Source organism: Cololabis saira, chromosome 3, assembly GCF_033807715.1.
Source record: "Cololabis saira isolate AMF1-May2022 chromosome 3, fColSai1.1, whole genome shotgun sequence".
Lineage (NCBI taxonomy): Eukaryota > Metazoa > Chordata > Actinopteri > Beloniformes > Belonidae > Cololabis > Cololabis saira.
Window position 1 is genome coordinate 36,027,033 of NC_084589.1, and position 64,398 is coordinate 36,091,430.

The following is a 64,398-nucleotide window of genomic DNA, read 5'->3' on the forward strand; positions in this document are numbered from 1 at the left end:
CACCACAAGGTCACATTGACGGAGCAGCTGCAGCTGCGGCTGATATCCTTAAAGCCCAGGAGCCACGGCAGCGTAGCCGCGAGGTTTGTTTGGTGGACAAAGACGTACGACTTAGAAAGAGACGAGGTGACGGAGACGTGACCGAGCCGTCTGGGTCTGCAGGGCACCAGGAAAACACTTGGTTCTTTCACTGAACATTGTTCCACAGCTTCTAACTGTCTCATTTTAAATAAAAAAACAAACAAATAATCAATAGATGGAGGAGTTTTCAAGCAGAAATGTACCTGTCAGGTCAGTTTTATTACCTGCAGTGCTGAAGGCTGCTGGTGTCCTGGATGTTTCCCTAATGAGCAACTCTGTCAGGAAAAGCATCCTCCTCCTCTTCAGTTTGTGGAAACACTGCAGAGAAGGATGGATGCTGGATGGATGGATGGATGGATGATGGATGGATGATGGATGGATGATTGATGGATGATGGGATGGATGATGGGATGGATGCTGGATGGATGATGGATGGATGCTGGATGGATGATGGATGGATGATGGATGGATGATGGATGGATGATGGATGGATGATGGATGGATGATGGATGGATGATGGATGGATGATGGATGGATGATGGATGGATGCTGGATGGATGCTGGATGGATGATGGGATGGATGCTGGATGGATGATGGGATGGATGTTGGATGGATGATGGGATGGATGATGGATGGATGCTGGATGGATGATGGGATGGATGATGGATGGATGATGGATGGATGCTGGATGGATGCTGGATGGATGATGGGATGGATGCTGGATGGATGCTGGATGGATGATGGGATGGATGCTGGATGGATGCTGGATGGATGATGGGATGGATGCTGGATGGATGATGGATGGATGATGGATGGATGTTGGATGGATGTTGGGATGGATTATGGGATGGATGCTGGATGGATGATGGATGGATGATGGTTGGATGCTGGATGGATGTTGGGATGGATGATGGGATGGATGATGGGATGGATTATGGGATGGATGCTGGATGGATGATGGATGGATGATGGTTGGATGCTGGATGGATGTTGGGATGGATGATGGGATGGATTATGGGATGGATGCTGGATGGATGATGGATGGATGATGGTTGGATGCTGGATGGATGTTGGGATGGATGATGGGATGGATGATGGGATGGATGCTGGATGGATGATGGGATGGATGCTGGATGGATGATGGATGGATGATGGATGGATGATGGATGGATGATGGATGGATGCTGGATGGATGATGGGATGGATGCTGGATGGATGCTGGATGGATGATGGGATGGATGCTGGATGGATGCTGGATGGATTATGGGATGGATGCTGGATGGATGATGGATGGATGATGGTTGGATGCTGGATGGATGTTGGGATGGATGATGGGATGGATGATGGGATGGATGCTGGATGGATGATGGGATGGATGCTGGATGGATGATGGATGGATGATGGATGGATGATGGATGGATGATGGATGGATGCTGGATGGATGATGGGATGGATGCTGGATGGATGCTGGATGGATGATGGGATGGATGCTGGATGGATGATGGGATGGATGATGGATGGATGATGGATGGATGATGGATGGATGATGGATGGATGCTGGATGGATGATGGATGGATGATGGATGGATGTTGGATGGATGTTGGGATGGATTATGGGATGGATGCTGGATGGATGATGGATGGATGATGGTTGGATGCTGGATGGATGTTGGGATGGATGATGGGATGGATGATGGGATGGATGCTGGATGGATGATGGATGGATGATGGATGGATGGATGGATGCTGGATGGATGATGGGATGGATGCTGGATGGATGCTGGATGGATGATGGGATGGATGCTGGATGGATGCTGGATGGATTATGGGATGGATGCTGGATGGATGATGGATGGATGATGGTTGGATGCTGGATGGATGTTGGGATGGATGATGGGATGGATGATGGGATGGATGCTGGATGGATGATGGGATGGATGCTGGATGGATGATGGATGGATGATGGATGGATGATGGATGGATGATGGATGGATGCTGGATGGATGATGGGATGGATGCTGGATGGATGCTGGATGGATGATGGGATGGATGCTGGATGGATGATGGGATGGATGATGGATGGATGATGGATGGATGATGGATGGATGATGGATGGATGCTGGATGGATGATGGATGGATGATGGATGGATGTTGGATGGATGTTGGGATGGATTATGGGATGGATGCTGGATGGATGATGGATGGATGATGGTTGGATGCTGGATGGATGTTGGGATGGATGATGGGATGGATGATGGGATGGATGCTGGATGGATGATGGATGGATGATGGATGGATGGATGGATGCTTGATGGATTATGGGATGGATTGTATTCTCTTTGAGTTTAAACGCTGGTCTGCAACTTCCAGCACCTTGGGGCTCCACGATGTTCGTTCCTGCAGCAAACCTCCGACCCGTCGCCTTCCTGTCGCCTGATCGCTCTCTTTAGATTAGATCCCTCAGAAACTGTTGAATATTTAGATTTACAGCCACAAATCTCTGGGAATTAACGTGTTTTCTGGTTTAATTTACCGTAAAATGATGCTGATCTGATCTCCATCAGACAGATGAACACGACACATCAAGCTGACCGCAGACGGGCGGTGTTTCCCTAATGAACAACTCTGTCAGGAAAAACATCACCCATCTCCAGTTAGTGGAAACACTGCAGAGAAGGATGGATGATGGATGGATGGATGCTGGGGTGGATGCTGGATGGATTATGGGACGGATGCCGGATGGATGCTGGATGGATGCTGGGACGGATGATGGGATGGATGATGGACGGATGATGGATGGATGCTGGATGGATGCTGGATGGATGCTGGATGGATGATGGATGGATGATGGGATGGATGATGGACGGATGATGGATGGATGATGGATGGATGCTGGATGGATGCTGGATGGATGCTGGATGGATGATGGGATGGATGATGGATGGATGATGGATGGATGCTGGATGGATGCTGGATGGATGCTGGGACGGATGATGGGATGGATGATGGACGGATGATGGATGGATGATGGATGGATGCTGGATGGATGCTGGATGGATGCTGGATGGATGCTGGGATGGATGCTGGATGGATGATGGGATGGATGCTGGGATGGATGCTGGATGGATGATGGGATGGATGATGGATGGATGATGGATGGATGCTGGATGGATGCTGGATGGATGCTGGGATGGATGCTGGATGGATGATGGGATGGATGCTGGATGGATGCTGGATGGATGATGGGATGGATGCTGGATGGATGCTGGATGGATGATGGGATGGATGATGGATGGATGATGGATGGATGCTGGATGGATGATGGATGGATGCTGGATGGATGTTGGATGGATGATGGAATGGATGTTGGATGGATGATGGAATGGATGTTGGATGGATGTTGGATGGATGTTGGATGGATGCTGGATGGATGATGGATGGATGGATGGATGCTGGATGGATTATGGGATGGATTGTTTTATCTTTGAGTTTAAACGCTGGTCTGCAACTTCCAGCACCTTCAGCTCCACGATGTTCGTCCCTGCAGCAAACCTCCGACCCGTCTTCTTCCTGTCGCCTGATCGCTCTCTTTAGATTAGATCCCTCAGAAACTGTTGAATATTTAGATTTACGGCCACAAATCTCCGGGAATTAACGTGTTTTCTGGTTTAATTTACCGTAAAATGATGCTGATCTGATCTCCATCAGACAGATGAACACGACGCATCAAGCTGACCGCAGACGGGCGGTTCTGACCCGTTGACATAAAGATGTTACACTCTGATTAGTTTTTAAACCCAAATAATTTTAACCGTTTTTAGCATGAAATTATTTTTACTTTTTATTAACTATGAACTTATTTATTACCTTATTTATGTAAATTACTCACAATATGAACTGATGACTGTCTCTGGCCAAAGGGGAGCTCATACTTCAGACTTTGTGTCTTTTATGTAGCAGCTCTAAACGGGATTTATTATGTGATCAATTCTAATACTTTACCATCTAAATCACATTTTATTGTTGTTGTGGTTTAGACGATGCAGAGTTAGTTGCATCCAGGGATCTTCATGCTTTCTCTCACCGTCGCAGCGCTTCAGCAGGACGGCGGACTCTGGAGGACGGGGACGACGTCTGCGTCGCCCTCGTCGGGTCTTGGTGTCTCGGAGGCGAGAGGCAGATTTCTATTTCTGTCGTTTCTCTGTTCCTGGTCCCCGTCCAGTTACTTCCTCTCCTGCTTTGTTCTGCCTTTTCTCCAGGGCTCCGAGTCTGACCCTCTGCTCCGGATTGTTTTTTCATCTTTTTATTCTTCCCCCGCTCCTGCCATCTGTCTGACCTCTGAGTCTTGTTTCCTCTCTGCTGCTGGTGATGATTCTATCTTCAATACACCACCATCACTGAACCTTTATTCTTATCTGGATGGATGGATGGATGGATGGATGGATGGATGGATGGATGGAGTGAATAATTGATGGTTGGATATATATATAAGGGTGGATGTATGGATATAAGAATTGATGGATGGATGGATGGAAGAATTGATTGATTGATGTATGGATGAATGGAGTGAATAATGGATGGATGGATGGATGGATGGATGGATGTGATGTTTTACAAAATAAAAACAATACAATGAGAATTAGGCCAATACTTCTGGTATTTGGAGAATAAAGGTAGATTATTAATTAGAAATTAGACTTTAGTCCCTTCAGGATTTTACTGCATCGGGATCATTGATCTGCGATCAGCACCTTGGAGAGCAACAATGGACTGGTTCCCAGAACAAGCTGGACCACACGAGGACACACCTGGACCTGTACGGCCCACATGGCCCAAGATGAGACCTGGAAAACCTTTACAGGACAATGAGTGGATCAGGAATCAATCAGGAGCTGATCAGGAATCAATCAGGAGTGGATCAGGAGTGGATCAGGAGCTGATCAGGTGTTGATCAGATGTTGATCAGGAGTTGATCTGGTGTTGATTAGGAATGGATCAGGAATTGATCAGGAGTTGATCAGGAGTGGATCAATAGTTGATCAGGAGTTGATCAAGAATGGATCAGGAATTGATCAGGAGTGGATCAGGAGTTGATCAAGAGTTGATCAGGAATTGATCAAGAGTTGATCAGGTGTTGATTAGGAATGGATCAGGAATTGATCAAGAGTGGATCAGGAATTGATCAGGAACTGATCAGGTGTTGATCAGGAGTGGATCAGGAATTGATCAGGAGTTGATCAAGAGTTGATCAGGAATTGATCAAGAGTTGATCAGGAGTTGATCAGGAGTTGGTCAGGAGTGGATCAGGAGTTGATCAGGAGTTGATCAGGAGTTGATCAGGAGTTGATATTTCTTTCTTCCTCTCCGTTTGTCCGCCCGTCTTTGTCTGTGAGACTGCGAGATCAAATGCTGCTGACAGACTTATTGGTTGACGGCAACCAAAATGGCTCCTCTACATGTTTTTGGATCCGATTAAAAAAAAAAAAATAGAAACAGCTTGAATAAAATCCTGATAAGACACGGGTCACGGGCAGGATCTAATCTGGGGTCGTTGCACGCCTCGTCCCGACCGTTTCCCCGGTAACAGGTGAACCCCGTAAGAACCCGACAGGTGGAGGATCGTTCAGCAGGAACTCCGTCAGAGCGGCTCCAGATCTCTACTTCAGAACCGTTCCGGTTCTGAGTAGGCCTGTGTTGAAAAAAACGATTTTCCAATTCTAAATCGATTCTCATATTAATTCCTAAAAATCGATTCATATGTCTAAAGATCGATTTTTTTTTTTTCATCATTACATTACAACTTTTGGTATTTTTTTGTTTATGCCCAAAAAAGGACATGAGAATAACTGGTGCCATGTTTTTGCCTTTGAATATGTTTAAAGGTATGAAAAAGTTTTCAGTTATAATTGCATAAATTGTCTATATTTCACTACTGTATATACCGTCTTGGGGTTACATTTGCATAAAATGCTAAAAACCAAATTCTCAAAAATTAAAACCGAAATAGACAGAAAATGGAAAAAATTTAAACGGAATGTGGGAAAAAATAAAAGCGATTTCATACGTCTCTGTTTGCTGCCCTGGATCTGTTTGGTAATTCTGACCCACAATGTTTCTGAAAGCAGTTATATCAGCATTCTGGGAGCTGATCATCATTAGCTGCCAATACTTGCTGTTGAATCTCAATATAATACTAGTTATTAATATGTTGCATAACTACATAGTCATATAATTCATGCAACAGCTGAAAAAACTGTTTTAATAACACTAACCCAAATCAATATTGGAATTGGATCGAATCAAATCTTGATAGACGATTCTGAATCTTAAGAATCGGAAATCGATTCTTGAAATTTGAATCGATCCCCAGCCCTGGTTCTGAAAACCCCTGCGTTGCTGACGTTGTCGTCCTCGTCTCCCTCCTCCTGCAGTTCCGCCTCTGGCTGCTGGGCCTCGGCTTCAGTCTGGCGTACGGCAGCATGTTCACCAAGATCTGGTGGGTGCACACCCTCTTCACCAAGAAGGACGAGAAGAAGGAGAAGAAGAAGGTAGGTGGCGTCCACTTTTTTACTTCTACGCTTCTTTTTTGGGTAAAAGCCCAATAGAGGGAATATGCATGACGTCACAGATGCGACTTCACAGCGGGTTACGCCCACTGAGTGGTAGAAAGACTGAGTGGCAGAAAGACTGAGTGGCAGAAAGACTGAGTGGCAGCGTAAACTTTCAGTTTGAGCAACTGGAAAACATCTAAAATGGGAAAGCGCTGTTGTGCGATCAACTGTACTCATAGATTTAGGATGAAATCGGAGTTATAGTTTTACAGACTGCCGAAAAATAAGCTTAAGAGAGACAAATGGATCGCTGCAATTCGCAGAAACAACTGGATTCCAGGCACTGAAAAGGGGATTTGCGGTTCCCATTTTGTATCAGGTAATGTTGGATTTTTGGGTAGCTAACGTTAAACGCTCAAATCATAAAGTTCGGTGTCCTCATCACTTTAATTTCACCAACAAATCCTGCCTTGAAGTAGGACCAAGCATCAAGACTTTTGTCTGCCTTCAAGCTTTGCTTCATGTATTTCCCCGGCGTAGAAATTAAGTACATACAAATATCAGGAAACTGGATTCGTGGCCAAATATTAACGTCCATGGACCACTGATTCTTGGGGTAACTGTACGGGTCACTGTCAAGTCCAACTGCCTTTAATTTAAAGGGGACCTATTATGAAAAACAAGTTTTTTCTTGCTTTAACATATATAAAGTGGTCTCCCCTCAGCCTGCCAACTCAGAGAAGGAGGAAAGCAACCAAATTCTGCAGTGTCTGTACAGCCGCCCGGATGAGTCTGATGTGGTTTCTACGAGCCGTTCAGATTTACATAGGTTGGCCTCCCATGCCTGAAACCACGCTCACAACTAACTCCGCTTCCGCCATTTTTCCGTAGCGGTGTATCGCGTCATTCGCGTCAGGCAGCCAATCAGCACAGAGCCTCATTATCATAGCCCCGCCCACTCAGAATCCTGCATTGAGAATGCGGTTAGAAAATGGGAAGATAAAGTCATGGCTCAGAGGCTGAATTTCTAATTTATTTAGCAAAAACAATCAAAAGCTTGTTTTTAAGACATTCAAGGCCTGTTTAAAATAGGTATTAGATGCCATAAAAGGTCCCCTTTAAGCCGATAATCGGCTGTTATCCCGTCTTCTCCACTAGTTGCAGCCATTTTTGCCACTCAGAGCGAATAAGGGGGCTGGTCCAGTGGGGAAAGTGACATCAATGCATACCCTCTATAAAGACATAACACCAAGAGGGAAAGACACAGGCAGTGGTTTCAGAACAATAATCCTGGCTGCACTTCCCTCACGAGGGGTTGGAGGCGGTAAAGGGGCGTGTTCGGCGGCTGATTCTCAGCACAGATACTGTAGCATTTATAAGCACGTGGTTGTGTTTGTGTGCTGCATCCAGATGCGTTTAAACGTCCCCTCGAAGGACAGAGTACGTCCCGCAGCCCAGCGAGGCGCCGCCGGTCGCCGAGGGAATTTCTGAGACCTAATCAGAAGAATAAGAGATTAAGCCGTTTATGGAATATTTATGAATATGGATGAGTATTAAGGTTCTGCGCGGAAATCCAACCTTCGGGGTTCGCTGCCGGAGCTGGAGCACAACGAATCAGGTTGACTTTCAAATCTCTGCATGTCCGCAGAAGGGCAATCTGCCAGAGAGCCGTGTGTGTGTGTGTGCGTGTGTATTTAAAGAAACTTTCACAAAGGGAGGGGGGTTGGCTGCTTTTCAAATGATTCTTCATGCAGCTCGAGACGAAGCGGCGCCGGGACTGTGGAGTTTCTTTCTGCTTTTTATTTCCCACTTTCAGTCGCTGCACGCTCCAGTGGCCGCCGCTTTGTTGCCGACGCTGCGAGTAAGACGGCGTGGCGAGTCGGGGGGGGATGTGGGGGAGATGTACGGAGAGAGGGAGGAGGGGAAGAGGGGGGTCCTTAGCTGGGTTCCATCGCAGCTCGGGTTCACGATAACGGAGACCCCCCCGTGAACACAACACTGTTGGCCGGTGATGATGGTGAAGATAGTGATGTTGATGATGGAGATGATGGTGATGATAGTGAAGAGGATGGATGATGATGATGATGAAAGTGATGGAGATGAAGATGATGATGATGATGATGAAGATAGTGATGATGATAAAGGTGATGGTGATGATCACCATCACCTTCTCTTGCCAAGAACCACTTAATTTATCACTCCTTGCAATTTATAGTATGTTTTTTGTTTTGTTTTTGTCTTTGTTTTTTTCGTCTTGTCTAGATACCTCTGTTACTTGTCCAATATATCCATTCTTTTTCAATGTTTGAACCCAAATTATTAGTTTTGTTTTGTATAAAACCTCCTGAGTCGAGGTTCACAAAAGGGTAGGCATAATAAGCCTTGGCTTCAGCCTATACCTTTTCGGTGCCACTTAATATATTGGACCTTTTTTTTATGTTGTATTATGTTGTATCCAAATGGACCGAAATAAAATAAAAAAAATTAAAAAAAACAACTCATGATGATGGTGATGCTGCTGCTGATGATGATGATGATGGTGATGATAAGGAAGATGATGATGATGATTATTATGCCCCCCCCCCAGCAACCCCTGGAGCCGTGGAAACTCTACGCTACAGTCGGCGTCCTGCTGGCCATCGACTTCCTGTCCCTGATGATCTGGCAGATCGTGGACCCGCTGCACGTCACGGTGGAGGTAGCTACGCACCACACGCACACGGGGTCACGCACACAGTTGCCGGGGGGTCGTCGCCGGGGAAACCATCCTTCATGCACGATAGAAAAACAGGGATGAATATCAGCAGCGTGGCGATAACAATGATGCTGCGTGAGCGCCGTTGGTCCGGATGTTGGCGCATGCCGAGGTTCTGGAAACTCGGCCCATTTTTTTATTTTTTAGATTTTCTACATATTTAAGTCTCATGTCAAGACCCCCAATGAAAGGGGGGGGTTGTGTCTGAAACATCTGGGAGATGTCACCGTTTTAAAACAGTGGCTGTAGTTGGTCCAGGTTAGCAACAGTAACTAGTCTGTAACTGGTCCTTGTCGACCTGGTCGATAAGTCGACTAATCTAACCAGTAATTGGACGATTATTCTAACGATTATTTCTCTGTTCCATTAATGAAAACCATAATGTATCACATCATTATAAAAAATCATTAAAAACATAGTTTATTAAACAGTTTTGCACAGTAAAATAAAAACATAGAATACAATTATACAAAATATATTTCTTCTTAGAGTCCAACAAAAATCTCTCCTGTACAAAATTACAAAAGATTAGAAAAATGCATATGATCCAAATATGTTAAAAATAACAAAAAACCTGTTGTTTTCAGTAGGAATCATTTCCCGGCGGCACTTTAGCTTCTGCTAACCGATGAAAAAAAAAAAAAAAAATTTCATGCCAGTAAACGGAGTTATGACCAGAAAACATCAAATGTGGGAGCTGATGCAGACCATAATTTGATCATGTGACGTTCATTTTACAATTATTATTGTCCGGCCCACGAGAGACGAGGGGGCGGGGCTTCAGATGCTCCAAAATACTGGTCTGGTATCAACTCCAAAAGGTGTTTGGGACTAAATTTAAAGTATTCATATACTTTTGATGACTAAGAGCCCAGATATACTTGCTGTTTGTTCTTGCGTTCTTGTCCGTTCGCGTGCATCACCAACTGCAACGTCGTTCGCGTAGTACGCGAGGAGGGCGCGTCGTACCGGCGGTAACTGATTGGGGCAGTAAGCAGAGCAACAGTTGGAAAAGCTGCTACTGCTACTAGTAGCAGTAGCAGCAGCAGATTAGAGCAACAAACAAGTTAACATGATAATATTGGATGAAGAAGAGATTCTAACATTGCTTTGGTTGCGATCTCGGCAAAGGAAACGGAGATGGTATGTTAGACCGTTGAATCAGCTGGTATCTGACCGGGACCAGCGCCACTCGTGGCCACAGCGAGAACTGCAGGTGTCTTTTTGAGAATGTGCGCGTCAAATGAAGGCAGGATACGCGTGGCGGCCATGATGCGTACGCGGCCTGAACTGTAAGTATATCTGGGCTCTACGGGTGTTTTGGGGGGATTTTTTGGGCTTAGTTGTAGAGCCCTGCGCTCCCGCCTGCTCCCGCTGCATTTCTGACCATTACCGCCCGCACCCGCAACGTCTGTGTTCCACTCCCACCCGCTCCCGCAAAACTCTGAGAATTCATGCCCGCACAATGATAGAGATGCAAGAGAAATCTATCTGATTTAATGTTAACATGATAATTGTGGAGTTTGATGGATAATTGGCAGTTGATAGGCACCTGACCGAAAGTTAGATGCAAATCCATCAATGTCATCATCGCACGCCTTTTCGCCTTTCGCGCACGCATCAATTATGTGATTGAGGTTATAGCAAGGAGAGTAGCTGTGAGTGGCTCAAACACTAATAAATAATGAACGAAACAAATTAATTTAACAAATGAATCGCTTAGCCATTACATTGCTGTGGAGGGAGAGAATGCTGTTGACCGACTGCGGTCCCAATCCCTGCGTCTCTTTTCCAAGATGCGCCACAGACACTAAACGCAGTTTCTCCAAATATCTGACTTGTCTTGCTTTGTTTTTGTTTTGTAAAGACCTTGTTTGAGGTTTATTTTCCACGTCATTGATTTCCACCTTGTCGCTAGACTACATTCCGATCCCGCATTGTTTTTTTTTTGACCAGCAGGAGAGTTCAAACCGCCGCTCCCGCAAGATTTGTTTTGGGTCGCGCGGGACCCGGCGGGAGCCAATCCCAATGCAGCCCTCTACTTAGTTGTACCGTTGGAACGATGTTACCCTGAACAGACGGGGAAACTTCAGCAGAGTTTGCTGGAGCGTCGGCTCCCCAAGTCAGGTGGCAATGTTGGTAACCTGGCTGAGGAACACCAAATGTGAATGAACAAATGAACACCAAAGGTGCTCTGAGGAACAAAATGTGGCGCGGCGGCTTACTCAGGTGGGTTAATGAGGTCTAATCATCCTGATACGACAACACAAATCCGCCGCGAGTTCTTCACCTCCGTTTGTCTGCAGGAGCGAGGGATTATCAGGCCGCCGCAGCCCCGAGTCAAAGACACGTCTTCTGTTCAGCTTCTAATTCTCCGTATCTCCTTTAAGTCGGCGGTCTGGACCCGGGGTGGGGGGGGGGTCTTACTCTGACGGTGCAGTTCTTTCTGCTGCTTCATCGTTTCTCATTATCTCACTCTCTCTTTTTCTCTCCCCCCTCTCTCCTTTATCCTTCTGCTGCCCCCCACCCCCCCTTTCCCGAGCAGAAGTTCACCAGGGAGGCCCCTAAAGTGGACCTGGACGTCCTGATTCAGCCGCTGCTGGAGCACTGCAGCTCGGAGAAGATGAACACGTGGCTCGGTACTGCCCCCCCCCCAACACTCGTCCCTCTCCGTCTTCCCCCCCCTTCTTAGCGGAGTGTGAGATTCCATCTATGTCGGTCACAAACTGGGCCACTGCCCCGCGGCGCCGGCCTCCTCCGGCAGGAAGGGGCGGGGCCTCGGCTCCGGGCCGAGGACGGGAGCGCCGGACGGTCTGAGGAGGTTCAGGGCTCCAGTCGTCCCTCAAGAAACGCTTTATTTTCATGCGCTGAGAAGCAAAGAAACCGAAAATGCTGCCGTTTAGAAGCGGAGCGAGAGTTGAAGTGATGAGATCTCTGGCGGTACAGGCGAGATCTCAGCGTCTCCATGGAGACGAGCTGAAGCCAAACGTCCTCGTCTGGAGTCATGAAAAGAGACGAATGAAACATTTGGACGTTTTTACCGTTTTTTTACGCATTCTTAGGCTACATTTACACATAGCCGGGTATTTACAAAAACGGATATTTCCCCCTCTACGTTTTGAAAAATACCATAATTTACACAAACCCGCATAAATACTCTGTTAAGGTGCTATGAGCAGCCAAACCTACAGGGGGCAATGTAACGAGAAGCATAAAGTCATGCTAGCCAATCAGAATCCTGGAAAAACAAATCAACAAATGACACGAGTAACTTCCATTTACTTCCAACAGGTGGCACACATGACGCTGGTGACGTTTCTGTCGCATAATGTGACGTTCTGAAGCCTAAATGTCCGTTTCCCTCTGTTTACAAGCACGTGAACGTGAAGACAGACTTTTTGGCCGGAGTTTTCAGAAATGATAATTTTTTACTTTAAGCTTCGTTTCCGTGTAAACGAACGGCCAAAACGCATGAAATCACCACCGTTTTTGCTACGTGGAAACGGGGCCTTAAAAACGTCTGGTCTGCTCGACACTCGCAGAGTAAAACTAGTCCAGACCTGCAATCCGTTACCCGGAGACCAGCCGTCAATCAACTATCAGATCAGAACTTTTACTGATTGAAATCTCCTTTCATGTTTGGGTGAAAAAAGGAGACAAATATTTTTTGCGTTAATTTCAAATGATCAAACCGGCGTTTTTCTTTGTTTGGTTTATCCATGTCCCTGTCTCCCCCCGTCTCTCCTGCAGGTGTGGTCTACGGCTACAAGGGTCTGCTATTGCTGCTCGGCATCTTTCTGGCCTACGAGACCAAGTCTGTTTCCACAGAGAAGATCAACGACCACCGTGCCGTCGGGATGGCCATCTACAACGTAGCGGTGAGTCCCGAGACCCCGCCTCCCCTGAAGCCCCGCCTCCTTCTGAAGCCCCGCCTCCTCCTCCCAAAGCCCCGCCTCCTCCTGAAACCCATAGACATATACACGTAGACGCCCCATCGAGCGCTGAGCCGTACGTCAACGTCGCCGCCATATTGGATGTGGCAAGACTGCGCTGTAAACTAATACAAGTTAATGGACTTATTTTCATAAAGCGTCTTTCTACAAAGAAATGTACGTCTTACGTCTCATTTATTCATTCACACACGCACTAATATACTTGGGGAAAGCTAGGCACCAAATATAATATATTTAATTTTCTGAGATGGCAAAAATAAGAACTTTATTGATCCCACATAGGAGTAATTCATGTTATATCAGCTATAGAGAACAAGGTGGTGCCGAAAAAACAATATAAGAAAACAAAAATAAGAAAAATAGAGAAACATATTTTCTCATCAACAAAACATATTTAAAATTTTTCAAATGACAAAATAACATATTTGAACCATTTTTCAGACAATAAAATAACTGAAAAAATCTGAAAAATGGTTCAAATATGTTATTTTGTAACTTGAAAATTTTTAAATATGTTAATGTAAAATATGCTTTGTTGATGAGAAAATATGTTTCTCTTATCATTTTTGTGAGGGGGGATATATAGTGTTTTTCGGCACTACCTTGTTCTCTATAGCTGATATAACATGAATTACTCCTATGTGGGATCAATAAAGTTCTTATTTTTGCCATCTGAGAAAATTAAATATATTATATTTGGTGTATATTAGTGCGTTTGTGAATTAATAAATGAGACGTAAGACGTACATTTCTTTGTAGAAAGACGCTTTATGAAAATAAGTCCATTCACTTGTATTAGTTTCCAGCGCAGTCTTGCCACATCCAATATGGCGGCGACGTTGACGTATCGCAGCAGCGGGCAAGAACACTCGATGCGGCGTCAACGTATGTCTATGATGAAACCCGCCTCCTCCTCCACATTTACATTTTTTTTTCATTATTCGACAAACGAAAGGCGACAATCGGGGCCAGAAGTTTTACAGCATTTGTTTGAACCCAGAAGGGGCGTGGCCATCCTGAGAGGAGGGACTACACCTGGCAAAGGTCGTTCAGGAGAGGCGAATCACACCCGGGCAGCGCTAACGTTGCTAGGCAACCAAATGGCCTTACTGGAAGCGGCGGTCCATCTCAAGCTGACCACCAAACATGCTTCAAGTGAAGAGAAAATCCGAAGTGCTCAGGGAATTGTTCAGAAAAAATCTTGAAGGTGCTCTTTGGTGTTGGGGAAAAAAACAATATCTTGTCAAAAAAGGGAGTCCAAGGCACTCTTCTTGTGGAAAAATATTAAAAAGCCTTTATTGAAACATGGCTAATAAGTTTAAAAACATGGGAGCAGAGACCCACGCGTTTCAGCGCAAGCCTTCTTCAAGGTACTGCTCAAACAGGAATTCCTAATGCTTCAGGTGTTTTGATGAGGAGGAGGGGACGCAGGACTCGTTACGTCCTTAACTTGGGTCTGTGATGTCACAGGACTCTCCAGATCTGAAGCAAGTCACTTCTGACCCCCTAATAAAATTCCTCTAGCTCATGCCAACGTGCTTTAGAGCTTTCTATTCCTCTTTTCCCCGCGCTGATGTCTGAAGCGGTGAGGCGTTCGTCTGTGAAGTCGTTAACGAGGGATCGATGCGATGCAACTTTAATTGTGCTGCAGTCTCAGCAGGACCGAGTCGTGCCCCTCGGCTTCAGAGCGAGGGAGGATTTATGGAGGGGAAGCTGCTCCGTTTACGGGCGCCTGGGTCCTGAAGGAGGGTGGTACCTGCAGCCGTCGGCCGTAAACTTTCTTCAGCAGCTGCTGGTACCGACCCAGTGGAAGCTGGTGCTAACAATCTTTGGGAGGGCAGTTTATCTCGGCGTGTAACGGTACACAGAAGTCACAGTTAGGTACAAGCTTGGTACAATGGGGAAAAAAGAAAGGTAGAAAATAATATTTTGGTCCTTTTAATTTTGAAAAATGTAACTATCCAACAATGGCTTACTGGTCCTAAGTTTTAGTGAAGCAGTTCAGTTCTGCTGCAGTGGAAAAAGAAAACTGAACATAAAGTTTAACATTTCAACAAGTCCACTGTTATTTCTTATTGTTTTTTTCTTCCTGGTTTGGGTTCAGTTGATTTTACACATAAGAGAGAAGAAAAACATGAATATTTCCATTGTTCTGTCTGGAATTTATATTATTTGAAAAGATAATGTTCCTTTTATTCAGATATTTGATAATATACAAAATCAACAAATATTATTTCAAAAGCAGGTGTTATTTAACCTATTGAAAACAAACATCAAAATCTGGTTTGTGTAGTTCAGTTTGATTTTCTAAAAAAGACGGGGAATGAATTGTCCAGTCACATTAGATTAAAACAACATACGAGTCACGATGCTGATCGATGATCCGTTGCTGATAAATGAGTTTCTGGGACGAACACGACTGCATCCCTTTACCAATCTAATTCAAACCCATTACCAGAGATCCTCAGGTCACGTGTTTATCAAATGTTAGAGAGTTTACACTGGATTCTGTTTGACCCACGCCCCTTACTTACGGAAGTAAATAAATAATAAAATAAAAAACATTTTGGAACCAAATAAATATTTAAACAACATTTAATTACTATTGTACGGAAGAGTAGATTTTTTTTTATTGTGCACTTCGAGAAAAATGTTGAAATATCGAGATTAATGTTGAAATACAATTTCAAGAATAAAGTCGAAATTTCGTGAATAAAGTCGAAATTTTGCCTTTTTTCTCAACATTTCAACTTTATTCACGAAATTTTGACTTTATTCTTGAAATTGTGCATCAACATTAATCTCGACATTTGCAAGCGCATAATGAAAAAAAAATCTCCCTCCTCTAAAATATTATTTAAATTTTTATTCTTCTTCTCTTGATTTGATGGGGGCGGCGCCCTAGCGCCCTCTACTGACCAGCCGCCACTGGTACCGAGTGAATCATGCTAAATGGAGGCGCCCGGGTTGCTCCCCACTCTGAAATAGAAGCCGTTGGTGTGGAATCGCTGTGAAAAATAAAAAATGGAAAAGTGAGGTTTCCGTCACTTTGGTTGCTTCCCTGAGTTGGACTTTTTTATCGGATAAATCACAGCCATTATCTGCTCTGACTCCTCCGACAGTCTGCAGCCAATAAGCATCATCTATCACTCTGGTTCATTCCTGAGATCATTGAACGCGGTTTCCATCGCGCGACATCGGAACGGCGGCGTTCTGATGCTCAATCTCACTTTCATGACACGTCAATAGTTGATGGCATCTTTCCTCTGCAGCTGGTGGCCCGGTGGGACGCCTTACTCATGACTCGTTAATGCTGTTTTCACAGATGCTCTTCCTCTCCTCGTCTTCCTCTCCTCGTCTTCCCCCTCGTCTTCCTTTCCTCGTCTTCATCCCCTCGCATCCCCCCTCCTCCTCTTCCTCTCTTTTGTCCTAACTTCTTGTTTTCCTCTCCATGTCTTCATCACCCCCCCCCTCCTCTTCCTCTCCTCTGTCCTGACTTCTCGTCTTCCTCCCTGCAGGTGCTCTGCCTCATCACGGCGCCGGTGACGATGATCCTGACCTCGCAGCAGGACGCCTCCTTCGCCTTCGCCTCCCTCGCCGTCGTCTTCTCCGCCTACATCACCCTGGTGGTTCTCTTCGTGCCCAAGGTCAGGGAGGTCAGGGAGGTCACACGGGTCGTGATCCGGGGGGCGGGGGGTCGTCTGGCACAACCAAACCTCGTCACAGTTTGATTGGCAGGTTATTTCTGGGAGCTCGGAGCCTAGAGGCCGCGATAAGAGTTAAAAAACATTCACTGCAGGATCTTTCCGTAGATAATAACTTTTGAACGGCTAGTAGATATATTTAGTATTCCTGGAACCCACTTCTTTAGATATCTACAATTTTGTAGCCTCCCTTTCCAGTCGCTTTCCCTCCTGCCCCTTACTAACTTTCTTAGACTCTATTTCAAAGCTGGGGAACACTTAAAGCAGGTCATAGGCAATCTATATATCAATCTATCTCAGTTGTCAACTTTGGATTATACCGAACACAAATGGGGATTTAAACAAACAGATTCCAGATCCAGTGTGGAAGAAGGTTATCAGGAGGATCAACACATCGTCTATTTGTCAACGACATACAGTTTCACACTTTAAGATAGTAGTTTTAAGTAAACCGACTCCACTGGTCAAAGGTCAGGCTGAGATCGGACCAGGGTTTGACCCGACCTGTGATCCATGTAAGCAAACCCCTGCAACCTTTAGGCTAGGATTGGGTTAGGATTAGGCTAGGATTGGGTTAGGATTAGGCTAGGATTGGGTTAGGATTAGGTTAGGATCAGGCTAGGTTCAGATTGGGTTAGGATTAGGCTAGGATTGGGTTAGGATTAGGTTAGGATCAGGCTAGGTTCAGATTGGGTTAGGATTGAGTTAGGATTGGGTTAGGATTAGGCTAGGATTGGGTTAGGATTGGGTTCGGGGCGGGTTAGGATTAGGCTAGGATTGGGTTAGGATTAGGCTAGGATTGGGCTATGATTAGGCTAGGATTGGGTTAGGATTAGGTTCGGGGCGGGTTAGGATTAGGCTAGGATTGGGTTAGGATTGGGTTAGGATTAGGCTAGGTTCAGATTGAGTTAGGATTGTGTTAGGATTAGGCTAGGATTGGGTTAGGATTGGGTTAGGATTTGGCTAGGATTGGGCTATGATTAGGCTAGGATTGGGTTAGGATTAGGTTCGGGGCGGGTTAGGATTAGGCTAGGATTGGGTTAGGATTGGGTTAGGATTAGGCTAGGTTCAGATTGAGTTAGGATTGGGTTAGGATTAGGCTAGGATTAGGTTAGGATTAGGCTAGGATTGGGTTAGGATTGGGTTCGGGGCGGGTTAGGATTAGGCTAGGATTGGGTTAGGATTAGGTTAGGATCAGGCTAGGTTCAGATTGAGTTAGGATTGTGTTAGGATTAGGATTAGGTTAGGATTAGGCTAGGATTGGGTTAGGATTGGGTTAGGATTTGGCTAGGATTAGGCTAGGATTGGGTTAGGATTAGGTTAGGATCAGGCTAGGTTCAGATTGAGTTAGGATTGTGTTAGGATTAGGATTAGGTTAGGATTGGGCTATGATTAGGCTAGGATTGGGTTAGGATTAGGTTCGGGGCGGGTTAGGATTAGGCTAGGATTGGGTTAGGATTAGGCTAGGTTCAGATTGTTTTAGGATTAGGGTAGGATTAGGCTAGGTTCAGATTGGGTTAGGATTAGGTTAGGATTGGGTTAGGATTGGGTTAGGATTAGGTTAGGAGCGGGTTAGGATTGGGTCAATTCAACATTACACCACTTCTGGCAGTCCGATTTCAACACTGTCTCTACAATATCTTTGCAACCAATAGTTCCATCCCCTCTTACTGCTCTATTTGGTGTCACTCTGGAGGATGAGGATTTAAGTAATTATAAATCCAATGTGATGGCCTTTAGTATTCTACTGGCCAGACGATTGATTCTGCTCAGATGGAAAGACCCTCTTCCTCCTTCGTTCTCCCACTGGACTAAAGAGATTATACAATATCTGAAAAAATAAGATGTTCTCTACAAGGGTCTGTTTTGAAATGTTATGTAACCTGGCAGCCTTTTCTGACATTTGTGGATCGAAAGGAAGCAGAAAAAGTTACCCTATAATACAACGACTCTTATTAGAGTTTGAACAGATGTTGTTTTTGTCCCTGTCATTTATTTGCGTGGTTCTGTCAACTAATATGCAAAATAACGGTCTTTATTGTCGTGGTACAGGTCTGGTGGGTGGAGGGCGGTGACGAGGGGATTCGTTTTTGTTTGTATTGTGTTTCAAAAACATCTTTTAGAAACCCGCCTTGCTGGTTAAGAACATCAGGCTGCACATGTTTAAAGCGTCTTGGTGAGTGTCATCGGCTCGCTGACGTTCTCAACCCACTTCCTGTCCCCCGCCGCTGCAGATGCGGCGCCTCATCACCCGCGGGGAGTGGCAGTCGGAGCAGCAGGACACCCTGAAGACCGGCTCGTCCACCAACAACAACGACGAGGAGAAGTCCCGGCAGCTGGAGCGGGAGAACCGGGAGCTGCAGAAGATCATCCAGGAGGTGGGCAACTCGCTGCTTTATTATTATTATTATTATTATTATTATTATTATTATTATTATTATTATTATTATTATTATTATTATTATTATTATTATTATTATTATTATTATTATTATTATTATTATTATTATTATTATTATTATTATAGTTCAAGTCTTCACCAGCTGACCTACAAGTTTGAACATATTAAACGTTAGGATCAAGGTTGAAAGGCTGAAGGAAAGGTCTCATCCCCAACGTGGCCACTAGAGGGCAGTAACTGCACAGAAAAAGAGAGGCGGCGTCCCTGTGGTCCAGATAAAAAACACTTTTACATGTTTGGTAGAATAAAAGTCTTCAAGGATGATGAACACCACCAGATGGCATTTTAGTTTCAAAGAAGAATTTTATTATTCAAATATTTTTATTGGATTTTCACATAAAACATTCAAACACGAAGCAGCACAATAACAGTGCGCACCAAGCCTTTTTTTGGGGGGGGGGGATAAGTAAATAGAGAGAATAAGTAAAAAATACAAAATAAAATGAAAGTATAAGAAAAAAGATTCGTTAAAGTATGATAGAATGGGTTGCCAGGCTTTGTAGAACTTTTGAATGGTATACTTGAGGTGTTCAAGTTTGAGGTGTGCCATCACCGCCTCCACCCAGCGTTTATGTGACGGTGGTGTTGCCTTCTTCCAGCTTAACAGAATCATTCGTCTAGCCAATAAATTGGAAAAAGCTATAACCTCTGCCTGAATTGCCGATAGCTGCGCCTCTTCCAGCACCACACCAAAGATGGAGGTCAAAGGGTTAGGATTGACGTCTTTGCAACATACAGATGAGAAAGAAGAATTTTATCAGTAAATTATATGAAACTTATTAATGAACATCTATTAACTCTGCAGATATCATCTTTAATGAGCACCAGATGTGTTTATAATGTCAATAATAATGAATAAAACCAGACACAAGCATGTCTGCACTCGCCGCCGGACGAGCCGTGTTTGACGGCAGCTCTGGACTCTGTAACGCTGTGATGCGGCGGCCAGGGGTCACAATCGTGGATTCAGGAAAAAAGGCGCTGCGTGATTAAAATATGCGCCAAGCGTAACTTATAAATGTAATATATGACACTTCATAGCAGTGGCGTAGCCAGAAATATTTTTTGGGGTGGGCCAGGAGAAAAATTAGTGGGCCATATTGTCCCAGAAAAGGCGGACTTATAAAAACTTTTAAGCAGAAAACATGACACACAGACAGATTAAAGGCAGTGTCAATTTTACTTTGTAATGTGCATTACAAATGTATTCTGACAGTTAAACATAACATGCTCAACCAACAGAGCATGAAAACCTGTCTCTATAGGCCAGTAGCCTATTTGCCACTACAGTATTGTAGTTTATTTGCTGAACTGGCAGCGCATTGGCTCTGCAGCGTACCACACAATAATTAACAATTTAACTGTACAAAGTGGCAACTAAACATAAACTCAAACAGCAGAGGTGTTAACATACTGCATGAAATAGCTTACATCAAAGAGAAATCGCACATGTAACGGTGTACTCAGTCTGAGGCACTGGCAGTGGCGTGTCTTCTTCCAGTTTTGGTTTTTTAAAATAACTAATCAATGAACTCTGTTTAGCCGTTGTTGTGGCGATAAAGTCGGCTGCAACGCCGGCTAGCTTGCTGGCTAAAGGCAGCTCAATCTGTCGGAACCAGAGCAATCAATGACTACGTTTACATGCAGCCAATAACCCTTTTCTAACCGGAATATTGGCAATAACCCGGTTTTGCACGGCCATGTAAACACCAATAACCCCTTTGAATAACCGGAATTTGCTCCGGTTTTAAAAAACCCAAATATGACCCCTGGGTTACTCCTTTTCTAACCAGAATATTTGAGTCCAGGACGTACTTATAAACATGGTGAAACGCAAGACCAGGAGGAGACTAATCACTTCATAAATGTAAAAATATGAACATTTTGGCATTTGTAGACGGTAGAAAGTACCAGGATAGCCAGATTTACAAAAAGGTGAGTGAAAAGTTGCGTGAAGCAGGATTTGTAGGAACGCCAGACCAGATCAAGCACCGCTGGAAGACGCTGAAAAAGGCGAACTACAGGGCCGAGAAACAAAACGACTTCTACTGGGCTGTTCATTATCCGGCGTGCTGCTGTTATTGTTGTTGTTTTGGATTTGGATACAGGAAGAAGAAGCGGAAATGACGGGAATTGCGTCATGACGTTCTCCGTGCGTCGCTGGTTTGATGGAGATATCCCAAATGATTAATTACCATGTATACAGGGATAAACCTGTTTGCTCACGCATGTAGCAACAGATTATTACGAATGTTTCAGTAATCGGAATATTGACCTTAACCCCAATTTTGGCTGCATGTAAACGTAGTCAATTATGTCCCGAGGCTCCCTGCAACTTGTTTCAAAAGTTCTGTTTTAATCAGAAAGAAAAAAATAAAGGCTGAACACAAGTCAACAACAAATCACGTTGATATTTATACCTTTTTCTCATATAATTTTTTAGAATATGTTTATGTAAAATATGTATTTTGATCAAAGTTGGGGCCAGTGCTTCATAGCAGCTTTGAGGCGATGCTAACTTTTGACCCCGACTGTATTTGCTGGAGAAAGTCGCGGTTGTCCTCGTCAGTAAACTCACTTCTACCCGTTTGTCTTTCCAGAAAGAGGAGCGGGTGTCGGCCCTCCGCAACCAGCTAGCCGAGCGCCAGGCTCTTCGCAACCGCCGCCCGCCCTCCGCCGGCCAGAACCAGAACCACAACGCCCCACTGCCCTCCTCCCAGCCGGACCCCCGGTCCTTGCTGCCCCCGCCCGGCTACCCCAACCCCGCCACGGACAATCACTCCCTCCCGCCGTCCTTCTCCAACTCGTCCAACCTCTACCCGGCCGACAGCAAGATGGGCCGCAACCACTGTCACAACAGTCAGATCCCACTGCTGTACAAGTAGGAGGTGCAGAGGGGGGGGCACACACGAGGGTGGGGGGTGGGGGATTGGGGAGGGGTCACAAAACACAACGAGACACTGTGACTTTCATTGGTTTGGGTGGAGAGCACGCCATCGCTGTGGCACCGTTTGCAGAAGCACAACAACAACGCAGCGGTGCTTCACACCCAGCAGCTTTGGGGGGGGGGGGGGGGGGTCACGCAGGTAACACCCGCCCTCGCAGCTTTGATCTCACCCAGACGCCAAGCACCGGTGTCGAGCCGACAAGCACATCTCAGACTGGCGGCGCGGCGTCGCCTGAGAGATCAAGCGAGCAACGGAGCGCCGGGTCCTCGTTGGTTCTCCGGTTCTGTCGCGGCGACGCCGCGTCAAGGATCTTAAAAGGAAACGTGTTCGTGTCTTCGCTATTTCATCTCCCGAGTTTGTTGACTGCACATTCACACACGAGTGGTTTACCTTGTTCTGTAATATTTGATCTGTTTCGTCATGGAGTTGTTGTTCTATTATTTGTTTACTTTTCAGGAAAAAACTGAAACTCGTGAAAGGGATTGAGCGATTTAGCGTCCGACGTTCCCGCTGACGAGCAGCGGAGCTCGGACGTGTGGGACTCTGGTTTCACTCGAGAGTGATCCAATAGCCATAGTTTAACGTCCAGAGAGCTCAGCATGTGTGGACGTCTGTTGGTGGGACACAGTCCTGCAGTGTAATAACCCATATATGAATCGTTCAACCGGAGGAACCGGATCAACCGGGACAAACCGGATAAACCGCACAAACTGGATGAATCGGATAAACTGAACCGGATACACCAGACGAACCAGAGACCAGAGTCGGAGGACTAACGACTGAATGGCTGCAGAATTTTTTAAGTTTTTGTAAGTTGATTTTTTTTATTTTTTTTTGCGTTTAAGATTTGCGTTTGTATTGTGTTACAATCAGAAATGCCAGGAGTTGTGTACATGGTCCGTCTCATAATGTTTTCACCACAGAGCCACCTCCCCCGGTCCTGGGTCTGTTCGGGCCGATCCCCGGGAGGAAACCCATCAAAACACAGATTCTTGCAGGTTTTTTTTCAGCTCAAACGCCATCCATCCATCCATCCATCCATCCATCCATCCATCCATCCATCCATCCATCCATCCATCCATCCATCCATCCATCCATCCATCCATCCATCGATACCCGTTTATTCCCAGTCAGGGTGGTGGGGGTCTGCTGCAGACCATGCCAGCCCCTGGTTGGGGGCACCAACCACGCTCACCCCTGCAGGTCATTCAGGATCACCGATTAACCGGACAAACGTCCGCAGGAAGCCGGAGAAAACCCAGAACCCAATCGTAACCCAATCCTAAACCAATCCTAGCTTAATCCTAACCCAATCCTAGCTTAATCCTAAACCAATCCTAGCTTAATCCTAACCCAATCCTAAACTAATCCTAGCTTAATCCTAACCCAATCCTAAACCAATCCTAGCTTAATCCTAACCCAATCCTAAACCAATCCTAGCTTAATCCTAACCCAATCCTAAATTGAAATCTTAACGTGTCACTTGTGGATCTAGCCATTATTGAGTTATTGATTAGGTACCGTTTGCTGGGTGAACTCTTGTCCCCATAGTTACATCAGCCGTTGAGGAAGGACGTGTTACCTTTCTTATCTTCCAGTCCTATCTCTGAACCGTAGTTGGGAGAGCTGGTGGTTAGTTACAGTTTCTGGCTCGTTGCTGGTAACCGGCGTCGTCTAGGAGTCCGGGGAAAGTGAAGGAAAAAAAAAGGGACGAAGGAAAAATACTGTCCTTGCGACCTCGCACATTTATTAAAAACTTGCAAAGAGCAAACAAAATACTTGAGGGCCGACAACTTAACACTGAAAGTAACTCAAAACCTGTAACGGTCTTCCACACGCTCACACCGGCATCTCTCTCTCTCTCCTCCGCTGCACCCACTACGTCACACACACACACACACACAGACATCCGAACACAGACACCGCCTTAAAGGGACGCGGCTGGCCAGTAACAGACGGTTCCCAAAAACCCTAACCCAAATCCTAATCCAATCCTAACCCAATCCTAGCCCAATCTTAACCCAATCCTAACCCTAACAGTTGGGGTCTGTCAGTTCTGTCTGATAATGAAGAACAAAAGAAAAGAGCTCAAAGGTGATTTGGATTTTCCCTGGACATGGATGCACGGCGGTTCGGCTTCACGGTGGTTTTACTCCGTCCTCAGGTTAGCGTTAGCGTTTCCAGGCCCTAACCCCGTAACCTCCGGCTCCGATGGATCTGTGAGATTGAGTTTACACCAGGTTCTCTATGCCGTTCTTCAGTCTGGGGGTTGCTTCTGAACCTCTCGGTGCTGCTTCTGGGGGGTCTTGTAGTTGAGATTCACAGCGTTCCACACCCGGCGGAACCTGGGTTCAAGTCTCGGTTCCACCCCTCATCTCAAAGGCCTCGTCATGGGTGAAGCAGAGGTCGTCATGGAGACGGCTTCCCACCCCTCAATCCATCCCCAACCCTCTAATCACGGCTAAAAACACAAGCTGGTCGTCTGATGAGCGATGGCAATCTTTACAAACAAAACTAATGCAGCTAATTCTGACCTTTTTTTGGCAATAAGTTAACCATAAATCCTACAAGATATTGGCTTCATTTGCTGGACCGGCGCTGTCTTTCTTGGTTTACAGTCTTCAGAAAGGACGGACGGCAATCAGACGAGAAGGTTCAATGACGGCTGATGTTCGGCGTTCTCCTTAAGATTTTATACACTGGGATGTTTTTTGCATCTTTTTCATGAATCTTTTGTATTTTATTTCAAAGGGATGTTTTTATGTTTTCCATGAGACAACAGGTAATAAATATTTTGTGTTTTTTTTTTTTTTTTTCCTTTTTGCCTTTGAGTAAGTTGTAAAAGTATGAAAGGAGGACGTAAGAACTGATATTCATTCAGCAGTTAATCTGGATGTTCTATTTCATTCATGAGATATTTCCAGATGTTTAAAGCAATTACACCGGAAGAGCTCAATCAGCAGTTAAAGTAATACTTTGACAAATATTTTACAGTGTCTATATATAAATATCTATATCTGAGTGTGCACTTTAACCTGAATGGTTACTTCACTTCATGTCGCGGTTGTTCGGTTAAATCTTAGCTCAGGGTACGAGGAAGGGCAGTCGAGTGAATGAAATAGGCCATATTCATTAACTGTTTATTCCCTGGACCAGAAGGTGTAACATACGAATGCAGAAACTATTTAAGAAACGTTCTATTATCTTGCACATATATGCTCATATAGATGGATTTGGGGATATTTGTATTCACTATATCTAAGATCTTAAATGTTAATATATTTCAGAGTATGTGTATGCAAATATGTGGGTAACATGAATAAAAGAGTTGTTTTTTTCACACGATGAGGTGTTTCCGGCTTTTATGGTGTAAAGATCGAGGTGTTTCCTGCTTCTTTTTTTGTCAATTTCATTTCATTTGTTGACACACGTCCATTTTTTCCTTTTTGCTGAACTTTTTGTTTCTAAAAAAAAAACAAAAAAAAAAACATCTGAAATATTAATCCCTCTGACGGTAACACAGGTTCTGGTGTGTGGTGGTCCGTTCCAGACGCCTCCGAGCCCAGAGATGCTGATTCCACCTCCGGGGAAGGTTAACACTACGCTTCTTTTTCTTTTCTTTCTGAAATTGAAATCTTAACGTGTCCCTTGTGAATGTAGTTGAATTTACTCAGTGACCTCTTGTCCCCATGGTTACGTCAGCCGTTGAGGAAGGACGGTTCCCGAAACAGCTCAGAGATTCTTCCCACACAGTTGTAGATGCAGACCCCGTCCACACGTAGCCGGATATCTGCGGATATCTGCTAAACCGGAGATATTTTCCTACGTTTTGACCTGTCATCCACATGAAAACGCAAATAAACGAAGGTTTAAAAAAACTCCGGGCAAAGTGAAGATTTTTGAGTTTAGTTTTGCGTTTTCGAACGTCACATTATGCGCCAAAACAACAACAAATCTGCTCTGACGTGCGCCTTTTGTTTACTACAGAACTACAGATGATCCAGCATCTGTTCTCCAAGCTATTTATTAAATAAATGGTCTCTGGTCTTGACCACCGCTTACTGCGTTACACCGACACAGAGGCTACACCGTAGGGTACGCGGCGACGTGCACCCTACGCCGTACCCTACGGCGTAGGCTACGGTGTAGGGCTGCGTCGATAACGCGGCAGCTCCGTGGCGACCGAGAAGGAGACGCGCCTGCGGAGCCGCGGAGGTGCAGCTTCCCCGGGAGCCGCAGATTATCTACAGGTTTGAAATGCTTATGAATGTGGTCGAAAACGCAGATCTTCGGTTACGTGTGGAAGGGTTTTTTTAAAAAAACGATGTAATGTGGATGCAAATTTTTTTATAAACGGAGGGGGGAAATATTCGGTTTTAAAAATACCCGGCTACGTGTGGACGGGGTCGCAGTGGAGATCTTCTGCCCAACTCTAAGCAGGTTTCCATCTGTGGGTTCCAGACTGTGACCGGGTCGACACCCTCCTCGGACCCGTCAGCTGCTGTGTCTCCATCAGTGTTGGACCCGGTAGGATCCAGTGACTCAGCAAAGTACCACTTTGTCGTTGATCGTGCTAAACTCTTTCCTGCTTGTTAATCACCACTACAATAAAAAAAGGGAAGACAACTGAGAATATAAACTGAAATTACTATAACAATAATATTAAAGTGTAAGACACTGTTTCCCTTTGTTGTTAGCGTACACAGCGAGGCTACTGTTGCAGCAGGCCCTCCTGTCAATCAGCTGTTTGAATTATTGTATTTTATTGATTTATTCACAACAAAAAGTGTCTGTCCTGACAGGATAGAGACCAACAAATACGACATTAGGAAAGGCCCCTGTGCATTATGGGATACCCCCGGCTAGGCCTGTGTTGAAAAAATCAATTTCCCAATTCTAAATCGATTCTCATATTAATTACTAAAAATCAATTCATATGTCTAAAGTCTTTTGTCATGTCTTTTTTTTTAATTTCTTTATGTATTTTTTTTTTCATCATTACATTACAACTTTTGGTTATTTTTTTGTTTATCCCCAAAAAAGGAATGTTTTGTTGGACACGAGAATAACTGGTGCCATGTTTTTGCCTTTTAAATATGTTTAAAGGTATGAAAACATTAAAGTGTTAGGTTATAATTGCATAAATTGTCTATATTTCATTACTTTATATACTGTCTTGGGGTTACATTTGCAAAAAATGCTAAAAACCAAATGCTCAAAAATTAAAAACCAAAATAGACCGAAAATGGAACAAATAAAAACGGAATGTGGGAAAAAATAAAACCGATTTCATCCGTCTCTGTTTCCTCCCTGGATCTGTTTGGTAATTCTGACCCACATGATGTTTCTGAAAGCAGTTCTATCAGCATTCTGGGAGCTGATTGGTCCTTACAGCATCATTAGCTGCCAATACTTGCTGTTTAATCTCAATATAATACTAATAGTAATATTTTGCATAACTACAGTCATATAATTCATGCAACAGCTCAAAAAACTGTTTTAATAATAACACTAACCCAAATCAATATCGGAATCGAATCGGATCGAATCAAATCTTGATAATCGATTCTGAATCTTAAGAATCGGAATCGACTCGATTCTTGACATTTGAATCGATCCCCAGCAGCGTAGTCCTGTAGCAGCATATCTAAAGGGATGTTAAGGGAATTTTATCTCAGGAGAAAACAATAATACATATCTTCAGTTCACTGAGTCTGCAATGGAATCACAAAGTGAGTCAACGTGAGAAGTTTGTGTTTTTCTGTCTGGTTCCAGCTCCGTCTCACTGAGGGTTGGAAGTATTCTGCACTTTCATCAGTTTTTTTCTGCGTCGTCAGCAGCCGGAGTGTGTTTTCGCCACCCACTAGGTGTCACCAGTTATTTGTTGTTTTCCCCGACGCGAGCTAGCGTGTCTGGAGGTCGACCCGTGGGAGTGGAGTAGCCGGCCCTGGAGGAGGCCTCCGCTGGCCCGGCGCTGGGAACCGCTGGGAACCTCGATTTGTAAGACAATAAGTGGATGTCTGCGGGTAAACGGCTGTTTGGATATTGTGTGTTTTTTAGACGACGGCGGCGTGACGAGAGCCAGCTGTGGTTCCGTCCCATGATCCCACAGTGCACACAGCTTCCTCTGTCATGTCTGTTTCCAGCTGACTGAAGGCGAGCTATGTGGTAATGCTGGTGGAGGAGGAGACGGGTGTGTGTGTGTCGGGGTGGGGGGGGTCGCTGGGGAAAACCCGGCTGGGTTGGGTCTTCTGTGGGCCTTCACCTGACACAGCACTCCGCAAAGAACAAGCAGGAAATTCCCCTCGACTGCTGTGATCGAATACAGGAAGTATTTGCTGGCCGGGGAGGAATGTCAGAGCGGCGTCTGCCAAGTGTGTGTGTGTGTGTTTGTGTGTGTGTGTGTGTGTGTGTGTGTGTGTGTGTGTGTGTGTGTGTGTGCGCGCGCGCGCGCGTGTGTGTGTGCTGGTGAGAAAAGATCCGTCTCATTGGTTCTTCTAGTTTATTTCAATAACAATGTGCGCAGGCACACCTCGTCCCAGTGATTTAAATACAAATAAATACAAATAAATAATTACAGGAAGTAAGAAACGATTGGGGGGGGTCTCAGGTTCACATAAATACACAGAGTAAAAAAGAAAAGTGCCTCAAATTAACGATATGATGCAAACTGTTACAGTTTATAAAGTTATCAGAGTCAGCGCGGCGGCGGCGGCTGCGGGTTCATCTCCATGGAGATTTAATCGTCACTACATCACCATTCGGATGGATAAGACCAGAACATCTGGCGGCTTTGGGGAGGGGGGGTCCTTATCAGAGCGCAAATACCCCGAAGAAGGTCTTGCCCTCGTCGGTCTCCAGCTCGGGCAGCAGGTTGGTCTCCGTCCACAGCTCGTCCCCCCGGTTGAGCTGGAAGACGGCGCCCAGGTAGATGGTGTTGTACCAGCCCAGCTCGCCGTCCCCCGCCGCCCCCCCGGGCTGGCACACCGACCGCACCGCGCTCAGCAGGGACACTTTACTCCCGATGGAGTCGGAGAGGCGCCAGATCCGGTGGCTGGGGGGCACGGGGGGGCCCCCGGCCCCCGCCTCGCCGCCGCAGGTCACCCTGAACGACGCCTGGCTGTAGACGAAGTACAGGCCGCCGCGCGGCACCACGATCCGGTTCTGCCGCAGCTGGAAGCTGCCGTAAGTGAAGCCCTGGCCCTGGCTGGCGCTCCACTCCAGCTGGGCGCTCTCGTCCTCGTCGTACGTGCCTGCAGACGGAAAAAACGTCTTGTTGAGATTAAAAATCTCTTTTACAAGAGAGGCCTGGCCAAGACAGGCAGCAGCACAAACACAAAGTTGCACAACCAAACGATAACAAAATAGTTTAAAAACAAATCAGAAGTCAAAGCATCTACAGCCTACGGAAGAGTATTAGGGCCAGGCAGGGGAAAAATAAAAATAATAATATTTCATTATGCACTTCGAGAAAAATGTCGAAATGTTGAGAAAAAAGTTGAAATTTCGAGAAAAATGTCGAAGTACAATTTCGAGAAAAATGTCGAGAAAAAAGTCAAAATTTCGAGAATAATGTCGAAGTACAATTTCGAGAAAAAAGTCAAAATGTTGAGAAAAAAGGCGAAATTTCGACTTTATTCATGAAATTTCGACTTTCATCAACATACAATCATTCTGTATGTTTTATTCTGTAAAGCACTTTGGCTCACCTAGAGCTGGCTTTAAGGGCTATATAAATAAAGTACATTCACATTTACATTTAAGAGCCCCCCCACCGGGGGGGTGAGAGCCGGGACTCACCTACGAGGTGGATGGCCGCCTTGGCGTTGCTGCTGAACTGCTTCAGCATGTGGTGGGGGTCTGGGGGGGAAAGGAGACACGTCAGATGGCCTGAAAACACTTCTCAAAGACTGAATTACAGTGCAGCTGTACTATTGCAGGGGTCGCCCTGTGGAATTACATCTCCAACCTAGTACCTAGCACTCTGGCCCTCCTTGTTTTAAACTCATAGCTGAGATGTAAACAGCTGCTGACCCAGTACCACTCAACGTCTTTACATGTACATACAAGTACACTGTACAGGTATATACTATATATCCAGATGCTCTTTGTTTTGGTTTATGCTACATTCTGCTCCTTTTATCATATTTTTTATGATGTCTATTTAACTATTATTTAATTATCTTGTGTTTTCTTCCTAAAGTATTTTTTGTTTTACTGTCTGAAGTGTATCATTATGGAAGAGTATTAGGGCCAGGCAGGAGAAAAATATTTGAGAGGGGAAGATTTTTTTAAATTTTTTTATTGAAATGTCGAGGAAAAAGTCGAAATGTCGAGATTAATGTTGAAATACAATTTCGAGAAAAATAATCGAAATGTAGAGATTAATGTTGAAATACAATTTTGTGAATAAAGTCGAAATTTCGCCTCTTTTTCTCAACATTTCAACTTTATTCACGAAATTTCGACTTTTTTTCTCAACATTTTGACTTTTTTCTCGAAATTGTACTGTACAATATTAATCTCGATATTTTGACACTTTTCTCGACATTTCAATTCTTTTCTCATCATTTCGACTTTTTTCTCGACCTTTCGACTATTTTCTCGAAGTGCATAATGAAAAAAAAAATCTTCCTCCTGTAACATTTTTTTTTTTTCTCCTGCCTGGCCCTAATACTAATACTCTTCTGTAGTATCATAGAGGGGAGGCGATTCGATAAGCCCTCTCAGATTTCTGACCTCTCCAGCACATTTTCTTTTATGTTGTTTTTTTTCTCTAAACGCATTCCATTGCATTTTTTTTTCTTTTCTTCTTTCAAAAATGTGCAAATAAATAAACCTAATCTAATCTAATCTAATCAGCTCCCTGTAAAAGCGCCCCGGGTATGTAATCACCTGTGGATCCGGCAGGGTCCCCGAGGGTGGGGGCCTTCCGCTCCTCCGCCTGAGCCTGTCGGGGGAGAAAACACCCGGGTTGGAGAGACTTGCACCCTCAACAGAGCCACAGCTGATCAGAGGTGGTGGGGGGGGGTCTTACCGTGGTCTGGGGCCGGGGGGCCCAGTACAGAGCCCAGAGCTGCAGTCCTCCCAGGCACAGCGCCGCTGCCAGCACGGCGCCCAGCACCTTCCACATCCACCCGGCGGGCGACCTCTTCTCCCCCAGAGCCTGCACCGTCTCCTGGATGCCGAGCTCCAGGTCAGCGGGGGCCGCAGCGTATCCCCCCATAGTCCACCGTCAGGGGGGGTCGGTCCTGGCTCTGTCCTGCTCGGCTGGATGCTGCGGGACGTGGGGGGGGGCCTGGTCTCTGCTGACACGTCTGTTTTCTGCGAACTATTGTGTGAGAGTGAACTTCTGCCAGGAGGCTCGTAGTATTTATGCGGCTGCAGCTGCTCCTGCAGAAGGGAAACTCCGGTGATGTCACCGTGTAAGCGGAGAGGCAGCGGCGCGGAGAGAGAAGTCCCAGAATGCTCTGGTGGAGTTTCAGCGGCGGGAGCCGCGGTTTCAGAATGGGAAAGTGGTTGGGCTTTTAGAAATGCACACACACACACACACACACACACACACACACACACACACACACACACTGTGCTGAGGTTGAATCCACCGCTCACATCTGACGGCTTTACATTAAATAAAGGGAACAGTCTTTTCACCAGAAAAACCATGAAACTGCATGTTGACATGTGATTAAAGTTTCACAATCATCACCATCTGATCCCATCAGCGCCGCTAATATCAGATAAAACTGGGTTTTATGATGCTGTGACTCATTCCTGACCCAAATCTGCCCCCAGCTGCACAACTGACCTACAAATGTTCAAATAATTCAGCATTGAGAAGGTTTTGAGCTCATTTAGTTCGACCTGAGCTCCCCGAGCGAAGGTCACTCAACTGAAGGTGTAAACACGAGTTTAAAGAGTTTATTTAAGTTTTAATTTTTGTAATATTGTATTTGACCCAGTCTTTGTACGTTTTGACCGTATAGAAACGTAATTCTTGCTTTGTAAGAATGAAATGTACTTGCTGTACTCTACTGCCCTTACTTTTTAATAACTTGTGCTTTTTATTATTTTACCTCTTTTCTTATCATTTTATTTATTATTCACTGTTTAATTGTGTCTTGCCGCTTTTAATGTTGATGTAAAGCACTTTGAATTACCTTGTGTTGAATTGTGCTGTACAAATAAACTTGCCTTGCCTAAGTTAAGATGCCAAAGTTTTACTTTAAACAAAAGGCAAATATTACAACCGGAAAGTGAAACAGAAGGACGGCAGGAAGTGATCTGATGTCAGCTTTTCCTCTTCCCTCTGACATGTTCTTATTAAACGTCTGAAAAGAGAAAACTGGAGCTCCTCCCAGAATGTTTTGCAGCTGGGAGACGATGCAACGCGGCACCGAGCAAACTGGTTTTTACTCTCCGGCTGACGTCTCGCACTCATCCCTGTTTACTCCCCGGAGTTGAGACACAGCAGTGCACTGTGGGAGTTTTTCTGGGCTCGTGTCTCAAATCTCCAGTGATTTCTGTTTTTATTTCTGTTGATGTGGATTTTTTATTTTTAGATTCAGATTTAGTTTCCTTCTTGTGATGATCGATGCAGGAATTCAGACGTTTTCAAAGTCCTGCTTAAGTTTAATTTAACATCTGTCCTCCCATCCACCCATCCATCCATCAAGCGGGTCAATAATCCCATGACTAAACAGCATTTGAAACACATTTACTCAGCTTAAAGGAGCTGTATGTAAGAGCAATAATAAAACGAATCATAAAATGACCCCGATATGTCAACAGACATTTAAAAATCATGTTCATTTCCAATACTTATGTCACTGACAACAGCACTCAAGCCAGGATATTCCAGTTTAAAAAGAGGAGTTGCAGCCCTCAACTGATGTTTATGTTGTCATTTTTTATTTTGGCCTGAAGCTCCACCCTCCACCTATCTCCCAATCACCAAGTCAGTATTGTTTCTGAAGCTCCACCCTCCACCTATCTCCCAATCACCAAGTCAGTATTGTTTCTGAAGCTCCACCCTCCACCTATCTCCCAATCACGAAGTCAGTATTGTTTCGGCATCCGGGTTGCCAGCTCGGCTCTAATTATCGCAGCCATGGCAGCCTACGTTCCTTCTGCATTCTGCAGCCTACCTGGCAACCTCTGGTCGGGGGGAGGAGGGGGAGGGTACACGCCGCTCAACAATATTTTGAAAGTGACTGCAGTACTAGTTTTGGCCATTTCTTACAGACAGCTCCTTTAAGTTTAGTTTAAGAGTCATGAAACCTGCTTTGTCTTCATTTTGACCTGAGCAACAAATCTGAAGGCTTTTCTATCCCGAGTTTAAGTTCCATCCAATCACATCCCACGTCAGATCTCATGTTCAATAAAGGAAAACACATTTCTCCATCTTTTCTCCTGTCAGCTGGTGTATTTCTGTGTCGTAAAGCTTCTTTGTGAGACTGACGTCCAATTTCGCTTTGACCTCCAACCTCTGGGCAATTTCAACTTAACAGTGGGGTTGACTCGATATGATTGGGGACTCGGTACGATTGTTGACTCAGCACAATCGGGGACTCGTTATGATTGGGGAGTCGGTGCTATTGATGACTTGGAACGATTGATGACTTGGAACGATTGATGACTTGGTATGATTGGGGACTCTGTACAATTGGTGACTTGCGACCATTGATGACTTCGTAAAATTGGGGACTACGATTGGGGACTCGTTACCATTGATGACTTGGTATGATTGGGAACTCGAAGCGATTGGGAACTGGGAGCGATTGGGAACTCGGAGCGATTGGGAACTCGGGGCGATTGGGCTCGGCTGGTCCGAGTTTGCAAAACAAACCAAACCCTTTGAAGAACATGTTCTCCTCGCCTGTGGTGTCGCTGCACCAGGAATAACTGGAAGAGACGCAGCGAAGAAGAAAAGCTGCTCAGCTACTTCCGCTGGTCAGTTTTCAAACGTCATACATTCCAGCCATCAGAACTGTCACCTCGTCCTTATTTACACGTCTGACCACAAAACATTTCACCTGAAATTGTGCTAAAAGTGTGTTTAGATTGTGTTTACCCACAATGCCCAACATCGTAGTGGGTCCAGTTAAAAAGGGGCGGGGATATGGGTTTTTATGTGGAGTCCACTTCTTTGACCTGAATTAGAGTTGGATTGCATCGTCCTTTTGCTTTTTCTTTTTGCTTTTAGTTTTTGTTTCCTTTCAGTTTCATGATTTTGGATAATTCCTGTGTCTTTTTGGTCATTTTGTGTCTTTTTGTGGTGGTTCTTTCTGTTGTTCCTCGTCTGTCTCTGGACAGTTCTTTGGGTTGATTTCGTGGCCGGATTTGGAACGAGGAAAGTAGCATCCGTGGTAAATTGTGCGTTCGTGTATCCTGGAAAAAGAAAAGGGAAAAAAAAACAAGTGTAATTTGTGTGCCGTGTGTGAAGCAGGCAGTGAAATTGCGCCTCCGCGTTTCGTGTTGACTGTTTATTCCAGCATGCAAACACAAACCGACCGCAAGATGTTGCCGGATGATATCAGTGTCACATCATCTTCTGCACCCACATGACACAAATACAGTCACTGCATCTTATCACTTCCTCCTGCTCCCCTCACCCTCCTCCTCTCGGTTATTCAGAAGAAGATTCAGCGAATGAAAGTCCTGGTTTGGATATCCGCTGCGCTCAGACTGCACAGGAAGCTACTCAAAAACAGCCTCCATGGACCTGAATCAGAGTAAACCTTTCACTTCAATTTATCCTCCAATTCATAGTGATTTATTCAGTCCAATTCAGTCCGATGGCGTCCAGATTCTGAAATCATATAATCAGTACTCGAGTTGTAAAAAAAAATCAGGGGGGATGGTGGATTTTATCATATGGGGACAGATAATTTGTGCTGATTACAAATAATATAATATATTACAAATAATAGCACTGACCAAAACACCTGCAGAAATACTGCAGGAATGACATAGCAGCAGTTAAATGCAGCCTTCTGTAAGCTTTAAATATCCACTGGGCTTACATCAAATACATCAAAACACAACTATAAAAACAGTTTTCTGAACTTATCAATATGACTCTGTCCTTCACAGGATAAGTAAAATGGATCACTGCAAAAACTCAAAATCTTAACAAGAATATGTGTCTTATTTCTAGTTAAAATGTCTCATTTTAGTAAAAAAAATCTCATTACACTTAAAACAAGACTCATCACTGGAAAAAACAACAATTTTCACCAGTTTCAGGTAGATTCTCACTTGAAATAAGTAGAAAAATCTGCCAGTGGAACAAGATTTATTTGCTTGTAATGTGAAGATAAATGTTGTCCCACTGGCAGATTTTTCTACTTATTTCAAGGGAAAATTTACTTGAAACAGGTGAAAATTGTCAAATAAGTTATTTTTCTGGTGTTATTTTTCTGGTGATGACTCAAAATGTTGAAATAGCAGTAAAACCACATTCATTGATGAAATGACATAAGGGATGGAAAGGAGGGATGGCAGTTTTACAGGGGGGATGATTTGGACCGTTTTTATTTCAGGGGGGGATGCCACCCCCCCCTCATCCCCCCTCAACTCCAGTACTGCATATAATCCCAATTCATTTCTACTTTTAAGTTAAAGAACCCAACGGATCGTCTTCCTGAACAAGCACCAGGCGACAGTGGAGACGAACAACCAGGTTGAGAGGTTCAAAAAGTGAATAAATCCACCGTAGCAGAACGAGACGAGGGAGGACGGACATCTGCCTCGAGTACGTGGGGGCGAGAGGCGGATGACATGTACTGTATATATGAGAAGGGTGAAGACGGAGCCCAGTGCATCATGGGAAGTCCCCCAGCTGTGGGGCAGCCCAACCTAACCAACCTAACCACCGGTTAAACCCTTAAAGTGTGTGAACATGTGTGTGAACCGCCGTCAGTCGCAGCCGAAGTTCAGATCCAGGTCCAAGTTTCAATCTAGACAAGTACGCTCCAAGCGTTTTATTCAAGATGCAAGGTATCCCAGGATGCATTTCACACCAAGCTGGAGGTCATCGACCGAGGAGTCAAAAGTAAAGCTCCAACGTTGTTGTGTAGTTTCAGCATTAAAACCACTTCCAATTTAACAGGTCACTGTTAACAGTTTCTGAATTCAATATTGTTTTTGTATAAAACTATTTATTTTTCTGTTATAAGGGACTGTGGGGGGGGGGGTCAGTCAGTCAGTCTGATCAACAACAAACCGGACTGTGCAATAACTTTGTGCAATATTACACAACACTTTTTCTATCCCTATAATTCTTTTTATGGCACCGCACTTTCTATTTTTATTTTTGTTTTTTACCTTTTATTTTTATATTTATTTTAAATTTTCTTATCTTTTTATCTTTATATGGGTGTTTGGCTTTTGAGCTTTTGAGGGATCAGCCCAGGCCCCTCTGCTAAGAGACGGATGAAAACACAAAAGACACAAAGCTTGTTGTGATAAATTGAACAAAGGGTGTGTGTTGCTTCGGTCTCCAGAGTTCACCTCCATGACGACTGCCGGGGTGACTTTTGTTTCTGCATAGAGAAGTCAAACTATATAAAGCAAAAAAAAACATTTGAATAATCAGGGAGTTTTGATCGGGGGCTAATTTAGTCAACAGTTATCTGTCATCACTCGGGTGCGTCCGTAGGCGGGACGCCGAGGCGCCGGTCCAAAGCCAGAGTTTTGTCAGAAAAAGCTGCTGACATGAAAACCAACATGTCGAAGCAACATGTTTAAAAAAAACACTCTTACACGGAAGAGAAATGTTAATAAAGGATGTTTTCCAACTGTCAGTTGGGGGATTGGCTAATGTTTACTTTTTAACTCTGGTTCTTCCAAGCAGAACGTCGACGGAGCACCTGATCCATTTAGGCTGGTTCCGTCGGGTCCAACTTTGATTTCCAGGGGGGCGGAACCAACAAGAGCCGGAGAAACTACATCTGGACGTCACTGGATGGACAACACAACCAACCAGGGGCCGCAGGCAGAGCAACACCCAGACTGGTGTCAGCAAAACACATCCAGGGTGGATGGTTAGATCCCAGGAACAACGTCCCAGGAACCAGGTCCCAATTTCCAGGTCCCAGGAACCAGGTCCCAGGAACCATATCCCAGGAACCAAGTCCCAGGAACCAAGTCCCAGGAACAAAGTCCCAGGAACCAAGTCCCAGGAACCATATCCCAGGAACAAAGTCCCAGGAACCAGGTCCCAGGAACCATATCCCAGGAACCAAGTCCCAGGAACCAAGTCCCAGGAACCAGGTCCCAGGAACCAGGTCCCAGGAACCAGGTCCCAGGAACCAGGTCCCAGGAACCAAGTCCCAGGAACCAAGTCCCAGGAACCAAGTCCCAGGAACAAAGTCCCAGGAACCAAGTCCCAGGAACCATATCCCAGGAACAAAGTCCCAGGAACCAGGTCCCAGGAACCAGGTCCCAGGAACCATATCCCAGGAACAAAGTCCCAGGAACCAAGTCCCAGGAACCAGGTCCCAGGAACCAGGTCCCAGGAACCAGGTCCCAGGAACCAAGTCCCAGGAACCAAGTCCCAGGAACCAAGTCCCAGGAACCATATTCAATTCAATTCAATTCAATTTTATTTATATAGCGTCTAATACAACAGATGTTGTCTCTAGATGCTTTCCAGAGATCCAGAACATGAACATAAACATAAACATAAACCCCCGAGCAATTATTACATAAACAATGGCAGGTAAAAACTCCCAGGTCCCAGGAACCAAGTCCCAGGAACCATATCCCAGGAACAAAGTCCCAGGAACCAAGTCCCAGGAACCAGGTCCCAGGAACCAGGTCCCAGGAACCATATCCCAGGAACAAAGTCCCAGGAACCAAGTCCCAGGAACCAGGTCCCAGGAACCAGGTCCCAGGAACCAGGTCCCAGGAACCAAGTCCCAGGAACCAAGTCCCAGGAACCAAGTCCCAGGAACCATATTCAATTCAATTCAATTCAATTTTATTTATATAGCGTCTAATACAACAGATGTTGTCTCTAGATGCTTTCCAGAGATCCAGAACATGAACATAAACATAAACATAAACCCCCGAGCAATTATTACATAAACAATGGCAGGTAAAAACTCCCAGGTCCCAGGAACCAAGTCCCAGGAACCATATCCCAGGAACAAAGTCCCAGGAACCAGATCCCAGGAACCAAGTCCCAGGAACCAGATCCCAGTTTCCAGGCCCAAGGAACCAAGTCCCAGCAACGACGTCCCAGGAACTAAGTCCAAGGAACCAGTTCCCAGGAACTAGGAACCAGTCCAGATCAGGCAGGTCACACGTGATACGCGATGTACGACACCAAATGTGTGATTATTGTAGAACTTAGAGTGAAAATGACCCGTCTAATGTTCCGTACCGCATCCCATAATGCAATGGTCAAACTCAGGGGTCACAACGAAGGTCACACTGACTGACAGCAGGACTCTTCTCTCTTCTCCACCCCCCACCTAAAAACCAGGAGCTGCCCACACACTGCCAGTACGCTGTAGTAATACTATTATCTTTGATTGTGCAAAAGTCTTAGGCCCCCAGCTTTGGAGTCGTATCACACTTTTAACAACCTCAATATCTGATGTAGACAGACTAATCATTTAGCTGGTTATTGGACCAGGTTTTTTTATGTATTTATCTTCATTAATCATCATGGACCATATAAAAACATTTGTTAGTTGACCTCAACAGAACATGGACCCAAATTTAACTCCTTTTGTTGACTCTCTGGTGTCTCTGGTTCCTGGACTTTCTGAAACATTGCAGCTTCTTAAACGAGACAAAACAGAGTTAGAAGTGTGTTTATTTTGGGGAGAAAGAGAGGGCTTGTGTCACTTTTGTCTTTTGTTTGTAAAACTGAGTATAAACACGGCTTAAAGGCCGTCCCCCGGCGCTCCGTGCGTCCCGCTATCACGCTGCAGAATCTGAACTCTTTCCGTCGCTGACAAACTACATTTTCTTAGTCAGAGGTCATTAGAGATACGAGGCTCACAAATCTCCTCTGTATTCCCCCGGAGACAAGTGCCTCTGTTCACTGCCCGGGGGAACGCAACACTGGACGTGACCCCTCCCCGGTTGGAGCCCTCATATCTGGGAGAACTTTCCAAACAAGGTGACATGCTTCCCACATGCCCTCCCTCCGCTGTCATCTTTGAGAGAAGCTGCCTTTTGTTCCAAGCTGATGTTCATCGGTTGCATCATGTCATCCCAGAGAAGTGTGGTCATCCCAACTCGGAGCTCCGAGCTCAATGACCTCACAGCGACAGGAAGGAGCGCAGGAAGGAAGCACTTGTAGGCAAAACTGCTTGCCTTGTAAATCAGAGCTGGCTGGCAAATCAGACGCATCACAAACACCAATCCCACCATTTACATGTGTTTTAACATAAAATATACCTCAAACAAAATACCTAAAGTCACCCAGCAGTAATTGTGATGCATCCAAACCCTGGTGCCTTACTTATACATCATCGGGAAACCTATCAGTTACATCAGGAGCTCATCCCGGTCTGGAGTTTAGCCATGAAACCAGCTCAGACTCTGCTGGATCAACAAAACCATCTAATTAACTGATAAAAACATTATTATTATTAATAATAATAATAATATGGACTACGCTCTAATGATCATTTATTGCTTTCTGTTCCATGTGTGCGCACAGAGCAAGGAAAAAGAGCATTCACATACTCTGCCCCTTATACATGGAAAAAACTTCAAAACGATCTAAAAATAACAGAACTTATTCCACTGAGTGATTTTAAGTCCAGAATGAGTGCACTTGAGACAGCATCTCTGATTTGTAACTGTTTTAAAAGATTTCCATTTTTTGTTTCATTTGATTTTATTTGATTTTAATATTTCACATCACACCTCTGTAAATTTTAATATCTGAAATCTTGTGCTGCCTCTTGGCCAGGACACCCTTGCAAAAGAGATTTTTAATCTCAATGGGTTTCTTTTCCTGGTTAAATAAAGGTTAAAAAAATAAATACATAATAATAATAATAATAATAATAATAATAATAATAATAATAATAATATACGAAAGAGTATTAGGGCCAGGCAGGAGAAAAATAAAAATAGATTTTTGCAAGATTTTTTTTTCATCATGCACTTCGAGAAAAAAGTAAAAATGTCGAGATCAATGTTGAAATACAATTTTGAGAAAAAAGTAAAAATGTTGAGAAAAAAGTCAAAATGTCTAGATTAATATTGAAATACAATTTCAAGAAATCTGCCTCTCGCCTGAAAATGAGCTGGGATAGGCCCCAGCAGACCCCCGTGATCCTGCAAAGGGTACAGCGGGTATAGATAATTAATGAAATAAAGAATTTCAAGAATAAAGATGAAATTTCGTGAATAAAGTCAAAATTTCACCTTTTTTCTCAACATTTCAACTTTATTCACGAAATTTTGACTTTTTTATTGCAATTGTATTTCAACATTAATCTCGACATTTCAACTTTTTTCTCAACATTTCAACTTTTTTCTCGAAGTGCATAATGAAAATTTTTATTTTTTTTTTTTTTAGGATGGTTGGTGACATTAGAGGATTCAACTCTGACATTTACATGTGTTTTTAACATTAAATATACCTAAAACAAAATAGCTAAAGTCACCCAGCAGTAACTGTGATGAATCCCAACCCTGAGCAAGGTCTTTTATTTTAAAGGACACAGGTTTCCAGGAAACAAAGCAGGTTTATCAACCTTTTTTTGGACCAGATTGATGAAATAAACACGGTTGAATGTGAGGGCAGAAGCGTCGGTACATTTCAGATGGTAACGGTTCAGCCACGCCTCCACCGATCGGCCCAACAAACAAACCCCCTTCACCAAATAAACATCAGACTAGCTGCCCTTGGTGGTACGTCTGATATTCAGGGATCTATCGGCCGCACAAAGAGAGCTATGCGTCAGCTCTTTCCGTGACATCCCTCCTTCACCGCGGTGAGACTTCAGGTTCTGGTGTGAACAAAAGGTTTCCAGGCTGCATGGGGGCTGTTTCAGTTTCACCTCGCTCCGTTGAGAGTGAGGAAGGTGACTAAGACGTACAGTAGAGACAGTAGCGCCCCTAGACGCCCTGCAGGTTGTGAAACCTCTTCCTCAGACTTCCCTCTTCTACTCTCGTGTAAAGTAGGTCTCCAAAGGGCATCTGCATGTTATTTCACCATCAAAGAGGCAGGTGATCTTGAGATTTTCCCCGTCTGCATCAGCTCTGTTTCGGTTAAAGATCCCAGGTTCACTTCTCTAATCTTCGGGCTGTTCATTTCCTGCATCTTAGATATTGAATGTCAGCCAATTCCCCCTTTTTCTTCTTCTTCTTCTTATTCACTCCCACTTCACTCCCACTTCACTCCCACTTCACTCCCACTCGCAGTCATCCGAGCGTCTGACTGAAGTCGAACTGACTCAGGGCTCATGGAGCAAATTAAAAAATATTAACCCTCAGTTAATTACAGTGCTGCTCTGTGCTGATTTAATCTCTAAATCAGCGATGAATATAAGATCATATAAGTGATAAATCACTAAAGTAATCATGAATAAATTCAGGAAGGAGCGTACGTATAACTTCAGCTCCTTAATGTGATCAAGAATAACAGAAATGGTTGTATTTGGTTGGTCGAACCTTTAAATTCAAAAGTCTGTTTAAGTGTTTGAACGACCCAAATATAACAGTTTTGTTTTGCTCTTTTCCAGATTGAGAGACGTAGCTCCGCCCACGATGGGGGTCAAGCAGACCTGGGTTCTTGGTGTCGCCGAAGGGCTACAAACTCCATCATGGGGGTTCCAACATCTGCACTTCATCTGAGATCTGGTTCCTGCCCTCGGACCGGTACCGGACCGGTTTGGTGGCCGACCCAGACCAGACCGGGGAGACGGATGGGAGAACTCGTGTTGGGAACTCGGGAACCTCCCAGAGGGTCCAGTTCTCGTTCCACAGCCGACGGCTGATGGAGCTCTGAGATCCAACAGTACCTGAGAGAGGGATGGAGGGATGGATGGATGAATGAATGGATAGATGGAGGGATGAATGGATGGAGGGAGGGAGGGAGGGATGAATGTATGGATGGAGGGAGGGAGGGATGAATGGATGGATGGATGGATGGATGGAGGGATGGATGGATGGATGGATGAATGGATGGAGGGAGGGAGGGATGGATGGATGGATGGATGAATGGATGGAGGGAGGGAGGGAGGGAGGGAGGGAGGGAGGGAGGGATGAATGGATGGAGGGAGGGAGGGAGGGAGGGAGGGAGGGAGGGAGGGAGGGAGGGAGGGAGGGATGAATGGATGGATGGATGGAGGGAGGGAGGGATGGATGGAGGGAGGGAGGGAGGGATGAATGGATGGAGGGAGGGAGGGAGGGAGGGAGGGAGGGAGGGATGAATGGATGGATGGATGGATGAATGGATGGAGGGAGGGAGGGAGGGAGGGAGGGAGGGAGGGATGAATGGATGGATGGAGGGAGGGAGGGAGGGATGAATGGATGGATGGAGGGAGGGAGGGAGGGATGGATGGAGGGAGGGAGGGAGGGATGAATGGATGGATGGATGGATGGATGGAGGGATGGATGGATGGATGGATGAATGGATGGATGGAGGGAGGGAGGGAGGGAGGGAGGGATGAATGGATGAATGGATGGAGGGATGGATGGATGGATGGATGGATGAATGGATGAATGGATGGAGGGATGGATGGATGGATGGATGGATGAATGGATGGATGGAGGGATGGATGGATGGATGGATGAATGGATGAATGGATGGAGGGATGGATGGATGGATGGATAGATGAGAGAACAAATTAATGGATGGATGGATGAATGAATGAATGAATGAATGAATGAATGAATGGATGAATGAATGGATGGATGGATGAGAGAACAAATTAATGGATGGATGGATAGATGAGAGAACAAATTAATGGATGGATGGATGAATGAATGAATGAATGAATGAATGAATGAATGAATGGATGGATGGATGGATGGATGGATGGATGGATGGATGGATGGAACAAGCTTCCTCTGTTCTCAGGACTCGTGAAGCTCAGGCCGCCAGGAAGAGCAGCTGAATAAAACCTGAGATGTGGCTGAAGCTTAAAATGATCAGCAGAAAAACATCATTCTGAAGACAGGTAGTGGATCCCATCAAGGCTGACTGCCAGTCGGCTGACCAATACGGTGAAAGACGGAGGGAGTGATGACAGGTCCTCTTTACCTCCACTAGAGAAGAGCTGCGGTCCTGGTAACACTGATGTGGGTGAGAGTGAACAACATGGAGGTTCCTCTCTCTTCTACACAATAAAGGGATGGACTGATGATAGAGGTCTGGCGCACGCTGGACGTCGACCTTCAGACCCTCAGACCTTCAACCTTCAGACCTTCAGACATTCAACCTTCAACCTTCAGACCTTCAGACATTCAGACCTTCAGACCTTCAGATCTTCATGGCCCATTTACGCCGAAGGAAAACATGAATGTGTTGGAATGCTTTAGTCAGGTTTTCGTTTTCAAATTATTTGGATTTACAATTATTTCGTGAGTCATCGTTGACAGTCGGGGAAAAGAGTGAGAGTTTCTATCTGTTTAAGGTGAAACACGACACTCATGAAAGGACGTTTAAGGTTGAGCCTTCAGACACGTGGAGGGGAGGATCTCAGTTTCAGCTGTGTGGTTGCAACCAGGAGGTGATGTTTTCTGTCAAATACATCTATAAAACAGTCCAGAAACATCTTTAACACACCTCTCCTCAGTTTCCTTTTAAATGTTGTGTACATTTATTTTGTATAATCATGCCTGCTTTAACCGTAGCACGCCCTTTAGGATCCACGACTCATGTGTCCTTCTTGTGTCGGTGTTATTTTATCTCTTATTTTTAGTTCTCAGAAAGTGGAACTGAGCTTTTGATGGAGTTTTTCAAATGTCACCGAGTCCCTCGTGAAAAAGTCAGAGACTATTTCAAAAAGCTTCCAGGCTCGAGGTCGTTCCGGTCCGCCTCCCGGTATCAGGTGCGAGCATCAGAGTCGTTATCAAGAGCTCAAACCTGATACCTTTGAGGAAGTAGACTTAGCTCCCAGCCCTCTCCCTCTCTGCTGTGCTTCAGCTCTAAAGAGCGTCTTTGAGGCATAAAGCTTGTGGCCTTCATCACAAACAACAACACGTTTCTTCATTTTGGCTAAATGAACTTCAAACTTTAAAACTGACTCTAGTTCGAGCTCTTACTCAAAAAGAGAAGACGGTAAAAGCCGAGGGTCCGCATCCACCGAGGTAAATAGACGCCAACGTGTCAGGAAATATGTGCGTGAAAAAAAAAAAAAAAAAAAATCACTGGGTTTGTATGTGTATATTTATGTATGTGTATGCATATGTATGCGTATATATATGTATATATATTAAATATAGTAATAATGCACATATATATGCCTTTGGTTTCTACCATCATGGTATCAATCATTAATATGTGTACAGACAAGGTAAAAAAAATAAAAAATAAAAGGAAATATGTGCGTGTCCTTGAATGACCCCTAGGGTCATTTGTTGGCAGGCTTTGGCCCGAGACGTTGACCAGCGGGCCAGTCTGGGTCTACGGGCCACTGATGGACAGATTTGGTCAGAATAATTAACTAAGGTGGGATTGGGCCAGTTCCTGCCAAGATGGTCTAATAAGTCCCAAAACCCGGGCCCCGTGGGAAACCAGGAACCTACAGGTGCCTCCCAGAGGGTCTCCAGATGTTTCTATCTGTCAGATCTGTGTCTGCAGAGGGGATAAAAGAGGGACGACCCCCGCCAAGTTGTTTGAGAGACGATTGTGGGCGGCGAAGAGTCATTACAAACGCTTGCTGGTTTGGCACTAGTTTGGCGCTGGTTTTGCACTGGTTTGGTGCTGGTTTAATACTGGTTTGGAGCTGGTTTGGTGCTGGTTTGGCACTGGTTTGGCGCTGGTTTGGTGCTGGTTTGGCACTGGTTTGGTGCTGGTTTGGTTCTGGTTTGGCACTGGATTGGCACTGGTTTGGTGCTTGGTTTCAGGCTAGTTTGCCACTGGTTTGGCACTGCTTTGGCACTGGTTTAGTACTGGTTTGGCACTGGTTTGGTGCTGGTTTCGCACTGGTTTGGTGCTGGTTTAGTGCTGATTTGGCAATGGTTTGGTGCTGGTTTGATATTGGTTTGATACTGGTTTGATACTCTTTTAATACTGGTTTGGCACTGGTTTGGCTCTGGTTTGGAGCTGGTTTGGTGTTGGTTTGGCACTGGTTTGGTGCTGGTTTGGAGCTGGTTTAGTGCTGGTTTAGGGCTGGTTTGGCGCTGGTTTGGCGCTGGTTTGGCACTGGTTTGGCACTGGTTTGGTACTGGTTTGATACTGGATTGGCACTGGTTTGGTGCTTGGTTTCAGGCTAGTTTGCCACTGGTTTGGCACTGCTTTGGCACTGGTTTAGTACTGGTTTGGTGCTGGTTTCGCACTGGTTTGGTGCTGATTTGGCACTGGTTTGGCGCTGGTTTGATACTGGTTTGGCACTGGTTTGGAGCTGGTTTGGAGCTGGTTTGGAGCTGGTTTGGTGCTGGTTTGGAGCTGGTTTGGAGCTGGTTTAGTGCTGGTTTGGTGCTGGTTTGGCGCTGGTTTGGCACTGGTTTGGCACCGGTTTGACACTGGTTTGGCGCTGGTTTGGTGTTGGTTTGGCACTGGTTTGGTGCTGGTTTAGTGCTGGTTTGGTGCTGGTTTGGCGCTGGTTTGGCACTGGTTTGGCACTGGTTTGGCGCTGGTTTGGTGTTGGTTTGGCACTGGTTTGGTGCTGGTTTGGAGCTGGTTTGGAGCTGCTTTGGTGCTGCTTTGGCACTGGTTTAATACTAGTTTGGTGCTGGTTTAGCACTGGTTTGGTGCTGGTTTAGCACTGGTTTGGGGCTGGTTTGGCACTGGTTTAGTACTGGTTTAGCATTGGTTTGGTGCTGGGTTTGATACTGGTTTGGAGCTGGTTTGGTGCTGGTTTAGTGCTGTTTTAATACTGGTTTGGTGCTGGTTTGGTGCTGGTTTGGCACTGGTTTGGCACTGGTTTGACACTGGTTTGGCGCTGGTTTGGCGCTGGTTTGGCACTGGTTTGGCGCTGGTTTAGTGCTGGTTTGGCGCTGGTTTGGCACTGGTTTGACGCTGGTTTGGTGTTGGTTTGGCACTGGTTTGGTGCTGGTTTGGTGCTGGTTTGGTGCTGGTTTGGAGCTGCTTTGGTGCTGCTTTGGCACTGGTTTAATACTAGTTTGGTGCTGGTTTAGCACTGGTTTGGTGCTGGTTTAGCACTGGTTTGGGGCTGGTTTGGCACTGGTTTAGTACTGGTTTAGCATTGGTTTGGTGCTGGGTTTGATACTGGTTTGGAGCTGGTTTGGTGCTGGTTTAGCACTGTTTTAATACTGGTTTGGTGCTGGTTTAGCACTGGTTTGGTGCTGGTTTGGCGCTGGTTTAATACTGGTTTGGTGCTGGTTTAGCACTGGTTTGGTGCTGGTTTGGTGCTGGTTTAGTGCTGATTTGGTGCTGGTTTGATACTGGTTTGCCGCTGGTTTGGCGCTGGTTTAATACTAGTTTGGTGCTGGTTTAGCACTGGTTTGGTGCTGGTTTAGCACTGGTTTGGTGCTGGTTTAGCACGGGTTTGGGGCTGGTTTGGCGCTGGTTTGGTCACATGACCTAACACCGCCCATAATCAGACACCATTGTGTTAGGAAACACGTTGGGGCAGCTGTGGTGTCGTGGGTTGAGCCGGTTACTGGACCGATCGGTCTTTTGGTTGTCAGCTGGCTAACAGCTAGCGGTAGAGTCAACAAACCGCCTTGACCTCTGACCTCTCAGAGCACCAGAAAAGACATAATGGCTGTATGAATAAGCGGTTTTGGAGGGATTCAGGAGCAAAGCTAGCGAGGGGCAGCTATCTGGTCTGAGGCTGATTGGTGATGTCACAGGTGGTTTGTCCAGGTCTTCTTATGCAGTCGGTAGTCAGAGTTAGTTTACTAGTTAGTTTATTAACTAAAGAACCGTTAACAAGCTCCAACATGCAGAACAGCGTTTAATATCTGACATGTTGCTTTCATCCCTTCTGGTCTCCAGTAGCAACTAAACCGCTTCATTTGAACTTATTTCTGCCTTTTTTAAACGGTTCAGACTTCAGGTAGATTTCCCTGTCAGGACCTGAAGGAACGGGCGATTGATGCTGTACCTGTGAGCGTGCTGAGCTGACGGGCCGCGGGGATCGGTTTTCATTCACCGTGTTGTCAGGACGCAGAAGGGAAAGTTTTTACGTGTTTTTTTTTTTTATGTCGTCACTCACAGGCCAGATTTAGAGGCCGAGAAAAACACGCCGAGCCTGACAAACAACCCCTTCAAGTCTACAAAGGCTCAGAGAACAAAGGAGGCAGTGTCGTAAAAACTTGAGAGGAAGTGGGCAGCTGCAGGTGCGTGTCAGAGGTGGTGATGCACCTCGGCCACACTTACACCTCCTGTAGGAGACGTCCTCCAATCATCCTCTGATCCTGAGGGATCCTGCTGGTTCCGGAGCCCTCCGGACTTTTTCTCCGCTTTTTGGTGATAAAGTCCACCTGGAAGAAGACGCTGCCCCTTTAAATGTCTGTCCACATGTTTGTGATGTGAGTTTCTCATCATTTGAGAGCCTCATGATTCAAACCTTCTGTTTGAAAAAAACCACATCCTCGTGAAGAGAAAGGGAGGATTTTCTGTCATCGACAGTCTCACATGTTGAAAAGTCATGTGCTGCACCGAGCTACAGCTCAGGGTTTGATAGGTGGGTGGATGGATGGATGGATGGATGGATAGTTAGATAGATGACCTGTGAAACCAGATGATCGCCTGAAGGAGCCGGGACTAGGGTTGCCACCTTTCAGAAATAGAAATAAGGGACGCCCTGATTTCAGCAGCGCAGGAGCCAAAAAAAGCCCCAAAACTTCTAAACTGAATAAAAATGTGTTTATTTTATATGAAAAAACAAAATGCTTTGATTTAAAGTTTAAAGTGCTTTAATAGCATCGAACTTTCATGACCGTACAGACAGCCAACCATACTAGCAGCTGAAATAGCCTCCTATGCTCTGTATGTCCACATCAGCCCAGATGTATAATATAGCCTACAGGTGAAGAATATGGTGTAAAAGTTAATTTATTTCAATAATTCAACTAGAATATGGTGTAAAAGTTAATTTATTTCAATAATTCAACTAGAATATGGTGTAAAAGTTAATTTATTTCAATAATTCAACTAGAATATGGTGTAAAAGTTAACTTATTTCAATAATTCAACTAGAATATGGTGTAAAAGTTAACTTATTTCAATAATTCAACTAGAATATGGTGTAAAAGTTAATTTATTTCAATAATTCAACTAGAATATGGTGTAAAAGTTAATTTATTTCAATAATTCAACTAGAATATGTTGTAAAAGTTAATGAAAATACGGTACAAATCGTGTCCCGTATTAGTTCAATACGGGACGCAACATTTTTTTCTCAAATAAAGGACAATTCTGTATTTTACGGGACGGGTGGCAACCCTAAGCCGGGACCCACGTCTGCTTGTCATGTGACCCCCGGCCCTGGTGGAGACCTGCTGGTCCTCGTTTCAGTTGTTTCAGTTGTGACACTTGAGATGAGGAAGTTTGGACCGGCGTAGATCTACAGCATCATAGGCTGGCATTAACCGAGGTTAGCGTTAACCGCCATGAGGTTGCCGTGCTGCAGTCGGCCTCCAACCCGCTGCACATGCAGAGCCAGATAGAGACGCCTCCAAACCATCAGAGAGAGCTGAGGGTGACGTCTCGGACGGTCTCTCACAAAACCAGGACTTCTGAGATCGCGCCTGGCGACTCGTAAGAAACACTTTCACGCCACATTTCCCCACAAGTGAAGTGACAGAAGTAAATAAGAGACTTCAAAGGTGAAAGGTCTACCAGGTTCAAATAAATCTCCAAACATAACCCTCTCATTCATCTCTGGCAGCGCCGAAGCCCACGGGAGAAAAGAGAAGTGTGTTGAGTATCTGGGGGGGGTCATGTAAGCAGACACGAAGAGGAAGCTGTAAATGATGCTGCGACATTTTTGCGGCTTCCTGTTCTGCACCTGCTGCTCAGCGCAGCCCTGAATAAAGCTGGAGCGGCGGCCGGGGAGGTGGGGGGGTGTTCAACGATGTTCGCCAGGGTCCTCATTAGGGGGGGGGGGGGGGTCTTTTGTGGTTTCTGTGGAGCTTTTTATAGCCACTGAAGGCTGTGGACACCAACCGGCTCCACGGTGTCACATTCGGGGGAAGGTGGTGCCCCCGTGTGGTCAGTCAGCAAACAGAAACCAGGCTGGATTTGTTGGTCTGAACTTGATAAACTGATTTTTAACCAGCAACACATCGCGACTGCTGTCAAATAATCACAGTTATCTTTATTTTTCCTTCGTTTTACCCTAGAAGGAGCCGCCTTGCTGCCATTTATGTGTCACCGCAGTTCGGTTCAGAGTTATTTTCCTCCAGAAGCGACCTGAAGCAATCGATCGTCCCACGACCAGTCAACTTATTTTATTTATTTATTCTTTATTTCATTCATTAAAAGAAAAACAAAACAGTTCACTATAATTACAACAAATCTCTTTCCTTGAATGAAAGGGAACAGAAAGAAGAATAAAGCTTATTTTAACTGTCCCTTTTTCCTAAGAAATCAAATTCCAATTCATGTAATAATAAAAAAAGGAAAAAACAAATTACAAATTACGCAATTAAAAAAAAAAAACACTTTCCAATAAACGTACCATAACTGATTTAATGAGCCATTCGCAGTTTCACTGTACCATGTGTACTTAGACTTGCATGGCTTAATCTTTGAGACAAGCATATGCTACTGGCAGGATCTTACATCGGCGAACCACAACCTGGTGAAGATTCTGAACTGGGAGGTGGAAGACGGAGCCACCATGTGGTGGCTTGATAAATACAAAAGCAGCTAGATTTGTCACTTTAACTTTATGTTTAATACGTTCAAGCAGATGCCAAAAACAAGGAGCTCTCGATCCATTTTGACTAATTAGTTTCTGTTCTTTTAGGTGTTTTTCTGTCTGAGCTTATTTCTACATCCATCCATCCATTTTCTACCCCGTTTTACCCCTCAGGGCAGCGGGGGGGCAGCTGGAGCCCTGGAGCTCCAGTGGCGTAAGCAGAAATATTTTTTCGGTGGGCCAGAGACAAAAATCGGTGGGCCATATTGTCCCAGAAAAAGACTTTTAAGCAGAAAACATGACAAACAGACGGATTAAAGGCAGTGTCAATGTTACTTTGTAATCTGCATTACAAATGCATTATGACAGTTAAACACAACAGGCTCAACCAACAGAGCATGAAAACCTGTCTCTATAGGCCAGTAGCCTATTTGCCACTACAGTATTGTAGTTTATTTGCTGAACTGGCAGCGCATTGGCTCTGCAGCACACCACACAATAATTAACAATTTAACTGTACAAAGTGACAACTAAACATAAACCCAAACAGCAGAGGTGTTAACATACTGCATGACAAAGCTTACGTCAAAGAGAAATCGCGCATGTAACGGTGGACTCAGTCTGAGGCCCTGGCAGTGGCGTGTCTTCTTCAAGTTTTTTTTTTTTTAAATAACTAATCAATGAACTCTGTTTAGCCGTTGTTGTGGAGATAAAGTCGGCTGCAACGCCAGCTAGCTTGCTGGCTAAAGGCAGCTCAATCTGTCGGAACCAGAGCAATCAATCATGTCCCGAGGCTCGATCCCTACAACTTGTTTCAAAAGTTCAAGAAGAATAATAAAGGCTGAACACAAGTCAACAACAAATCATGTTTATATTTATACCTTTTCTCATGTAATTTTTTAGAATATGTTTATGTGAAACATGTATTTTGATCAGAGTTGGCTGGGAGGGCCAGTGCCACCCAGGACTGTTACTGGCTACGCGCCTGCTCAGCTCATTACGGGCGAGAGGCAGAATCCGTCTTTCAATATATTAAACTAAGACAAAAAAAAAAGATACCAAAATATAACTTCACAAGATATATATTCCTCATTTTAACACAGGGAGAAGACTGCTCTTCCTGTTAGAGTTCTCATAAATTACAACTTTATTCTCGTAATATTCCGACTTTATTCTCGTAATATTACGACTTTATTCTCGTAATATTACGACTTAACTCTCATAATATTACGACTTAACTCTCATAATATTACTACTTTATTCTCGTAATATTACGACTTTATTCTCATAATATTACGACCTTATTCTCACAACATTATGACTTTATTCTCGTAGTTTTACAACTCTATTCTCATAATATTATGACTTTATTCTCGTAATTTCCAATTTTTTTTGTCTTAGTTTGGCCCTAATACTCCGTTGTACTGGACAAGCTGCAGAATATCGTCCGCAGAAGTAAAAACCAGCTCACAGCTTTGAAATGATAGTTTATTCTTTCTATAACAACAATATAAAATTACATTTTCATAAATTACATAAGCACACAGCCTGGTCCACAGGCCCGGTCCCAGTTTTACATTCATTTAAAAAACAGTTCTGCTTTGATTGACTTGTGTCTGCGTCTGAAGCCCGTCCGACGGACGTAGTGTCCAACACTGACCACAAGGATGCTCTGAGACGTGTTTTAGATTTTATTTCGCTCCAATTTCAGACCAAGGCTGCATCCGAAATTCCATACTTCTACCCTAATGAGTAGCAAAAACAGTATGTGAGATTTTTTAGTACGTCCGAAACATTAGTACGTACACAATAATATGCGCTATCCATACTCATTCTGGAGAAATGTATTAGTATGGATTGATGCAGTGCGTCTGAAATGCCATACTAAAAAGTATATACTAAAAAGTATACATAAGTTCGGCACACTTTTGAGTAAATATCAGTAGTGCGCATTAATTCGGACGTACTATTAAGAGTGCACACGTCACTTCCTGCCGTTGGGAGGAAGTGATGTGTCACAGCAGCAGTAGCAGCGCTCCGCTCTTTCCCGTTTATTCTAGCCGAAACAAGATGACATTATATAATATTATTATATACGAATATTATAATATTAATATTATATAATAATATTATTACACTTATGACATATACATATCACTTAGCAACCAAACGCCGCTGCATTGAATTGTGGGAAGTTTCTGCTTAGCTAGTGTCCATCAATCCACACTAATAAATTTATCCGGAATGAGTATGGATAGCGCATACTATTGAGTACGTTCTAATGTTTCGGACGCACTAAAAAAACTTTCATACTCATTTTGCATACTCATTAAGGTGGATGTATGCAATTTCGGACGCAGCTATGGACACTAGCTAAGCAGAAACTTCCCACAATGCAATGCAGCGGTGTTTGGTTGCTAAGTGCTGCGCAGATATGTATATATCATAAGTATAATATTAAGTATAATAATTTTATTATATAATATTAATATTATAATATTCGTATATAATAATATTATATAATGTCATCTTGTTTCGGCCAGGATGAACGGGAAATAGCAGAGCGGTGCTGCTACCGCTGCTGTGACAGGAGTTGTTACCATGGTAACAACTACCCCTCCCAATGGCAGGAAGTGTTGTGTGGCTCTGAGTAGTGTTCGAATTAATGCATACTACTGATATTTACTCAAAACTGTGCTGAACTGAAGTATACTTTTTGAGTATATACTGTTTAGTATGGCATTTCGGACGCAGCCCAAGACTCGGTTTGGAACGCAGACCGGGTCCAGCCGGACCACGGCGCTAGTGCAGTTGGAAGGCTCCCCAGTAGGTGTCATCCCGCTGGAATTCTCCGGCGATGTTCAGGCTGACGCTGTCTCCCTTGGCCAGCCGGACCATCTTGCCCAGCCACACCGAGCCCCCCGCCACGGTCGGCACCTTCACCAGCGTCTTGGCCTTCTTATAGGGCGTGGCGTCCCTGACCAGGGCCACGGATTTGGCCTGGTGTTGTTTCCTGACGCTGACGCTGACCTGGGCGTAGACGAAGTAGACGCTGCGCGCCGTGCTGTGGATGGAGTTGTTGAGCAGCAGGAGGGAGCAGCGCTCGCATCGGAGTGGCGGGTCCCAGGAGCCGCCGTCCAGAGCTGCAGGAGTAGCACAGTTCAGAGAGAGCAAAAACACACGGCCCCTTCGCCGTCTCCATGACAACCCGCCCCGGCCGAGGAATTTACAACAACGATAAGTGATAAATGATAATAATGTGGGCAATACTAAGCACCCCTTTCTGCTCCCGTAGGATTGGTGTTAGGTAGGGTTCGAGCTGCTCGGTTCCCTGGATGATTGATGCACAAGTGCGAGGTAACCCAACGTTACTCCACGATGTTCATGCACATCGATCCGGGCAGACGTTTGATTTCCAGACAGTTCGGAGTTTGAGGTTCGACAGCGAGAAAGATTAAAGGAAGAAGACGTTGGAGAGAGGTGGATGCCCTGCCTAAACTGTGCTAAACATCTCAGAGCCAATCAAAGCATTTCAGCAGGAATAGCTCATATCCACTGCTAGCACGGTGGTGGAAGTGTGATGATGTGGGCGTGGCTTTGTGCACATCGACTCTGAGCTCGTCTATCTTCCAGAGACAGATCAGATCGACCGTGAAGAATGGACCAAAACCTGGCAGCCGGATAAACCTGACCTCCTCCCGTCGCTCCTCCCAGATCGGGTCTACAGGTTCTTGAAGCTCGGGGGGAATTAGCGTCGCCCACATTGCTTTTTCTTTACTTTTCTTTAATCTGCACTTTTAATCTCAGTGGAGGTTGTATTTGGCTGATACGGACACCAAGGTTGATGTTTCTGCAGGTACAACAGGGGGTGCACTAACTTTGGGACATGACTGTGTAATACAGATCAAATCAATTGGTGCTTTACCACTAGTACCTACTCAGCCCGACTCGACTCGCCTTGCCCTTGTTTATTTTCAATACCCAGATGAGAAGTAGCAGGATTGGAGCGAAGCTTCTGTGATGTATTTGATTGTGTAATCTAAACGAAGAAGACAACAACACTAAAGATGTAGAACCTGGAGGAGATGATATATGTGCTGTTGGGTCTGTGGCTTGTGTTCGATATCAAGTTAAAAAAGGAGAGTGAGAGAAGCTTCAAGCGGCAACGCTTTTTTTTTGTTTGTTTGTCTCTGCGCTGCTGAAAAGTCCGCTGGAGCCGCGAGCAGCTATGAAGTGACAGAGCTCCTGGTAGATCTGGTCGTTCCTTATCGCCCGTCTAGATCCCTTTTTAATTCTCTCCTCAGCCACCAGGTTTATGAACATCTGCACCTCAGAGTTGGATCACCAAACAGACTTCTGCTGCCGTTGCTGGTCGAATAAAATTAACAAGTAGCCGCAAGTCGCTCTTTCGCTGATGTCATATCCTGACTCAGACGTCTTACTCCCAACCCCCCGAACAATCGGTGGCGTGTAGTGTGATGACATCACAGCTAGACTCAGCCGCTTAGAACCTCGGCAGAGTAGTTACAGAAAAGCAACTACTTGGCCCGTTAGACCCCTAGTGGGAAAGAACCAAACCGAGGCGAGTCGGGCTGAGTAGGTACTAGTGGAAAAGCGCCATAAATACATCAGAGAGGAAAACTGGTGATTAAGGTGGATAAAGATACAAACAACTGGGCTCGGTGGCGCAGTGGGTTAAGCAGCGGGCCATATACTGAGGCTACAGTCCTCCTGCAGCGGTCGCGGGTTCAAATCCAGCCCGTGCACCTTTGCTGCATGTCTTCCCCGTTCTCTCTGTCTACCCCTTTCCAGTCTGCATCTCCAATAAAGGGCCACTAGAGCCCAAAAAAAAAAAAAAAGATATCAAACAACACTGCCAATGCAGAATAATCAGAGGTTTGTTCAAACAAACATCCATCTTTTAAAGTTAAGCGATGATTTTGATGTGGGCTCCTCGTAAGCGGCGCCAATGCCCCCCCCCAACGAGCTGATCCTAATGTAGCTTCCGGGTGGCAGTCTGAACGTCCTCCCGTCAAACTGAGATCTACCACCGTGGGTGGTAGTCGGGCTCTGAGCCCCGCTCCCACATGAGGCTCCGCTCGAGGTCTGCTGTGGTTTCGGAAACCCACTTCGCCACAGGAAACGCGCCTGGAGGCACGACGAAGCGGGACCATTCACAAGGACAGAAAGACTCAAAAAACGTTTTCTTTTTGTTGGTTTGATTACGTTCTACGCTCCACCAAAGGTTCAATCAGACGTGGTTCCGCCTCAGAAGGTGGTCAGAGGTCACGGCCAAGTCGTGACTGCGGCGCTGCCTCGTTCTCTAAAATTCACTCTTTTGATGGAGTTTTTTTTAATGTCACTGTGACCTGCAGGTTTATAACGTTCCCAGTACCACAGTTGTGTTTTTTAGTTCCTGTTTTATTTTTTAAACCCGTGTCTTTGTGTTTCAGGCCACGTTTACACATAGCCGGGTATTTATAAAAACAGATATTTCCCCCTCTACGTTTTGAAAAATACCATCATTTACACAAACCGGCATACATCCGCTGTTAAGGTGCTATGAGCCAAACCTACAGGGGGCAGTGTAACGAGAAGCATAAAGTCATGCTAGCCAATCGGAATCCTGGAAAAAAACATCAACAAATGACACGTGTAACTTCCAGTTACTTCCAGGATGGCACGAGTCTTTCGTTTTGGAGTGACAGAGAAGTGGAGTTACTTTTAAGTGTGACTTTAGAATATAAAACGGGTAAAATACAAGAAAATATTGATGGTGGCCAAACAAACACAGGTCGCACACATGACGCTGGTGGCGTTTCTGTCGCATAATGTGACGTTTTGAAGCCCAAATGGTTGTTTTTCTCTGTTTACAAGCAAACGGGAAGACAGAGCTTTTGCAAATCTCCACCTTGGCTGGAGTTTTCAGAAATTATCGTTTTTGGTGACTTTGAGCTTAATTTTCGTGTAAACTAACGGCCAAAACGCATGAAAACACCACCATTTTTGCTACGCGTAACGGGGTCTCAGTTCTGGTCCTTGGTTCCCATCTGCCCTGATCATCTGCAGGTGTGTCTCTTCAACCCTTCCTGTATATCTTGTCTTCCCTTTGCTCCCTGCTGGTCCGTACTGTTTCCTTCCTCCACTTGTCACGTCAGGTTTCCTTTGGATTTTTGTCATTTTCATGTTCTGGTTTCTGAATCCTTCTCAGCAGTGCTTTTGGTTTTTATTTAAATTAAATAATTAGCTGTTTTTTGAATTCTTCCCTCCTGGTCTCCTGCATCTGGGTCCTATTCACCACATTCCTGATAGCCGGCTCGTCTGCGGAGGCCGTGATGCCGCACGGTGGCTGAGCGGCCGCTGAGCTTTTACAGGCTGCACACAGGGTTGCCGGTTCGATTTTAAGGGTCAAAACCAGGAAAAAACAAAAATGTACCTTCACGACTGAGAATATAATATAATATAATAATAATAATAATAATATAATGATGATGATGATGATGATGATGATAAAATGCCCTCCTGCCTACAACTGCAGTTAACTCCTAGCCCCAGCTGTCAATCAAGAGGCCACACCCCTAATTAGCATGCACGGTTGCTTTTAGACGATTTTACTAGATATACAGTCGTCATGGAGACAAAACAGTTTTTTTTTTCTAGGCTGCAAATATGTTTATTTCTGCTGCATCAAGACACCGTCTTTATTTTTGCCATTATTACTTTTATCACGTCAAACAAGCAGTTGAATCAAATCGGTTTGGACTTATTTGAGAGGTAATTATTATATTTTCTCTCAGAGTTTTTTGTTGTTTACTTGTTTGTGTTGTCACTTCCCCTGAAAGCAGCAGCGTCCTCGTCCGCCTCCCTTACAAACATCCTACGTCTCTCAGAATGACTCCTTCGGGGACTGAACCCGCTGCACCAGATCTGTGGGCGTCGCCGCGGTTTAAGAAGAAGAAGAAGCGAGAACGTCTGAGCAGTTAAAGACAAGAAAAGCTTCTTTGATGCTCTTAGAATAAAACTTAGTATTGCCCACATGTTGTTTTCCTGGTTTGTCAATTGAATTTATTAATATTTTTAAAGTCGTATGATGGTGTTCAATTTCCCAGCTTGGGATAAATAAAGTATATCTATCTATCTATCTATCTATCTATCTATCTATCTATCTATCTATCTATCTATCTATCTATCTATCTATCTATCTATCTATCTATCTATCTATCTATCTATCTATCTATCTATCTATCTATCTATCTATCTATCTATCTATCTATCTATCTATCTATCTATCTATCTATCTATCTATCTATCTATCTATCTATCATCTCAGATGATTTTTGTTTTTTAAACACTTAAAGGGGACCTATTATGGCATCTAATACCTATTTTAAACAGGCCTTGAATGTCCTAAAAACAAGATTCTGATAAATTAGAAATTCAGCCTCTGAGCCATGACTTTATCATCCCATTCTCTAACCTCATTATCTATGCAGGATTCTGAGTGGGCGGGGCTATGATAATGAGGCACTGTGCTGATTGGCTGCCTGACTGACGTGATACACCGCTACGAAAAAATGGCGGAAGCTCCGGCCGGCGGAGTTACACCGTGTCCTAACTGCATGCGATGCGAGCGAGCGTCAGCGACAAAATCAATTCCATCCATCCATTTGCTTTATTTTCTATTGGAATGTCCTAACTGGCCGCGAGCTGGCGCTGTAGCGCTGCGCGCCGTTTTGAGCTGAACATTTGTCGGACGCCCTGCTTCTATTTTCTTCCTTTCGCTCGCGTTGAAAGCCGGTTGAAAGCGCTGTAGGAAACAGTCATGGATGAGGAACGGCTGATCCAGTTAGTTGAAATGAGAAGTTATCTCTATGATTCCTCCTCATTTCACTACAAAAACCTCAATAAAGTGGCATCTGGTTGGAGGGAGATGGACAGAGAGCATCCGATGTCACGCAGTGCGACGCGATAGTCGGACGCTTGCATGCAGTTAGGACACAATGTATAGTTGTGGGCGTGGTTTGCATTTTGGTTACGTAACGAAAATCAGCAGAATCTGAACGGCTCGTAGAAGTCACATCACACTGGACGGCTCATCCGGGCGGCTGTACAGAAACTGCAGAATTTGGTTGCTTTCCTCCTTCCCTGAGTTGGCAGGCTGAGGGGAGACCACTTTATATATGTTAAAGCAAGAGAAAACATGTTTTTCATAATAGGTCCACTTTAAGATTAAAAGGTCTGGAGGGGAAAACCGACTTTTGCGCCGTACTGAACTGGTAATGATGAAGAAGTGAAAGCATGAAACTCACATTTGACCAGCTCGATGTAGGAGGTTCCTGAAAAGCAACAGAGTTCACACTTTTATCCGCTGATGCAGCCACAGTGAAAATATTCCAGCACACTTGAATGGTTCACTTCCTCTTTCAGTTTGAGAGGATTCTCTACAAGTGTGTGATTTAAAAAAACAAACAAACAAAAGGGAAACGTACCATCGGACTTCAGAAAGTGCTTCTGGGAGGCGGCTGAAAGAGAAATGTCAGTTTCAGCTGCTGCAGGTCAGACTCATCAACGTGTTTGGTGCCAGGTGTGACGTGGTCTACCTGTCTGGTTGCCGCCGTCCAGCTTCAGCGCCGAGACGCCGTTCTGGACAGGGAGGAAAGAAACAGATGTGAATATAAAAGGTTCTGACATGTTAGAGCCACCTTGTCCTCGTCCCCAGCTCCCACCGACGTTGTCACGTCCGTCCAGTCCAACCTGGAGGGGACGACCGCCTGAGCGACGGTGATGATGCAACTGACCCCAGAGCTGACCTCTGACCCCTTCTGTCAAACTGACAATCGGATGTTTGATCCCACTAACAGATCCAGGTAGTTGGGGTGATGCTGCCACCTAGAGGCCAAAGTGAAGACTGAATAATATCTTTAATGTGCTTTGTGTTTTGTCAGTTTCATGTTATGATTTAAGGGCTTCCATTTTATTGTTTATTGCTTCAGGATCGATTTTAAGGTGCTTTTATTAGTTTTCAGGTGTTTTATTGGTCTTGGGCCTTCTTATTTGTCTGCACTACTTTTACCCTATCGACCCTCGCGGACCCTGAGGTCCTCCGGTGCCTTTTAACCATACCAAAAGTTAGAACCAGGACACACGGGGAGGCGGCATTCAGTTATTATGGCATTAATACGTTTTATGTTTGTATTTGTTTTATGTAAAGCACTTTGTGCTGCATTCTATGCATGAAAGGTGCTTTATAAATAAAGTTTGATTTGATTTGATTTGATTTGATTTGATTGGATGGATCCCCATTAGCTGCCGCCTTGGTGGCCACTAATCTTCCAGGGGTCCATAAAGTACATAAAATATTACATAAATGATAACATCTAAGACATAAATACATACAGTCTAGCGTAACTACACTTATAATAAAAACAACAATAAAAACAACAATAATACACAATAGCACTAATAATACGATACTTTGGTAATATATTTTCAGGAACTGCTATCATTATAATATTTCTACTAATTTCAATATCAATAATAAATTCCCAGTCATATGGTCTGCAGCATGAGGTGAGCCTTAAGCCGTTTTTTAAAAGTTAATTTGCTTTGAGAGTGAGATATGTGAGGATGTAAAGAGTTCCAGGACATTATTGAACGATAGATAACTGAGTGTTTGAGTAGATTGGTTCTCGGAGTTGGAGGTATCAGGTATCCAGAGCTGCATTTCTGGTGTAATGGTTATGTCTGTCTCTAGTATTTAGTAATTGGTTGAAGAAATATTCAGGTGTCTGATTGAATATGATGTCTCTAAAAAACATCAAAATGTTGTAGATTAGTTTATCTTCAACTGTGAACCAGAAAAGTAGGAAGTGCATATCAGCTATATTTGTACGTGTTGAACAGTGAAGTGCATTGATTGATTAAAACCCTGTGTTGTCGTCTTCTGCACGGAATCATTACAAAAACTGTATTTTGTTTACAGATGGAGATGAAACTGTTTCCTCTGAAAACTCTGATCAGCACAGAATCATACGGTTTGCGTGACACCGCCGTGATGCTGACCTCCTCCGACTCCGGCCTGAGTGACGCCAGGAAAGCTGCCATGATCACCATGGAAACGGTGAGGAGACCACACCACATCTGGAGCAGCGTGTGCTTGTGGCACGACCTCGGCTGACACTCCATCCTGTTGAACGGACACAGACACAGGGATTAGCTCTGTTTATTTACTGTTTAGTTATGATACATGTCATCAAAAACTACATTAATTTATATTTGAGCATTAAAACTTGTGATATTTAGTATCATCATCAGTCAGTGTTCCCCCAGATAAGGATGGGAATTGATAAGATTTTTAAGATTCCAATTCCATTTTCGATTCTGCTTAACAATTCGGTTCTTTATCAATCCCCTTATCAATTCTCATTTGGAGAAAAAAAAGAACAATCAAGCAAATGGCGCTAATATGATAGGCAGTGTTCTATAGTTATAATTAGTTAACTGCAGTATTATTAGCCAAGGACATGTTAACGTTGCTGCTGCTGCTGAGTTGAGAATTACTGACATTGGTCCAGAGCGAATCGAAACCGCAACATTCATTGATTGTTATTGCTGCTGTGTGCACAAATGTTTTTGTATGTTGGTAGTATTTCCTCCCTTTGACGAAATATTCACTTAGCAAGTATTGCAAGTTGCCCTGTTGTCATCTTTTTTACTGAAATGTAACCAGACTTTCGAGCGTTAGTATCTCTTGGGCGCCATGTTTACTATTGACTGCTGGCTGTGATGATGTAATTCGTGCCCACTGGAATTGAGAAGGGAATCGTTTGCAAGTTTGCAAACAATTCCAAGGAATTGAAACACTGACAACCGGTTCTTGGTCAGAACCGGTTCTCGAATCCCATCCATATCCCCAGATTACTGAGAATGTTCGACTCACATTTGGCTGCTTAGGATCAGCCGTGTATCCGCCGGACCTGGCCCAGTTCTTCGGTCTCTTTGGGCATCAGGGCCACATCAGGGCCACATCAGGGCCACATCAGGGCCAAATCTGGGCCGTGTCTGGGCCTCACCTATGCTAAACTCCATTTTAAAACTAGTTTAAGAGAATCGGGCCACATCTGGGCCTCACAACACACGCCGAAACCCCCCAATGTGGTCCAAAAATACTAAAATATTGTCTGAGATGCCTTTGAGACGTTAGCGTGCAACAATGTTTGCAGCCCTGAATCGGTGCTCCGTTACAGGTGTTTCATTAATAGACCTGGGTAGTTTTTACCTGAAACAGACTGTTATAACAGGCATTATTAAGGCTAACATAAAACTTGACACCTTCAGTGTCTCCGCCTACGCTAGTGGCATCTCTGGTCGTAGCCTATGCTAGTTTACAACTATTGTCTTTTGCTACGTTCTATCTTACAACTTCTAGCTTTAGCAAGAGGCTATCTTACATCTAATTTCAATTTACGCTATTTTACAGCATCACTCTTTGTGTACTAGCTTACAACTTTTATCGTTAACTCCATGCTAACTCACGGCCAGCTTTAGCTGAATGCTAATACACGTCTAGTTTAGATGAGTATTAGTTTACACCATCTAGCTTTGCATGCTAGCTTATAATATCCAATTTTAGCTGTAGACTTGCTAACATCCAGTGCTATTCTGCAAATTAAGACTAAAGTTAGAAACTAGAGAATTTCATTCTAATTCTAATTTTAATTTAATTAGCGTTGCCATCAAGCCAACCCATCCAGAAAAAACTGGATTCTCTGAGGTGTATTTTATTTTGAAATGTATTTTGAAGTTGTTGTTTTTTTGCGCATTCCTGCGGTATTGAGATAAAGACCCACTCCAGCCTCAGTGTGACCACCTACACCGGAGAAATCCTCCATGCAGCTTGTAAATAAATCCCCACACGTTACAGGAAGTGTGTCTTTGGAGGGGAAACTGATGAAAAGCTTCGTAGCTGCATCGGTGAGAATCGCTGTGGCGTTGTCACCTCCACGTCTACGTGACTTAAAGGATTATTGGTGAGAGCAACAAACCAACCACGAGCGAGAACACTTGACTTACATGAAATCAGACCACCTGCAGTCATTTACAGGAGAGGAATCTACAGCGAGGCTGATCTGCATGCAATACTTTGTGGGAAACCTCATTACATGGCTGTTTCTGTGGGATTTTACCTTAGTGGGAGGTTTTGTGTCCTGCACAAAGGAAGCTTTCGGTGGTGGTTTAGTTGTTTATTTGTGCGGTCATGGTCAAAAGGTTAGTACTGCTTTTTTAAACCAATGTTTTTGCATATAAAGATGATCAGACTTTAGGGTTTTTTTGTTTCATATCCTATTGTAACCTGAAATGAACCACAGCAGATGATGTCATACCGTAGTGCCTTTACTTATCAAAAAGAAGAAAATCAATACCAAGCCTACTCCGTGACGACAAGATGCCCACTTCCTGTGGCTGCTGAACAACCCCAAACCATCAGCCTTCCACCACCGTGCTTGAAAGCTTGAGCTTCTGCAGATGACATAATGTGCTTGGTTTTCTCCAAACGTGCCGCTGGGCATTAAGGCCAAACGACTTCGGTCTCATCTGTCCAGAGGACATTGTTCCAGAAGTCCTGTACCTGCTTTAAGACTCCTTCCAGGCCGTCACCTCGAGGCTCTGGATCGATCTCCCTGCGTCTCTACGTTCTCTGGACTCCTTCGATGCTTTTAAGAGCAAATTTTAAACCCACCTGTTTCTCCGAGCTTTTAAACATCAGTAGTGAGACGGATGTTTTATGACCATCATAACTTTTATTCTAGGAGTTTTTTAATCTGTACCGTCTTGTTTTTATCGTATTTTTACTTTTATTGTTATTGTTTTATTTTTTGTGAAGCACCTTGTGACATTCCGTTGTCTGTGAAAGATGCTCTAGAACTTACTTACTTACTTACTTCCCACTTCTGGATAATATTTGTCGCTGTACAAAGTAGAACTCTTAATTGTTTGGAAATGGTTTGATAAAACTTTCTGACTATTTTTTCTAACACCACTGCTGATGTCTTTCCCTCTCAGCATTGTGTTAGGGTACACCTGGGGGCCTCCAAATGGGCAAATTGTTCATTAAACAGAGCTCTACACACCTGCTGGTGAGTAACAACGACTGGATTCAATGAACCCTATTAAATCATCTGGAAAGAGTATCGGGGGGGTAGCCTACTTGGTATTTCCCACATTTTTCATTTTGTAAAAACAGTAAAAAACAAATAAATCTGATCTTTGTATTAGGAAACTTCAGCCTCAGATGAACGACAAATCTTTCCCCATGCCATTATTAATTTCCCACCTGTCAACCAAACGAGACTGCCCTCCGGCTACTTGGTGGTTGCATACACTGTTCCCAGAAGAACTGAGCTGGTTCCTGGTGCTCGGCTGTGGAAGGGCCGGTTGTGGGTCACCCACAGACCGGCTCCAGGGAACCACACAGAAGCTGAATGCGGGGTCGTTTTCCAGTGGAAACTCGACCACATCTTCCTTTCTGCTCAAGGTCGCGGTTGAAAGCATCTCTAGTCTAGTCAAAGTCACTTACGTTTTCTCTGCATCTGTAACGACTGAAATGAAACACATACCTGCCGCCGACAGCTCTGTGTTTCCTCACACAGAAGCTTTCAGCAGCAGCAAAACCTCGACCACAGACCACCGGGGGAAAGCAGAGGAGAGCCGAGCGCTCAGAGAAACCAGCGGACGGCTGAACGGCGGCTGAACTCACCCCGTGTGTGCTGTGCTCTCTGTGTCCAGAGTCGTCTGCTGTCGCGTCTGAGGGACATGCCAGGCTCTGTCAGGGTTTTCCCTCTTATACGAGTTGTGCAGTTGAGTCTAGATGGAAGTTGTTTTTTTCTGTTTCTCTGTACAGGGTTGTGGTTAGGCAGATATGAGGAGTGTGGCTGTGGTGTAGGAGGCATCACATATACTATAT

General features: G+C 44.6%; 3 protein-coding genes across 4 annotated transcripts in view; 1 reads left to right on the plus strand and 2 right to left on the minus strand.

Annotated features, from left to right (window-relative positions):
* Positions 1 to 22,394, plus strand: part of gabbr1a (gamma-aminobutyric acid (GABA) B receptor, 1a) — a 163,155-nt gene extending 140,761 nt beyond the window's left edge. For both annotated transcript variants that reach the window (XM_061718519.1, XM_061718520.1), the window contains exons 18-24: positions 6,515 to 6,631; positions 9,222 to 9,332; positions 11,935 to 12,028; positions 13,140 to 13,267; positions 16,861 to 16,989; positions 19,281 to 19,424; positions 22,108 to 22,394. In XM_061718519.1, the coding sequence (XP_061574503.1) occupies positions 6,515 to 6,631; positions 9,222 to 9,332; positions 11,935 to 12,028; positions 13,140 to 13,267; positions 16,861 to 16,989; positions 19,281 to 19,424; positions 22,108 to 22,392 (1,008 nt within the window). In that variant the 3' untranslated portion in view covers positions 22,393 to 22,394. The remainder of the gene's footprint in view (positions 1 to 6,514; positions 6,632 to 9,221; positions 9,333 to 11,934; positions 12,029 to 13,139; positions 13,268 to 16,860; positions 16,990 to 19,280; positions 19,425 to 22,107) is intronic.
* A 6,556-nt stretch (positions 22,395 to 28,950) lies between these two features.
* On the minus strand, positions 28,951 to 31,788 carry LOC133441129 (tumor necrosis factor-like). Its single transcript, XM_061718521.1, has 4 exons — positions 31,493 to 31,788; positions 31,351 to 31,405; positions 30,256 to 30,315; positions 28,951 to 29,708 (listed from the first exon to the last, which is right to left on the minus strand). Exons 1-4 carry the CDS (start codon positions 31,679 to 31,681, stop codon positions 29,269 to 29,271), a joined length of 744 nt encoding a protein of 247 aa, XP_061574505.1. The 5' UTR covers positions 31,682 to 31,788; the 3' UTR covers positions 28,951 to 29,268.
* Positions 31,789 to 53,178: 21,390 nt separating this feature from the next.
* LOC133440643 (uncharacterized) lies at positions 53,179 to 60,620 on the minus strand. Its single transcript, XM_061717965.1, has 7 exons — positions 60,469 to 60,620; positions 59,271 to 59,324; positions 59,138 to 59,189; positions 59,036 to 59,078; positions 58,925 to 58,957; positions 58,745 to 58,771; positions 53,179 to 53,578 (listed from the first exon to the last, which is right to left on the minus strand). Exons 1-7 carry the CDS (start codon positions 60,618 to 60,620, stop codon positions 53,238 to 53,240), a joined length of 702 nt encoding a protein of 233 aa, XP_061573949.1. The 3' UTR covers positions 53,179 to 53,237.
* Between the last annotated feature and the right edge of the window lie 3,778 nt (positions 60,621 to 64,398).

Coding starts and splice junctions, on each gene's coding strand:
- LOC133441129 (XM_061718521.1), bottom strand. CDS start 31,681: ATGGGGGGATACGCTGCGGCCCCCGCTGACCTGGAGCTCGGCATCCAG. Junction 30,316..31,350: donor GGACCCTGCCGGATCCACAG/GTGATTACATAC, acceptor TTTCCCCCCCAG/ACCCCCACCACATGCTGAAG. Junction 29,709..30,255: donor GGCGGCCATCCACCTCGTAG/GTGAGTCCCGGC, acceptor TTCCGTCTGCAG/GCACGTACGACGAGGACGAG.
- LOC133440643 (XM_061717965.1), bottom strand. CDS start 60,620: ATGGAGTGTCAGCCGAGGTCGTGCCACAAGCACACGCTGCTCCAGATG. Junction 58,772..58,924: donor GCACTTTCTGAAGTCCGATG/GTACGTTTCCCT, acceptor GTTGCTTTTCAG/GAACCTCCTACATCGAGCTG. Junction 53,579..58,744: donor CTACATCGAGCTGGTCAAAT/GTGAGTTTCATG, acceptor CTACTCCTGCAG/CTCTGGACGGCGGCTCCTGG.